Genomic DNA, 72,089 nt, shown 5'->3' on the forward strand with positions numbered 1-72,089 from the left:
ATAGAGTCTCGTGGTACAGTCGTTTGAAAGAATGCCAGTTTCAACGACCGGTCAAGAATCCAATTTTGGGATTATTATGTTGCGTCATGGGCTCGGTCCTTAGCCCGGTTTTGATTGCTGATGTTGGGCCTGTCCAACCATGCATGTTTTGTTCTAGGGTTTAGTATATAAGTTGCATGCATGCAGTCTTTATAGTTAACGCTTTAATTATTTTCTCATTGAGTTTTGTAAAACCCTAGCTCGCCTCTATAGTGGAAGTTCTTTATCGAGCTCTGCTGAGGCGTGACTTTATTGGAATCATAAGCACATATTTGATTCTATTATGTGTTCATACTCTTATTGTATTTGTCTTGTTTCATTTTCATATTCTTACCTGTGAAAGATTTAATCGATCTGGAGATTTAATTCTCATAAATTGGTATCAGAGCAGGAGAGTGTGTAATTCATACACATCTCTTCTGTCGAAGAAGTTATTAGGGTTTTTAATTCCACATTGATTGATATTAATTGAGCCGCCATTCCATATTGACGTATATCATTAATCGTTGATCTAGCCCTAACGATTTATTACAAGTCTGATCTTAAATAGGTAATCGATGAAAAGTCATTACAATGTCGATGGATGATTCTCAAACCAATCTAATCAACATCTCCAACAACATTGGTTCTACGACAAGGATTCCAATCTTGTATACTCAAGATTATGAAGTTTGGACGCATCACTTTGAAGATTATGTGATTGGATAGGAAGATAATGGGTACTTGATCTGGGAAGCAATCAATGTTGGCCCATTTGCTCATTCAAGCACCTCAAAGATTGTCAAAACTCAGAAGGAGTACAATCAACTTGTTAACGATGTCAAAGATATCCCTCAAGATGAGAAGGAAAAGTTTCAATGCACCATTAAGGCCTTGAGGATGATTAGGTTTGCTTTGCAATCAGATACGTTTCGTTTGGTAAGTTCTTGTGCTACTGCTAAGGAGATTTGGGACAGATTAAAAGAATTGTATTCCACTGATGAAGATCTGGAACATTCAATTCAAACTCTCCTGCTTTCTGAATTTGGTGATTTCAAGCAGAAGCCCGAAGAGAAATTGGTTTAAGCTTTTGATCGCTTTAATCATCTTTTAAGTAAGATGATAAATCATGAGATTGAAAGGAAAGTTATTGAACAGAAGGTTACTTTCATGAACAGTCTTAGACCCGAATGGATGGCTGTTGTGTCTACTGTTAAAGCACATGAACAGTTCAAGTTGTATTCTCTGGCGAAACTAGTGGGTACTTTGAAATCCCATGAAAGTGCACTGTCTAAGGAAACAAGTGTGGTTTCTAGTTTGGGTTCTTTAGCCCTTGTCTCTAAAGGAAAAAGCTCTGTTCAAGAAGAAGAGGAGTTGGATCTTGCTGATTATGATCTAACCGGCGAAGAATATGCCATGATGGTATCCAATCGTAGAAAATTCATTAAAAGGAAATTCCCACCAACAAGAACCGAAATTGGCAGGGAAGTTACAGCGCCAAAGAGATCAAGGAGGAACCGAAGATGGGGTCGAAGACTGAAGAGTCAAAGAAAGAAATGAAAGTTGGTGGAGACTCAGGATTTGATTGCCATTATTGTGGAGGCAAGAACCATTTTGCAAAAGATTGTATGCTGAAAAAGAAAGAAGAAAAGATAAACGATGACGATGAGGAAGCGAGCCTCCTGAGAAGACTGGAGGAAATCAAGAAAAGAAAGTCTGCTACTAACAATACTACTATGAACTCTTTAATTTTGCAGGATACAGACAATCATGATGAATTTGGTGGTGTGGAAGTATGGTCCACGGATTCAGAGGATGAAGAAGTCAGAAAGCCCACTCATGGGAAGGCGATGCTGGTGAAAGAAGAAACTGTTACAGGAAGGTGTTTTATGGTGACCGAAGGTGTGTCTCAAATGGGAGGATATACAACCGATGGTGGGATAGAAGGCGAGAAGGAGCGAGAGGACAGGTGTTTTGCTGCTAAACCTATCAGCGCACAGATCAACGAATGTGATGAGTTGATCAAGAAAGTACAAAATATTCTTGCTTCTCTAAATATACATGTTACTAACTATGAAAAGGATTCAAATAACTTAAAATCTAAATTTTCAAGCATAAGTAGCAGTCTCACTCAAACCCGTGTCACAAATTCTAACCTAAACAATCAAATCAGCAGGATATCATCGAAGAGTGAGGAAAGGAGGATGTGGATTGAGCAGAAGGAGAAAGAGTTGATTAGGTCTAAGGATGATTCGATTTATTTGCAAAGAGACAATCTTAAACTTCTTAAACAACAAAATGTGTTTTGTTTGATTGCTAAAAGACTTTATTTTAATATCACTCAGTTGCATCTTGATTGTGAAATAGGAAAGAAGATACATCGCATGATCTTACCCTTCCTTGAATTAAAGGAGGATGAAATTGATGCTGAAGCCTACAACTGTGAAAGCGTTGTATCTTCTGACGAGGTCTCTCCTGCATATAAAATTGGTCTTGACAAAATTGAATCCTACATATAGTCCAAAGACCACAAGGACATGCTTAAAAATCTGTTAGATGAGAGAGATAGATTGAAGTTAAGAACCGAAACTGTATAGAAATTTGACTCTTTGAATGCCAAATTAAGTTTGGAAAATAAAATTGAAGTTGAAAATGCATTTGAACTTAATGAGGATGATAATCTGAGTGAAATATCTGTAGAAGAATTGGTGGACTGTTCAGAATTTGTCAAGAGCGAACCTGAAACACGTAAAAATTAGATTTCTGAAAATTCTGTTGAGTTCGCTAGCTCATCAACATACAAGACCAAAGCTCTTAAAGCAAAAACTGTTGTGTATCAAAAGGTACAAACCACTCCAAATCAAGTCTACACAATCCCTGGTGTCACTCCACAACAAACTGCAGAATTGACAGCTATGGTAGAAGAAGATAATGCTTCCGGATGTGACGAGCTCTTATGTTCAGCACCAATAGACAACGCTGATGAAACGAAGGGCCTATCTCAGAAGACCTCATGGAGAGTGAAATATAGATATATACCCGAAGCACTAAATGAGCCTGCAAGATATGATGTGCCAAGCACAAGTGGAACCAAAACTTCATTGGGCGAACCTGTGCAAACCACTAGCGAAACATCCTCAACAAAGAGTGACAACTATGCTCCTGCTTCAAAGAAAAAGGCTAACATCCACAGAAATCCAAAACAGGTGGATGATCGAAAACACCAACGAAATTTGAGATACAAGAAGAATCTCTCAGAAAGAAAACAGTTTTGGAGATCGCAAAATCCTCACTTTGTAAGGATCGAAAGGAAGCACAAATCTCAAGAGGAATCAAGGAACCAAAAGGGTAGTTTCGGTCCTCATAACAACATCAACTGAAAGGGTAGTTTCGGTCCCTCAACTGAAAGGAACCGAAAGGGTGGTTTCGGTCCCACGACTGAAAGGAACCGAAAAGAGAGTTTCGGTCCTCGAAGCAATATCAACCGAAAGAGCGGTTTCGGTTCTCCACCCAACAGCAACCGAAAGAGCGGTTTCGGTTCTCCACCCAATAGCAACCAAAAGAGCGGTTTCGGTTCTCCACCCAACAGCAACCGAAAGAGCAGTTTCGGTCCTCTTCCCTACAAGTCCAATCAGACACATAGAAGATCCAATGCCACTTCTGAACCCAACACTTCACATTCTAATTCTCTTTCTTCAAAAGATTTAAAGGGAAAAGGAAAGCTCTTTCTAGAAGAAAACAGACGTCCAAAAGAGATCCAAAAGAATGCTGACGTCAACACCACAAATCCCAATCCTACTAAATCAGAACCAACCAAAATTAAAGTTTTCACCTTAAAAAGAAAGGATGAAACAACTTTAATTAAACATACCTACTTGGTTGATATTTCTCTTACTATTCCATGTCCAGTAAAAGGCTCACAAGGACCCAAGAAACTTTGGGTTCCTAAATCTGCTTAATATTTTATAGGTTATTCATGACAAGCAGTTTGACAAAGAATGGTATATTGATAGTAGCTGCTTGCGTCACATGACAGGAAGGAAGGAAGAACTGAGGGAGTTTCGGTCTCTCAAGGATGGTGGTATTGTGAAGTACGGCAACAAATCATTTGGCACTATAAAAGGCTATGGAATGATCACTAATGGCGATTTCTCTATAAGAAAAGTGGCTTATGTTAAAGGGCTCCAACACAACCTTATCAGCATATCACTGTTGGTAGTTGGCACTGGATTGAAGGTATCTTTTGATGATGAAGGCTCAGAGATTGTCGTGAAGAAATCTAATAACATTCTGCTTAAGTCAAAGCGAAAGGGGGAAATGTATCCTTTGAACCTTAACCCAATTCGGGGTAAACTAGCAGTTTGCTTACTCACGAAGGCTCACTCAGATGAAAGCTGGTTAGGACATCGAAGACTCTCTCATCTGAATTTCAAGGATATCAACAAGCTGGTTTTAGGTGATCATGTTCGAGGTCCTCTAGTTCTAAAATTTGACAAAGAACATTTCTGTGCCGCCTATGAAATGGGAAAGAAAAGTAGGCAAAGTCATCCTTCCATTATCAATACAAAGGTGATAGAACCATTGGAGCTATTACATATTGACATGTGTGGTCCCTCGTCTATTGAAATCGTTGGTGGAAACAAGTATATTCTGGTTATAGTGGACGATTTCTCTCAATTCACGTGGGTGTTCTTCTTGAAGCAAAAATCAGAAGCTACTCCAAATCTTAAGCTCTTCGTAAAAAAGGTAGAAACTCAACTAAGGAAAGTTGTTCGTAACGTGAGAAGCGACAATGGCTTGGAATTCAATAAAAAAGAATTTGATGATTTTCTTGCTGAGAAGGGAACGACTCATAATTTCTCAGGCCCATACACTCCACAGCAGAATGGTATCGTCGAAAGACGAAACCGGTGTCTGTGTGAAGCAGCTCGCACAATGCTATAGTTCGCATCGTTGCCTTTGTATTTCTGGGCTAATGCATATGTTGCTGCTTGTTATACTCAGAACAGATCCTATCTAAACAAACGATTCTCCATCACTCCTTATGAGATCTTGAACAATCGTAAACTGAATGTGAAATTCTTTCATGTGTTCGGTTCAAGATGCTTCGTCTTCAACTCCAGAGAGAATCGAAACAAGTTTGATGCTAAGGCTGATGAAGGAATATTCTTAGGTTATTCCCTGAACTCTAAGGCATATAGAGTTCTAAATAAGTGCTCTAAGAAGATTGAAGAAACATACTATGTCACTTTTGACAATAGCTATGTTAAGAAGATGAAATCAACAGAAGGTGCAACGCAAGAAATCTTTCCAAAGAATGGTCAAGTCACTATCACTATTTTAAATCTTTTCGAGCAATATTTGCTTCTGTTTGATGAGCCTCAAAAGGCGGTTGATTCTGAATCAACGGCAAAAGACAACAAAGTTGATAATCTAAAACAAATCATCGACGATGCTGCTCAAAAGATGGCTGATGATCAACCCACAGAAACCGAAAGTCCAGAAGCAAGCGAAACTTCAAATGATCTTCCTAATGTCCAGGGGGCGGGTCCATTTCTTCAACATGATCAAGGTTCATCGTTCCAAGGGGAGAGTCTATCCTCACAATCTTGAAGCTCCTTTGAAGATTCAATCGAAGGAGGTGATACCAATCCAGATACTGAACAGGGGTCATCCTTCGAGGGGGAGAATGCCAACGTCAATGATGATGAGATTTTGTCAGAATTGGAAGACGAAGTTAATGCAGAATTGGATCCCACTTGTGATCCAAGTTACCCACCGCTTATCAAATGGACCAAAGATCATCCCCAAAGTCAAACTATTGGGGAATCTTCAGAAAAGGTGTTAACTCGATCTCAAATCAAAGCGAAACAAGTTGCACTCCTTTCACAAGTAGAGTTTTGCATGTTCAACTAGTTTGTTTCAAAAGTTGAACCGAAGACCGTTAATTATGCCCTTGATCATTCATATTGGCTTCAAGCTATGCAAGATGAGTTAAATGAGTTTGAAAGAAACAAAGTATGGTGACTTATTCCAACTCCAAAGGATGCCTCGGTTGTCGGTCTCAAATAGGTATTCAGAAACAAGATGGATAAGGAGGGAAATGTCATTCGCAACAAAGCTCGGTTGGTTGTCAAAGGCTACTGTCAGGAAGAAGGCATCGATTATGAAGAGACTTTCGCTCTTGTTGCAATATTAGAGTCTATTCGTATCTTTCTTGCCTATGCTACACACAAGAACTTTGAAGTCTATCAGATGGACGTCAAATGTGCCTTTCTCAATGGGGAACTTGAAGAGATTGTATATGTTGAGCAACCGCCAGGTTTCGTGAACGAGAAGCATCTAGATCATTTTATGTCCTTGAAAAAGTGGTATATGGCCTAAAACAGGCTCCCAGAGCATGGTATGAAACTCTAACTCGATTCTTAAAAGTGTCCAAATTCAAACAAGGTTCGGTTGACCCAACCTTCTTTCGCAAGACAGAAGGTAACCACCTTATGATAGTCCAAATTTATGTTGATGACATCATCTTTGGCTCCACGAATCCTACCTTAGCGCTGAATTCAGGAAGTTGATGGAAACTAAATTTGAGATGAGCTCAATGGGTCCAATTAACTTTTTCTTTGGCTTAAACATTAGACAGGGACCCGAAGGCATTTTTTTTTAATCAAGAACCATACACCAAGACACTATTGGCTAAGTTTGGGATGACGGGAGACTCCAAAGTGAAAGTGCCAATGGCCTTTGCGACAAATCTTACACCCTCATTAGAAAAGCCAGCTGCTGATGTGATGCTCTATCGTCAAATGATTGGGTCTCTGATGTATCTCACAGCCAGTAGACCTGACATCATGTTTTCAGTCTGTTACTGTGCACGATTCCAAGCTAACCCCCATGATCCTCATCTGCAAGCAGTGAAAAACATCTTTCGCTATCTGAAGTGAACCTCCTCTCTCGGTCTGAGGTATCCAGCCAACTCAGGATTCTTTGTTCAAGCATTCTCAAACGTTGACTTAGGTGGCTGTGGATTAGATCGTAAGAGCACCACTGGAGGATGCCAATTTCTAGATGGTAAATTGGTTAGCTGGCAATCGAAGAAACAAACTTGTGTCTCTCTCTCCACTGCAGAAGCTGAATACATTGCTGCAACATCATGCACATCTCAAGTCGTATGGATACAAAGTCAGCTTAGGGATTATGCGCTAAACATGAAGAAAATCCCACTGTATTGTGACTCTGAAAGCGCAATTAGGATTTTTCACAACCTAGTGCACCACTCAAAGACTAAACATATAGCAATGAGGTATCACTTTATCAAGGATCACGTTGAAGATGGTAACGTAGAAATTCACTTCGTAAGAACTACCGATCAACTGGCAGATATATTCAGCAAGGCTTTACCTGAAGCGAGCTTCAATAAGATTCTACAAGGCACTGGAATGATGGAAGCAGAATCCATACCAATATCGCCTTCGCTTCAATAAAGGTAAGAAGTGAAATAGAGCGAACCGAAATGAACCGAACGTTCGGTCTATTTCGGGTGAGGTTCGACCATGAACCGAAATGAACCGAACGTTCGGTCTATTTCGGGTTCGGTCCTTCTGAACTCGTTCACTTCTTTTTCTTATTAAGGCATTTTGACTGTATTCCTTTGTACAATTTTTTAAATACTTCTTTTTATATTCATAAAATCCAAAAATATTTTTCTCTTTCGTTCAATTGATCAATTCTCACAAAATACAAAAATATTTTTTTATTTTTTTATTTTTTATCTATTGTTTTTCTTTTTATAAGTGTACTTCTCAATGGTGAAGCTAAAGTAGGTAATTTTTTTTAATTAGTTAGGCGTCCCAAGAAGCATGTTGTTGTATGTTGACTAAAGCCTCAAAAGATTTTGAGTGAAGCCTTAATAACATGATATATACAAATCATGTTTTCCCAAACTAGGCTGTAATATTCACTCTAATCCTGAGCTACTCACATTGAGTTTATACTTTTCTGCTTAGTCATTCTTTTTCTCTATAGCAGAGGTACATTCGATTCTTTTACCATCTCCATCATTTTTCTCCATTATACTTCGTTTCACCAATATAACCCTTGAGACTCTCAGTATTTACCACTGAGGTTTATGGTTATACAAAATCTGCCTTAATGATCTTAGTTTCGTGCCACTATGTACTAAGTGAAACCCACAATTCAACACCACTAATGAATTGACGGTGAATTCTCATATTCAAGATCTTACTTGTTACCTGATGAAATCTCTTTTTATTTTTGAGTGATCTTTTATGAATTTGTCTGAAACCAAGGCTTTTCTTTCCCTAAAGATCCAGTTTATTTTTGTTTTTGAGATTTCTAAAATTTCTTTTGTCACTATAAAATATCCTACCTACTTGTTCAACAGATCACATTGATCTCACAAGTACTTCATTCAGTTTTGGTCTTATGTCAAGTATCAAAATTATGAATTGAAGTGAAAGCCACCATTTATAACCTTCAAAAAGATGTCTTTCAATACTTCTTAACAAGTTATTGATCGTTATTTAATGGGAAACCAAACAAGCACTCTAATGTATCTCTTGGCTTTGAAGGAAGCGATTCGTGCCCATAATCAATTTTTTTATGTCTCTTTAAGACATCACAAATTATCACAAAAAGTTTGCTTTATTTCCTTATCTTTTACACTCTATGCACGAAAATTTTTAATTTTCCAAACTTTGGTTCTTTTAAGGCTGTTCAATAAAGCACATCAGGGAATGGCGATTCAAATGGATTTTGGGGTGATGGTTGGGATAAAGTGAAACCTGACTCATCGGTTATCTAATCGTTTTGGCAATTTAAAAAAGCGAATTTTATGGAACGGCGAGCAAAAAGGAAACGTCCTTTCTCTTTCCTACGTCATCATCGGTATGCCAACTGTTCATCTGTCAAGTCAGGCGCTATTTTTGAAATAATTCAAGATCTCAGCCGGATTTTTCTCTCTCCTCCTTGTACGTATAAAATGAATTAGAACGGTAATCTTTACCCTTTTATTACTTACAAAAACACTCTCAAATAACAAAGGCGATTTCTCTTACTGTTCATCGTCTTCTCCAAGCTTCTAAATGGCAGACTCTTCGTCCGTTCATGATACTTCTGTTCGTCAACCACTTCTCACAATCAAACCTCAACAAAAAATGATCATTGATCTCACTCCTTTTATCTATGAACCCTACATGCTATATGTGGTTGAGTGTCTCAAATACTCCCCTCTCGTCGAAGCTCTGACCAAATTTGAAGTCGTACCAATGTCCTACCTTTCACTTGTCTACTCCACTGCTTACTACGACAAGGTTCATGAAAGGATTCACATTGAAATCCACAATGAGCAGACCTACATCTCCAAGCACCGCTTCTATGCCCTAATTGGTCTTTCTCAAGAACAAACTCTAGTAAACCTTGAATCCATCACTACTGGTCAACTATTTTCTATGATTTATCAGATGGGGTATATTGAAATCCTCACCACAATAACCAAGTTCAAGAAGTCCTACCTTCCTCCTCAATGGAATGGACTTTTCACTTTGTTGTTCAAAGGACCCTCTAAACGCAGCGCCGACTCAGATGGGGCGAGCAAGTCTTTTATGATTGTGCTATATGGACTGTACCATGGGATAAATTTGGATTATGGAACTATTATCTAGCACCAACTGGTACAAAGCTTGGTCTCTTCATCCAGGCACTCATAGATTTCTTGTGGGTGATTTTGTTCAATAATCACTAACTGGGCAATGGATCGTCTTCACGTTCCAATCATGGCGGATTCTCTTCTCTCCTCCATCGCTACTTTTCACACAACCAAGATCATCGTCACAGATCCTACCAAGTACTCCTTCATTGGATGTGTTTCTGAAACTATGCTCGCTCATGTCTCTGCAGCGAGTAATGTTTTGCAACAATACAGGAATATTCCGTCTTCGGGTCCGAGGGATCTTACGCTAGCCATGGTTCGCTCCATTGAAGAGGCTGACAAGCCAGCGAAAAGGAGCAAGAAAACTGAAACCCAGAAGGAGGTACAGGTTTCCAAACCAACCAAGGGGCAAACCCCTAAGAAGTGAAAGTCTGACAAGGCTGCTCCATCATAGCCTCAACCAAAGAAGCAGAAGAAGCCTGCTAGGAAGCTTATACTCCAATCTTTCAGTGATTCAGATTCAGAGTATGTTCCTCCCAAACATAAGTTTTCTCCTCCATCAGAATCTGAGAGCAAAAGCTCTGATGATGAGGCTTCGGGCTGAGGAGATACTCCGCCTCGCTCCCCCTAGAAGTTTCAGTTCGCTCTCCACCTCCTTCTCCTCCACCTGTTACAATCCCAGTATCCATTCCTCCAGTTTTCCCCATCCCCACTACTCAACCATCCACCACTATTCCCATCCCTACTCCTATATTCACAGACACTACTACCACCACTACCACAGGGGCTCATTCTACAGCTCCCACTCTACCCGTTACAACCGAACCACCAGGAACAACCGAACCACCAAAAATAACCGAACCACCAAAAATAACCGAACCTCCAACCACTACCAAACCCTTATCCCCTACTCCATATACAAAAACCATCCCTATTCTAGGCGGTGAGGACTTGGAATTTGATTCCACTTATTTTAGTCCTTACCGTGTCCATTGTGATGAAGATGATGATGACCATGTTACCAAGCATCATCTCAAAGCAGTAAACAACAAACTAGATCAATTTCTTTCCTACTCTTCATCTGGTGCTTACTCTGAAGCTGAATTAAAGGCTTTGTTCCCATCTGTTGTTCAAGAACACAGTGCCTCGCTCTCTGCTGCAGCTAAGGCTATTGAAGCCTCTACTTCTCAATGTCAGCAAGCCTCCCTTGCTGTTGAGGCATCCACCAAGGAGTGCAAGGATGCGACTGCAAAAGTTGATAAACTAGTTTCTAAGGCTCACCTTTTTCTAGATTCTTTGCAGGCGGCTGCTAAGAAGAATGCTCAAACTGTCAACGCTTCGGTGGATAACCTTCAATGGTCTCTTCAATCATAAAGATCCAACCTTGAAGCTGCACGCTAAGCGATCGAAGCTGCCAACGAATCTCTGCATGATAATGTTAATGATCGCCTGACTCAACTTGAGGCAGAATTAGCTGTAGAGAATCGTATCATGGATGAGCTTGACAGGAGAACCTCTTAGCTGAAGATGCAAAATTACAAGCTTCGTACTGCAATTGCTGAGCTCAATGACCTGAAGTCTGAAAGGGAGGTTATTCGAAGCTCTGCTGCTGATGTTCATTCCATCCTCCTTCATCTCCTTGAAGCGCATGATCCCATCATCACCATTACTATCAGACGACACTTGCCTGACAAGCTCAGGCCAGCATTGGACATCCTTAGTCGTATTGAGGGTGTTCCGGTGACTGGTGTCCAGCCAAAAACAAGGGGGAAAGAAGGCAACAACTCAACCTCCTCCTGCACCGAAACCATCTAATGAACCAAAGGGTAATGAAGCTTCTGTCAGTAATAAGGAGAAGAAGAAGAAGAAGATTGGGGAGGATGACACGGATAATGAAGATGATGTCTATGCTGAGAATCCGAAAAAGCCTTTGCTGAAGGAAAAGTCCTCCAATAAAGAGCTAGCAAAAAAGTTCAAGAAACAACAGGCTGAGCTTGAGCAAAAGCGAAAGGAGATGGAGCTCCTAGAAAAGAAGAAGTCCATTTTTCCTGACTGGACTATAGATTTGCTTCAAAGGTGTGCCATTGATGATCCTAGCTTACTTTGGCTTGAGCCTGTGATGTCATTTGGGCTCGATAACTCCAAGGATGCACAGTTTAACATGTCGATCACGCGAAAGGCATTCATTTTGCACTGCTTTAATTCAACTGTTACCATTCCTTCTCCAGACCCGAAGCTAGATAAGGATCTGTTGGAGTTCTACTTAGAGTTTGCTCAACCCCAGTACTTGACCTGGAGTTCGAAGAAAATTACAGTTGTCAAGGTTTTGAAGCCCTATTCAGTGGGGAAGTTTTTTAACATTAAATTCAAAGTGACTCGAGGCACCGAAGGCTCAGTTCACAACTTTACCCTTGCTGATCTACCGAACGTCAATCCCCACGACTGGATACTCCTCAACAATATATTATTGTGAAATCCACAGGAGTACCAGCCAATAATTGACCATGTAAAGTGAATGCTTGTGTGCTACATTCACGAGGTAGCGAAGATGGACCAAGAGATTGCTTCTGCAATTCACAAGCGAACCACGATCAAGACTATGGGCAAAGCAGGCAATGCCAATACAATGGTCAAGGGCTAGATTGATTCGAAGTACCACACTGTAATGTTCATCAGAGGCGAAGGTCAGAAATGCCTGTTCGCTCTTGTTGACAAACACCTCTTCTCAACTATTTGCTTGGAGCATATCTTGGAGATTATTTAGAGGTGTGATCAGAATAGTGTAGCTGACAAGAAGTTGTTCACTGATATGCTTAGGTGGTATATCCAGTTTCGGCAGACACTTCTTGCAACAATCCCTCGGCTGTTCAAGGTGATAAAGACAGTGAAGGCAACACAGAAGAAATAATCACTCGCCTCATTTGACGCAAAGGGGGAGATTGTTGGGATTATTATGTTGCGTCATGGGCTCGGTTCTTAGCTCAGTTTTGATTGTCGGTATTGGGCCTGTCCAACCGTGCATGTTTTGTTCTAGGGTTTCATATATAAGCTGCATGCATGTAGTCTTTGTAGTTAACGCTTTAATTATTTTCTCATTGAGTTTTGTAAAACCCTAGCACGCCTCTACGGTGGAAGTTCTTTATCGAGCTCTGCTGAGGCGTGACTTTATTGGAATCATAAGCACATATTTGATTCTATTATGTGTTCATATTCTTATTGTATTTGTCTTGTTTCATTTTCATATTCTTACCTGTGAAAGATCTAATCGATCTAGAGATTTAATTCTCATCATCCAACGCTTCTGATAATTAGTAGATCAGCTCGGAGCCCAAAATATCTTGGATAGAATGAAAATATGAATGTTGGTTTGTAGGATAATTTAGGGTCGTAAGGATTTTAATCGGATTAGATTGCGAAGTGGAGCCATATTGGTTTTGATTTAGAATGGTTTTGTATGTCGGGAAGTCAGATAACGTATTGGATTCCTGGTTTTGATCTCAGTTTGGGTTGTGAAGTTGAGCCTTTGTAGGAACATGTTTGATTGGTTCTATCATTTTGAGAGCCCAACATTGTTCATTTTTTTCAATTTTAAGTATAGCGGTTGGATACTCGTTGGTATAGGGAAAACGTTGAGGTTCATTCTTCGTTCAGGCTTGTGATATCTGCTATTTGGGTTCGGTAACAGTAAGGGTGGGCGGTCATCAGAGCGAGTTGACTTCCTAGTCACTTTTGGGATTCATGGAGTTCAACTAGGATCATTTAGTTCGGTAAAGGTGATAGTAAGGAATGATTTTGAGGATGGAATCTAATTTAAGTGGGGGAGAGTTGTAACACCCTATTCGGGATCATACTGTGATTCAGGTTCGTGGGTTGTAAGTCGATTTTATAAAGGATTTAGGCCTTAAGGAGGCGATGTTTAGACCTTTTGGAAGGAGGAATGATGTTTATGAGATCTAAACCTTTGAATTGTGTTTTGGAGTCAAAGGGTAAAACTGGAAAAGTCATAAGTTGGGTTCTTGCATGAAATATTGATTTTTGTTTGAGAATTTTTTAGTCTGAGATATTTAGATAGTATTTTAGAGCTCTTCAATAGCTTTCCGTGGATATAAAATTCGTCAAAGACAGAGTTGGAACAAACCTATTCCATTCTCAACCTCCACCTCTCCAACACCCTCTCTTGTATTTGAACTAAGGGAATTTTGGGTAATTAGATTTATAGTTTGAGATTTGGGTTGTTGTTAATTATATAAGTGACCGGTAGTGATAGCTTTTAGAGCAGTGATTGGTGCAACTATTCTTTCAGACTGTGAGGTGAGTTTTCTCACTACTTCTATGGATCGAAGGCACCATATTTCGGCCCATTACTTGTTACGTGGAGTGTTATTGGTCTCTGTGATGCTTGCATGAAGGACCAGAATTTGGCCCCTGACAATCGTACTGGCCCTTGCCAATTGTATGAAAGACCAGGATCTGGCCCCTCGCAGTTGTATGAAAGACTAGGATGTGGCCCATTTCTTTTGTATGTAAGACCGGGATTTGGCCGTCGACATTGAAAGGAAAGACCACAGGGGTTGTTCATTACACTTGTATGTTTCAGTATGTGGTATTTTGGAGAACTCACTAAGATTTGTGCTTACGGTTTCCTATTTATGGTTTCAGGTACTTTCAGTTCGAAAGGGAAGGGCCCAACGTGACTGCACAACATCCCCCAGACTTTTCTGCATTAGCAACTAATGATATTACTCTGATGTTTAAATGATACATTCACGTTGATCAGTTTTGGAACAACTTGTTTGTATGATTTATTGTTTTAAAAATGAAATTTTTACCTTGGATTTTTGGGACGTTAAATATTTCATTAAAACATAAGTCTTACAAACCATTATATTACATTTATTTTTAAAGAGGGTTCTAGTGGAAGACTTAAAATATTATTAATCCATTTGACGCACGTATAATCATGCATGAGCCTTTCATCGATCCGAAGAATAACCAGAAAAGCAGTTATTCAATAGTTGTAAGTTGAAGCTTAGTGAATTCCCCCAAGATATCATACACCATTATACATATAAAATGCATACACATAATGGCCTTCAGCCTAAAGTTGGTCTGCCCCTTTTACCATCAGCGTAACGTTAGTCCGGACAATGACCTTTAACGTAACACTAGTCCATCCGAGTTTATTATCCTTCATCATAAAGATGCTCCACCCTAACCTCCACAAACGCACACACACAAACACACACACACACACACACACACACATATATATATATATATATATATATATATATATATATATATATTAACACTTGTACAACAGACAAGTAGTCCAACATGATAGGAAACTAACTAAGCTAGTCGAGTGGCCTAATTGTATACTATAGGGTAACTATATCCTAACATACATAAGATACATACTGGAGTATACAATATAGTGAAAAGAACTCAGTTTGACATTTTCTTAGGGGATAAACAGTTAACCGGAGAATCTGACTGACGAGTCGTCGAATCCTTGGTCCACTTCACTCAATTGGATTTCGGTTAGTGTTTTCACTTTCTTTTTACTCAGATCCAATTTTCAAGGGATGGTTTTCTTTTCATTTTCACCCGTTAAGTCTTGTATGGGTTAAAATTAGTTTCAAACATCAAGACATCTAAAAAACATAGAAACAGAAAAATACATTTAATTAAATAGTTGGCTTGCAAAGGTGTTTAGTTTTCCAATTTTGAATGTCTATAAACAAATTCCATATCACCATTTCACCAAGTCATCATAATCTCCTTATTTCTAATTCCGTCACTAATTTAAAATCGGACACAAATACCCACCCAGAAAAAATCAAAAAATCAAGAAGTGGCTTAATTTTGATAGCCATACATGGAACTTGGCCTCAAAAAGATCGATCATCTAATTCCAAAACTTAATAGAGAGTTAAATTAAGATGAATAACATCTACTATTGAATCAAAAATATTTTCTTTCATCAAATTATGAATCAAATAAGCAAAGAACAAGAAACCATCATGCTTTCCTGCTTGGTGCTATTTAAAAATTGAAGATTAGCCACTTGACCTTGAAAGTCGGTATTTATTTCAAAAGGTTAAATTTTGAGGTACCCTTACTCAATTCGTTACAGGCAATTATGTTAATAAGTAATAATAAAATATTAAGAAGTATGTATCCAATCCAAGACAACAAATAGGTAAGTGAAAATTAGTTCCAAATCAAGTCCACATCTTTAATGCAAAGAGATCTAGGTGTATGTGTGGTTAGATGTAGGTGTCTACATATATGCTTATAAAGTTCATGCCTATGATTTATCCAACATCATTTTCATTGTTTTTTTTTGACATTTAGGTAACTAATATAGAGTTAAGTTCCTTTTTGACAGTAAAACGATGAGCTCCAAGAAGATCAGGTTCCATGGCAGTAAGATTGTGTCTGGTATATGTCACAACTAGAAATTTTTGGTGCCTTGTAACTACAACACTTATGTCAATTATGAATACAAAACATGAAAGCATGCATGATGCTTACTGTATGACAACAAAATTTCAATCAAACACTTCATACATGCACTACAAATAGTCAATGAATAATTGGAAACCCTAGAAGTCCTTGTTTAAGTCCATTTTGGACTAGGACTTCCTTATTGGGCCCAATGGACCAATAAGCTTCCAATTGGAATCTCATGGGCTTAGACCTCTTAAATGGTCTCTAATTTGACCCACTTTCAATTATTTCAATATTTTGGGCCATATTGGGCCAAGAATGAAATAAATTATTTAAATGGACCATATTGGGCCATAATTAACCTAATTTAGCCCTAATAGGTTATAAAAATCATATTTATATTTATTTGGGCCAAACATCACTTAACATAACCATGAAACAGGCTTAAGAATACAAGGCCCAATCCTTTTCTTTTTCCCTCTCCAAATCTCGGCCCAAGCCCAAATGAAAGGAAGAGTTGACTTTTCCTATGCCACCTCACAATTGCCTAAAGGATTTCCATGCAAAAATAACTCATACATCCATGCATTTCCCATATTTCCAAGCAAGCACTCTCTTCTCTCCCCTCTCTCTTGCTCTCGGCCGAACACAACACACACACACACACTCACAAAAATTCACTCCATTCTCTCTAAGTCTTCAAGAACATCTTCTCACTTCTTCTTCAAAACTTTCGAGATCTAGAAGGCTTTCAAGGATATTCTCCACAAAAACTCATCATCTAAGGTAAGATATTGCTTAGATCCATAATCTAGCTACTTCTTTTCATCAAAAATCATCTCTTAATCCATTCAAGTTCATGATCTTTCATCTTAGAACCCACTAAGTTCGAGATCCATCCAAGGAACTTGCTAGGGCCGAAAATAGCACCAAACTTCTCCAAATCTTCTCCAAAACCGATCCACAACTCAAGGTGAGTTTCATACCCCTTTCTTTTCGGGTTTTATGAGTTTTATGGGGGTGAATACAAGTAAATGTGTAGATCTATGTGTTAATGTATGCTATGTGTGATTTGATGCATGTATGTGTGTGATATCATGTGTTTGTGATGAATATGTTATCCAAAAAGTGTGTAAAAACCGAGATCTAAAACATGAGGAAGGAAATAAACATAAATTAAACTATTTTACACTAAACAAGTCAAGAAAAATAGTTTATATGGTTAGGATGAACATACTTGAACATAAAACCCATTTTTGGGCTTAAATTGTCAAAAATACAAAACTTAGGGTCCAAACCGACAAATTATAGTTTCTGGAGGGTCAAAAGGGTCCAAAAAGTTTCTATAATAATTTTTCTGAACAACAACATTTTTGAGGGGCTTAAAATGTAAAATTTGAATTTAATGGGCTAAATTTGGGCTTTTCGGCCCAATAAGCCTTAAAATGCGAGATTTCTAAGTATGAGGGGCTAAAAATGCAACTTTCTGTAAAACAGTGGATTTGAAGTGTATTAAAACTAGTTCAATGGTCAAAAATGCTTTTCAAATTCAAAAAGGATAAAAAATGTAACAATTTTCTATTTTGAGCCAAAAGTGTAAAAGTTGCGAAGTTGGGGGTTTTAACCGAGAAAACATCATTCTGGAAAGACTAAAGCTGTTTACAAAATAAATTTGGGCTAAAAATGTCTTTTCAACAAGTTTATGATACAAAAGTGTCAAAATAATGTTTTAAGGACTAAAATGAAATTCTTTTATATAAAGGACTAAAAGTGCTATTTTTATAAAAGAAAGGTTGTGAAAAGGTAAAAATCTTACTTTTAAACAAATTAATTCATTAAGACAAAATACAAGATCCACGACTACCGATGAAACGCAAAAACAAATACACTCTCAACAACCAATATCGTTACAAAACGAATTGATTCGGTCTCGAATCAATAACAAAACAAAAATCAATAAACCATAGTATTTCAATAAACATGTGATAACTATGAGGAGTCAACATTCAAACTTTGGGCTTGAAAGTTTCAAATCGTGCTTGTTGAGCCTTGCTAGCCCAATAACATGATCTTTGGGCCCGAAGAGAACGCGCTTACATGTTAATGGGCCTTCTATGACCCAATTTCATGTAAAAGGACTTTTAATAGCTCTATTGTGCTATTGGGCCCTAATGGTCCATTAGTACTGCTAGTGAGGTCGAGAAGTCAAATGCAAGTTGGGCCAAGTGCCTTTCGCATTCCCGATAGTCTTGAATAACTTATGGAAATAAAGGGGGCTTCGTACCCTCCTTTCTCCTCAATTGACCGGCTTATGAGAATTCGAGTAATCAGATTCGTGGCGTTAATCAAGAGAAGTCAGGGTGGTTGGATTATGTGAGTAGTACGGACGACGCCTTAAGGATCGTTCGTAATTTGTAGTTATAAACTTGTCATTTTCATTAATGCGTGATTGTAACAACTAACAAACCTTAATTAATCCAATGTCACCTGGGTAATAAAAAACAATCGTCGTATCGGTATAGCAATAAACAAGTCATGTAATTTACGTATTGGGAAAACATCGGGTTTTCCTAAGGAGTTCAAAATTTTAACCTATGTGATGTATACAAAGTTCAACAATTATACATGTTGTTAAAAGCGACAAGCATATTTACGGATCCTCACACTTTTTATAAACAAATACTCTTTTTAGAAAATATCGGATTTTCTGTGTTTTCAAATTTCACAAAAATCATTTTTCCATAACATTACTTATGAACTCACCAACATTTCATATGTTGACGTTTTTCAAAATAACTTGTATTCTCAGGTAACAGGTAAGCCAAAGAATAAGTACCAAGTTATGTCATGGTGTTTTGCTTAGATTTCCTACCGAACGGTTTATGTTATGAAATTGTAATGACTAAAACAATGTAATAGATGTAAACAATATCAGTTGTACTATTTCAATGCATGGTGATGAATGATGTTATGATTCATGTATAATCATTGTGATGGTATTCAATTTAAGTCACAAGAGCCCTCAGTGATATGCAACTATAAACCAAAAAGAGGGACTAGCACAACTCTGAACAAAACAAGTAAAACATAACAATAAAAACATCCTTGCTTGTATTAGGAAAAAGAACATAATACCGAACAAAACAAGATAATGCTAGTATCTTGGTTAAGCCAGCACTGTTCTTAGTCATATCAAGGAGTGGATGTAGCATGATCAACTACATTTCCTCGAAGGTACAACTATCACATGTCCTGAGGAAATCGTGATAGCTAGGGAACCTAAAAACATACCCCTTTATCACCAAGAAGAGAACATCCGTTCAATCTATGCAATAGTTGTAGAGTCATAGGAGTAATGATAGTTTATTCGTATACCTTCTCCCAGTCTTCATGGAGGGAGAGTAGTAGGGCATTCAGTTTCACCAAGTCCTAGTAGCACACGGGAGGGTCAAGGATGAGTCAGAGGTAGATCAAGGAAAGACACACGACATTAGACCTGAAGAGGAACAGGATGATTACGTGATGGTTGATCTCAATTATGATGAGTTGGACCAGGAGCCAGATGAAGAAAAGGGCGTAGAGGAGGCGTGTAGTGAACCTCACCAGTTGGAGGTCCCGTCAAATTTCCGCATGTTTCAAGGGGTGGATACAGACTACTTACGCACTCTCGAGGAGGCAGTTATCAGCCTGAAGCTTCAACTCATCATGGCCAAGGCGAGGGCTATGCGAGCCGAGCGAAAAGTAGAGGTAATCACCCAAGAGGCGGATGAACTGGCTGAACTTCTGGTGTGTCACGTCGATGATTGAGTGTCGTTGTCAAACTTAACAATAGGATCTACTCTACTACCTGCTAGATAGGTTCCACCGGACGAGGGACTAGTTATACTCGTCTTTAGTACTATGTCATTAGGATCTTTGCTATGTACCCCGACTCTATGTTTAAGTGACTACACTACTCATAGAGCCGTTATGCTGTCAAACTAGTACCGCTTATGTATGCTCTTTCGAGCAAAATTTTCATGTATCAAAGTGCGGTTAATAGTAATGAAAGATTTTACATGTTTTATTGTGACGTTATAATCTGCTATGTGTTAGTTATCCATGATTGTATGCTAAATTGTAGAAGTACTTAAGTTTGTGCCACATACCTAGCCTATAGGATCACAACCTCACAAAAACCACAGACACTCAACATCTTTCTATTCCATGACAGAAAGATGCCTCAGCGACCCACTCGCGGAAACCCTGGACCAACCCCACCCGAAGTCGACTCAGCTGCATTCCAGGCAGCTGTATCTATTGCGGTCACCGCAACAATGGCACAAATTCATCAAGGGAAGAATGGAGGAGTCAACGGACAAGGGGCTAGAAGTTCGAACAACAGGATGAATCAAGGACCCACCAAAACATGTTCTTACAAAGACTTCACCAATGCCAAACCACGAACCTTTAACGGCACGGGAGGGATGATCACCCTGAAATGATGGATCGAGAAGGTGGAATCGGTATTCGAGATATGCGATTGTCCTGAGGAGATGAAGGTGAAGTTTGCCGCATGCACTTTCGTTGACCAAGCGCTCACTTGGTGGAACGGACACGTGGAAGCCATGACACACCCCGTAGCCAATTCCATGCCATGGACAAAGATGAAAGAAATGTTGATGGCCGAGTATTGCCCTCGTGGTGAAATTCAGAAAATGGAACAAGAGCTGTGGAATCTCACTGTCCGGAATGCTGATATAGATGCCTACATATCAAGGTTTAGCGAACTGTCTATGTTATGCCCTGGCATGATTACCTCAGAGAGTAAGAAGATCGAGCAATTCATCTGGGGACTAACCTCCCCGATCCAAGGAAACGTGATAGCTGCAAATCCCGAAACTTTCGACAGTGCCAAGAGATTGGCCAAGAAGCTGTATGACCACAACAACAAGAAGGGTGAGAAGCCAGTGGAGTCTGAAGTTAAGAAGGAAAATGATAGCAAGAAGGGGAAGAACATAAAAAGAAAGGGATGTCAAGGCTCCGAATCGTCCAAGAAGCAGTAAACAGTGGCAGTTAATGCTGCAACAACTCAACTTCCATCCACCCCACATGCTCCAGCCTCAGCTGCTCCAAGTGCTCCTAGACCTTATTCCGGTAATCTTCCCAAGTGCAACAAGTGCAGTCTCCATCACAATGGAGAATGCAGGGAGATGCAGTGCACCAGTTGCAATCGGAAGGGACACACAACAAGGTATTGCAGGACCTACCCTCCTCAGAACCAACAACAGGAAAACAACAACAACAATAACCGCAACAACAACACCACCAACACTAGCGGCAACAATGCAGGACCTAGCCACACCTGCTATGGATGTGGAAGGACTAGGCATTTCCGTCGAAACTGCCCCAACAACAACAATCCCGGAAATGAAGGAACAGGAAGGGTGCTGACCATGGGTCAGGGAGAAGCGATTCAGGATCCCGCTATAGTTACCGGTACGTTTCTCCTAAACCACACTTATGCATGCACCCTATTTGATACTGGAGCGGAGCGAAGTTTTATGAGCAATAAGTTTAAACATTTGTTAAAACAACAACCCCAGAAACTCAAAGAAACCTTTACGGTGGAAATGGCCAATGGGAAAACCGAATCCACTGGGGAAATCTACATCGGATGTACCCTAGCTCTAAATCAACACGTCTTCCGAATAGACCTAATGCTTGTTTCCATTAGGAGTTTTGATGTGATTATTGGCATGGACTGGTTAAGCCCTCACCATGCCGAAATTATGTGTCATGAGAAGGTCGTTCTCCTTCACCTTCCAGATCACGAAACCCTAGTTATATATGGAGACAAACTTAGAATGAACCTTCATCTTATCTCGTGCGTCCAGGCACAAAAGAATCTGCGAAAGAACGATTTGACGTTCCTGGCACATATAGTGGATAAAACCAAGGAATAGGTTAACGTTCGAGACATTCCAGTAGCACGTGAATTCCCAGACGTATTTCCTGAAGATCTTCTTCGAGTACCCCCAGAGAGACAAGTTGAATTCCGAATTGATCTTGTTCCAGGAGCAACTCCCCTCGCTAAATCGCCTTACCGACTAGCTCCTGTTGAGATGTGGGAATTGTCCAGCCAACTCAGCGAACTCCTGGGCAAAGGATTCATCCGACCTAACTACTCGCCATGGGGAGTGTGACAACCCGAAATTTCCATTGTACGAACATTATCTATCCAATAGAAGTCAGTTCAGTTTCAGTGATTTTCATACTTTTCCGAACGAGTTTGTGTACTTTAGGGTTTATGTTTAAGGAGATATCAGGAGAGTGGATGCTCCTGGTTTTGTGAAATTTGAGCATTTCAAGTTTCATAATGTTACAGTCCAATATCAGGAATAAAAATATTTTCTGCCAAAATATTCCAAGACTATAAATAGTTTTCTGAATTAAATTAATTCATTATTCACAATTCCAAATAGAGAAAAGCCATATTCTCTCTGACGGATCTTCGGGTTTTCATCCCAGATTGTGAGTCTACTTTACTATATGTGTTTCAATACTTGTTAGATGCTTTATAACACCAATTACATGTTTAGATTACAAGATCCGGGAGTTTACCGCCCAAGAACGTTCTTGGGGAGTAAACTCCAAAATGGAACATTAAGGCTTCCTAGACCCATCCCCATGTTAGGCAACTTATCAAGGACTTTGTGTATGATCTTTATAGACTAGAAATCATCCAAGAAACCCAAGTAATAGGAGTTTACGGCCAAGAACTTCTCTTGGGTCGTAAACCCCTTTTTAAGGGCATTTAGTGCCCTAATCAACCCCTAATGCTTAAGGACTTTAACCCTAACAAGCTTGTGCCTATTTTGGACATCAAAACCCTTCAAAATCATAAGTTTGTAGGAGTTTACGGCCAAGAATATCCCTTGGGCCGTAAACCCCTTTTCTAAGGGTAAAATGCACCACAATCACACCTTAGGCCTTAAAGACAATTACCTTGAACACATGGGACTTGAATGGAGAACAAAAGGCATCATAATCACTCCTTAAAAGGAGTTTACGGCCAAGGAACATATCTTGGGCCGTAAACTCCAAGTGAAGGCACAAATGTGTGCCTCTTGTCCCCATTAGCCTTAGATAAAAGTATAGAAGCTATCCTACACATGCAAGGGCCTCAAATGAATTAAAACCAACACCCCATAGGAGTTTACGGCCGTAAACTCTAGGGGATAAGGTCCTTTGGCCGTAAACTCCCCTATGGAGCATTCTAGGGCCTTAAACTACTTGATGTGTTATTCCAACAAAGCTAGGAGTGTTCTAGGATCAAGATAACACTTTAAAACACCCAAAACCACCATGTGAGGAGTTCACGGCCATAAACCCATGAGTTTACGGCCGTAAACTCCAAAGGGTGGGGTTTGTTGGGTGGTGAACTCTTATGCAAGGCCATTTGATGTTTCAAACCCTTTTGCCTTGTCCCGTAGCAACTTAGATGCAACCATTAGGACCTTTAACACTTATGAAAAGTGTTTACATGTTCCTAAGTGTATTAACTTATTTATTAAGTTATTATTTGTCTAATTAGTTATATATATGCTTATTATATGATAACTAGGCTCGTGCGTGTAAACAAGCCTCAGTTTGCCACCTAGCACGGTATCCTACACTACAATTCGTACGACTCACCACAAGTGAGTTCATACCCCTTGAATCAACCTTTGAAATGATTTTAAATGTTTTAAATACTTTATGGGGGGGGGGGAATACAAGTCAAATACTTATAGTTATTGCTTCAATCACATGTGATTGCATTTAATCACATGTGATTAATAACTAGGAAAACAACGATTTTTGCCACTGTTCAAACTGTTTATCAAACTACTTTACTTTGAAATGTTTTACAAACTCTTTTACTATCGAAACTTATTTATAGACTGTGATTCAATCAAATGCTTCTTATACTTAAACGGTTTTATCAACTTATGCCTTCAAATTGTTTTATAGATCGACACCAAGTCGATCTTTTCTTGAAATAAAATTTATGCTCCAAATGTTTTATGAAAACTTATTTTATGCTTTTATATATACAATTGCATGCCCATATATGTATAGATATATAAATAATGTTTAAAGGGCTTAGGAAGGCCATCCGCCCTATTTCCTTTTTCTCGATTTGGATGTGGTCTGGTGGGATTTCGGGTGACCATCCGAAGGTCGTTTCCATATTACTTATATACCATATATACATGTATAGACATAAAAGTACTTCCATATTCATACTTATCAGTACATCAATAGTTAGTTACCATCGGGGTAACACAGGAACATATACAGCTATACTAGAAACAAGTACATATACAGCTATACTAGAAACAAGTACATATACAGCTATACTAGAAACAAGTACATATACAGCTATACTAGAAACAAGTATATATACAGCTATACTAGAAACAAGTACATATACAGCTATACTAGAAACAAGTACATATATAGCTATACTAGAAACAAGTACTTATACAGCTATACTAGAAACATGTACATATACAGTTATACTAGAAACATGAACATATACAACGATACTAGAACAAGAAACATTACATATACATGAATACGTTAACAATTGTGATCCACTGTGTCGGAACATGCCTTAAATGTCATGGCCCGAGTTGTAGCCAGAATTCTCTTGGAGGGAGAGCGTGAGTTTGCGTATAGATCTATACTGGATTGACTATCCTACACCTTGCTGCTAGCTACAGCCGGACTTGCAGGTCTGCGGGTGCCAAACGTCATTTCTTTATTACGACCATTCATTATGTCGTTGTTACTAGTCGATAGCATGGTGCAATTTATCACATAATACCTTAATATAAATCCGGTTTAAGGTAGTAGTAATTAGTACAACAGTAGTTCTTATTATACAAAGCTACAGTACTACAATGATTTACCCATTACATATTTTAGTGATAATCTCACTTAAGCATTAATGTACAAACTATATTTTATTAAATGATAGTTCTACTTGGGTAATTACACACTTTTACATCAAACGAGTATACCAGACAGTTAAGCCTTGGTAGAAGGTTACTTTTATAGAAAATATAGGATTTTCAGAGAGATTCAAACTTTTACAAACACTTTCAAACAATTACTTACATTTTTACAAACTTATACATTGAGACAGATTCAAACGTTTTGACAATAAACATTGACACTAAAATACTTATGAACTCACCAGCTTAATGCTGATAAACTCTTTCAAAATAACTTGTATTCTCAGGTCATCAGTAGACAGGTACCGAGGCCAGCTTTTGAGAAGATGGAGTGCATTCAAGACTCATCTCATATTATTTTGTGTTACATTATTTTTGGTGTCTATATCTGCACAGAACACACTTGTATTAAAATTTATATATATTTAATGCAATGGATGATGTTGTTTGCTTATTTACATTTACTGTGTTGTGATACTATACATGACGTCCTCCGCCCCAGAACGTTTCCGCCGTTCTTGGTTTTGGGGTGTGACAGGGAGCTCCGGTTCTCTTTGTCAAAAAGAAGGACGGATCTTTTAGGATGTGCATCGATTACAGGGAGCTAAACAAGCTCACTGTCAAAAATCGCTATCCACTCCCACGAATCAATGGTCTATTTGACCAGCTCCAAGGAGCTAGTTACTTCTCTAAGATAGATCTACGATCCAGGTACCATCAACTCACGGTCCGGGAAGAGGATATTCCCAAAACCGCTTTCCGAACTCCTTACGGACATTATGAATTTGTCGTAATGCCCTTCGGTCTAACAAATGCCCCTGCATCATTCATGGACCTAATGAATCGAATCTGTCGACCATTCCTCGACAACTTTGTTATCGTTTTCATTGACGACATTCTAGTCTATTCCTGAAGCGAAGAAGAGCATGGCCAACATCTCCGACAAATCCTGGAAACCCTGCGAACGGAGAAGCTATACGCAAAACTCTCCAAGTGTGAGTTCTGGCTCCGTAGCGTGAACTTTTTGGGTCATGTTGTTAGCCAGGAAGGAATACATGTGGATCCTTCTAAGGTCAAAGCCATCGAAGGATGGGCAGTTCCAACAACACCCACAAAAATTCGCCAATTCTTAGGCCTAGCAAGTTACTACAAGAGGTTCATTCAGAACTTCTCTAAGATCGCCAAGCCACCTACCTCGCTTACTCAAAAGGGCGTACCCTTCAAATGGACGGACAAACAAGAAGCTGCATTCCGAACTCTGAAGCAAGCACTCTGCAGTGCCCCGGTACTATCTGTACCAGAGAGAACGGAAGATTTCATGGTCTACTGTGACATGTCAAATCAGGGTTTAGGTTGCGTTCTCATGCAGCGTGGAAAAGTGAAAGCTTACACATCCCGCCAACTAAAGACACACAAAGTGAATTATACAACCCACGATCTGGAATTGGGAGCAGTGGTCTTCGCTCTGAAGATTTGGAGGCATTACCTCTATGGTACGAAGTGCACCATCTTCACGGACCACAAGAGTGTCCAGCACATCTTGAATCAAAAAGAGTTGAATATGAGGCAACGAAGATGGGTTGAACTATTAAACGATTACGAGTGTGAAATCAAGTACCACCCAGGCAAGGCCAACGTGGTAGCTGATGCCTTGAGCCGGAAAGAGTACTCTAATCGTCGTGTGAAAACTCTCTCAATAACCATCCAATCTCACCTAACCACTCAGATCAGGGCAGCCCAGTCAGATGCCATGAAGGCGGAAAACAGAACAAGCGAAGCATTACGCAGAATGGAGAAGAATCTCAAGGTGAAAGAGGACAAAGTATACTATTTCATGAACCGTATTTGGGTCCTTAAACATGGAGGATTTAGGGAGGTAGTCATGAATGAAGCTCACAAGACGCGATACTCCATCCATCCAGGTTCGGACAAAATGTACTTGGTTATTAAACAACACTATTGGTGGCCTAACATGAAGGCAGAAATTGCCACCTATGTAAGCAAATGCCTTACTTGCGCCAAGGTAAAGGTGGAATACCAGAAGCCCTCGGGGTTATTACAGCAACTAGTAATTCCCGAGTGGAAATGGGAAGGGATTTCTATGGACTTTGTGACCAAGCTACCCAAGACGTGAGATGGATTAGACACTATATGGGTAATAGTTGACCGACTGACGAAATCCGCCCATTTCCTGCCAATAAAAGAATCCTACAAGATGGAGAGACTGACAACAATATACATTTGAGAAATTGTGAGGCTTCACGGAGTGCCAGTATCTATCATCTTAGATAGAGATAGTAGGTTCACTTCACGTTTTTGGCAATCACTTCAAAAAGCACTTGGAACCCATCTCAACATGAGCACCGCTTATCACCCACAAACGGATGATCAAAGTGAACGAACCATCCAGACACTCGAAGACATGCTTCGCGCATGTGTGATAGACTTTGGGAAGTCCTGGGATACCCACTTACCCTTCGTTGAATTCTCGTATAACAACAGTTACCATTCGACCAACAAAGTCTCTCATTTCGAAGCGCTATATGGACGTAAGTGTAGATTACCGTTTTGTTGGGCTGAGGTGGGCGACACCCAGGTAGCAAAGGAACTAGCATCAAACAAGACATTAACGGGACCGGAGATCATACGGGAAACCACGGAGAAGATAGTTCAAATCAGAGCTCGACTACAAGCGTCACGCTACCGACAAAAGAGTTACGTTGATAAACGGCGAAAGCCCTTAGAGTTTCAGGTCGGGGATCGAGTGCTGTTAAAAGTTTCTCCCTAGAAAGCGGTCATTCGTTTTGGAAAATAGGGAAAACTAAACCCACGACACATTGGACCTTTTGAGATCATTGCCCGAATAGGTCCTGTGGCGTACAGACTGCAGCTACCCACTGAGCTTAGTAGTCTACACCCCGTGTTCCATGATTCCAATCTAAAGAAGTGCCTATCCGATGAAACTCTCGTCATTCCCCTTGACGAAATTGAAATCAATGAGAATCTCCTATTCGTTGAAGAACCAGTCGAAATCATGGACAGGGAGGTGAAGCGTACTAAGCAAAGTTGCATCCCGATCGTGAAAGTACGGTGGTACGCGAAGCGTGGGCCAGAATTCACGTGGGACCGCGAAGACCAAATGAAGCAAAAGTACCCCATCTATTCTAGCATTCTCAAATCTAGCTTTCAAAAGAATTTCAGGACGAAATTCCCTCTAACGGGGGATGATGTCACAACTAGAAATTTTTGGTGCCTTGTAACTACAACACTTATGTCAATTATGAATCAAAAACATTAAAGCATGCATAATGCTTACTCTATGACATCAAAATTTCAATCAAACACTTCATACATGCACTACAAATAGTCAACAAATAATTGGAAACCCTAGAAGTCCTTGTTTAAGTCCATTTTGGACTAGGACTTCCTTATTGGGCCCAATGGACCAATAAGCTTCCAATTGGAATATCATGGGCTTAGACCTCTTAAATGGGCTCTAATTGGACCAACTTTGAATTATTTCAATATTTTAGGCCATATTGGGCCTAGAATGAAATAAATTATTTAAATGGACCATATTGGGCCATAATTAACCTAATTTAGCCCTAATAGGTTATAAAAATCATATTTATATTTATTTGGGCCAAACATCACTTAACATAACCATGAAACAGGCTTAAGAATACAAGGCCCAATCCTTTTCTTTTTCCCTCTCCAAATCTCGGCCCAAGCCCAAATGAAAGGAAGAGTTGACTTTTCCTATGCCACCTCACAATTGCCTAAAGGATTTCCATGCAAAAATAACTCATACATCCATGCATTTCCCATATTTCCATGCAAGCACTCTCTTCTCTCCCCTCTCTCTTGCTCTCGGCCGAACACAACACACACACACACTCACAAAAATTCACTCCATTCTCTCTAAGTCTTCAAGAACATCTTCTCACTTCTTCTTCAAAACTTTCGAGATCTAGAAGGCTTTCAAGGATATTCTCCACAAAAACTCATCATCTAAGGTAAGATATTGCTTCGATCCATAATCTAGCTACTTCTTTTCATCAAAAATCATCTCTTAATCCATTCAAGTTCATGATCTTGCATCTTAGAACCCACTAAGTTCGAGATCCATCCAAGGAACTTGCTAGGGCCGAAAATAGCACCAAACTTCTCCAAATCTTCTCCAAAACCGATCCACAACTCAAGGTGAGTTTCATACCCCTTTCTTTTCGGGTTTTATGAGTTTTATGGGGGTGAATACAAGTAAATGTGTAGATCTATGTGTTAATGTATGCTATGTGTGATTTGATGCATGTATGTGTGTGATATCATGTGTTTGTGATGAATATGTTATCCAAAAAGTGTGTAAAAACCGAGATCCAAAACATGAGGAAGGAAATAAACATAACTTAAACTATTTTACACTAAACAAGTCAAGAAAAATAGTTTATATGGTTAGGATGAACATACTTGAACATAAAACCCATTTTTGGGCTTAAATTGTCAAAAATACAAAACTTAGGGTCCAAACCGACAAATTATAGTTTCTGGAGGGTTAAAAGGGTCCAAACAGTTTCTATAATAATTTTTCTGAACAACAACATTTTTGAGGGGCTTAAAATGTAAATTTTGAATTTAATGGGCTAAATTTGGGCTTTTCGGCCCAATAAGCCTCAAAATGCGAGATTTCTAAGTTTGAGGGGCTGAAAATGCAACTTCCTGTAAAACAGGGGATTTGAAGTGTATTAAAACTATTTTAATGGTCAAAAATGCTTTTCAAATTCAAAAAGGATCAAAAATGTAAAAAATTTCTATTTTGGGCAAAACTGTAAAAGTTACGAAATTGGGGGTTTTAACCGAGAAAACATCATTCTGGAAGGACTAAAGCTGTTTACAAAATAAATTTGGGCTAAAAATGTCTTTTCAACAAGTTTATGATACAAAAGTGTCAAAATAATGTTTTAAGGGCTAAAATGAAATTCTTTTATATAAAGGGCTAAAAGTGCTATTTTTATAAAAGAAAGGTTGTGAAAAGGTAAAAATCTTACTTTTAAACAAATTAATTCATTAAGACAAAATACAAGATCCACGACTACCGATGAAGCGTAAAAACAAATACACTCTCAACAACCAATATCGTTACAAAACGAATTGATTAGGTCTCGAATCAATAACAAAACAAAAATCAATAAACCATAGTATTTCAATAAACACGCGATAACTATGAGGAGTCAACATTCAAACTTTGGGCTTGAAAGTTTCAAATTGTGCTTGTTGGGCCTTGCTAGCCCAATAACATGATCTTTGGGCCCGAAGGGAACGCGCTTACATGTTAATGGGCCTTTTATGACCCAATTTCATGTAAAAGGACTTTCAATAGCTCTATTGTGCTATTGGGCCCTAATGGTTCATTAGTACTGCTAGTGAGGTCGAGAAGTCAAATGCGAGTTGGGCCAAGTGCCTTTCGCATTCCCGATAGCCTTGAATAACTTATGGAAATAAAGGGGGCTTCGTACCCTCCTTTCTCCTCGGTTGACCGGCTTATGAGAATTTGAGTAATCAGATTCGTAGCGTTAATTAAGAGAAGTCAAGGTGGTTGGATTATGTGAGTAGTACGGACGATGCCTTAAGGATCGTTCGTAATTTGTAGTTATAAACTAGTCATTTTCATTAATGCGTGATTGTAACAACTCACAAACTTTAATTAATCCAATGTCACCTGGGTAATAAAAAACAATCGTCATATCGGTATAACAATAAACAAGTCATGTAATTTACGTATTGGGAAAACATCGGGTTTTCCCGCGGAGTTCAACATTTTAACCTATGTGATGTATACAAAGTTCAACAATTATACATGTTTTCAAAAGAGTCAAGCATATTTACGGATCTTCACACTTTTTATAAACAAATACTCTTTTTAGAAAATATCGGATTTTATGGGTTTTCAAACTTCACAAAAATCATTTTTTCATAACATTACTTATGAACTCACCAACATTTCATATGTTGATGTTTTTCAAAATAACTTGTATTCTCAGGTAACAGGTAAGCCGAAGAATAAGTACCAAGTTATGTCATGGTGTTTTGCTTAGATTTCCTACCGAACGGTTTATGTTATGAAATTGTAATGACTAAAACAATGTAATAGATGTAATCAATATCAGTTGTATTATTTCAATGCATGGTGATGAATGATGTTATGATTCAGGTATAATCATTGTGATGGTATTCAATTTAAGTCACAAGAGCCCTCGGACGTTTCCGCCGTTCGGTACGGGGGTGTGACAGTATAAGTGGCAGAGAAGGTGGATCAGTGGAGCAGTTGTGGGCTGTGGGTGGCTTGATGAACATTTTGGACCTTTTGGTTTGAGGAAACCAATATCAATTGATGAAATACCCTTCCATCACCACAAATATGAACCAACAAACCAAAAAACAAGGAATTTTTTTCGTATTAAATCGGTTGTTGGAGAGAGAAAAGAAGATAGAATTCGATATTTAGCTCTTCACGCTCACAATGAAATCAAAGAAGTGCACATCAAGCGTCTAACAATAGGGTCGATCAATTAAGAGAGATATAGAAAGGGTGACGATGTTGGTTGTGGGCGATGGTGTTGTCAGTGATGATGAGTGGTGGTGTATGTAGATTAAGGGTTGAGAGAGAGAGAGAGAGACAAAGACAAATCATGACGGGGTCCATCGTCAGAGAAGTGGTGCGAGGGCAGAGAATGTTTAACAATTATAAATTATAAATAATAAGAATATTAAGGATGATAATATTTTCCGTTTAAATTTTTTTGAATCATATTAGTATGGATCATAAAATTTAAATTCAAATTATTTGGAATTGAATCATTTTTGAATCATATGATTTTTGATCAATAGTATATTCAAATAATAAAAGTTTTTGTTAAAAAAAAGTTATGGATCATTATATATTTTGAATCATAAATATATAATTAAGCATTATAAAATATTTGAAACTAAATATTTTTAAAGCATAACAAATTAAGGATCATAAACAAGTTGCATCAAAATTTTTTGAATGTAAAATATTGCCAAAAAATGACGTGGGTGGAATGAAATTTCTTTTGTAATGATCATATAAGCAAAGTAGAAACGACATACATCCTACACATATTGTATATACATTATAACATTTTACTTTTTGTAATGATCAAGGGTCAAGTAATTACTCTTTTTCCCCTGGAAATAAATTTTTTTGCAAAAGGTCCCTATGGACGCTGGGCGTACATACGTGTATGCTTAGTGTACCAAGGGAAGTTGGTCACGAGTGTGCACCATGTACGCGAGACATACCAAGCAGTACTCGGGGCGTACGTGGCTCAGTACTAAAACCCTAATATTCAGATTTGTGACCTATTTAAATGTCCTTAAGTCATTTGGACATTACCCTAACCAGCCTCCATCACTCTCAAATGTCCCTAAAGCCCTAAAATACTTTGTGTGTGCCTCTTGAGCTTGTGAGTGCCTCAAATACCTCCTTTTTGGTGCTCTAGCAAGGAGAAGGAAGTGGAAGCAAAAGCATTTGGATCCTGAATTTGGAGCTCATTGGGAAGCTTGTGGAGGTAAAAAGCTCAAACCATGTCATCTCTTTTCCTAGTTTGAGTTAGGGTTTTGTTATGAAGTCCATTTTTGGTTCTTAGACCCTCTTTTGTGAGTAGTGCAACTCCAGAGGATAGGATTGTTATATCTATGCTCCTTGGGCACGCTTGATGCATAAAATTGTCATCTTGAAGGTTGTATTGAAACCATGTATGAGACTAAGGTCTAAAATGTGGTCTTAATGGGAGAAATGAAGTATTTGGGAACCATGTGTCATGAAAGGGCATAAAGTTGCCAACTTTATGCCCTAGGACATCTTAATAGACTCAGATATGAAGTTAGACGTTGAAACCTTAAGCATTGAGCACTTAATAGACTTGTGCATGGGCCGGTTGTACGCTGCACATAAGGTTGTGTACGCAGCGCGTACGGCCAAAGGGTCGAGTATGCTAAGCGTACTGATGTGGTATGTTGGGCATATACACCACAGAAGAGTTGGGCTTCATTACGCTTGCAAGCTTATTAGGCCCTATTCATCCTTAGGTCTGGTCCTATTCAGAGTTATTTGACTTTTGTTCTTGTTGGGGCATTGATGTCATGTTTGGGCAATATTAGGCCATGTAGCCCATTGTAGTTTGGACTTTGATCTTGGGCCCATTAATGTAGGTTAGACATTTGGGCTTTGATGGTGGTCCTTAGATTAAGATGTTAGGACTTTGTCTAAGTTGTGACTCAATTCTAATTAGGGTGTTTTGTATATTTGTTCAGTATGAGATTTTGGGCTAGTAGTCGAGCAGCTCTTGTGTTCAGTAGACTGAGGCGAGTCTTCTCACTATACCAATGGGTCGAAGGAACCAATGCCGACCTATTACTTAATGTGAAATCTCTATAAATGATTATGTAATGGTCTGTTATTTGGTGTGTATTAATTTACATGAAGACCATAAGGGGAGCCCCTGACACCTGGTAAGACCATGAGGGGGAGCCCGTGGCACTTGGGTATAAGACCATGGGGGCAGCCCATGGCATCCTGATTGAAGACCATGGAGGGATTTTATGGTAGTTTTATGTGTATATGTGCATGACATTATATGAATATGCTATTTGTGTATTTTAGGAAACTCATTAAGAGTGTGCTTACAGTTTTGTTGGCTGTTTTAGGTACTTCTGGTTCTAAGGGTAAGGACCCGACTTGATGGCGCATCATGCACTCTCTAGTATTCCTCACTAGTTGTTTTATATACTTTAATCTTTTGAACAATATGTTATGTAATGGAATTTTGGATAACAAACATCAATGTGATTTCTAAGTATTAAATGAAAATTTTTATCTAAGTTTATGGGTTGTTACATTTTTTTTCATTTTTCCATTATAGCATTGTACTGTATAACTAAGGTTAAGAAAATATAAGCAAAGTGAAAAATATATTACCAAATAGACTTAAACATACATGATATACATATTGCATATAACACATTATAACATTGTACTTTTTTTCATTTTTTCCATTATAGCATTGTACATTTATAAACTAACAATTAACAACATATCAAGCTACAACCAAACTAAAAAATATTTCTCTACAAGAATTAAGAGTATTAGCATTGTACATGCTACACATATTGTATATAAGACATTATAGCAGTGTACTTTTTTCATTTTTTTCCATTATAGCATTACACTTTCATAAACTAAGAATTATCAAACTATAAAATACTAATATATCAAACTATAATCACGCTAATAATTACCAACATATAAACTATTACCAAATTAACAATTACCAACATTTGAAACTATTACTAATCTAACAATTACCAAAATTTGAAACAATTACCAAAATTAAATAGTCTTGTTAACTGTGATTGTGGTAGTGGTTGTGTAAGTGGTTGTTCCCGATCGTACATCGACACAACCGTAGAAGGTTTACGCCCGATGCCTCTGATATGGCCATGTCGAACACCTAAAATTCTTTCAAAATATTTTTTATGTCCTTCGATGTGAGACCGCTTGCTTCTGAAGAAGCTTGAGTTTGTTGATTCATTTCTTGGAGCAAAAGATTATATATTTAAAAAAATTGATTAACATCATTATATATATATATATATATATATATATATATATATATATATATATATATATATTCATAAACACGTATATGAAAATACAAATTAACCACTTACATATCATTGCTCAACTGTAGGACTACTAAATACCCCTTGACGATCCGTATTAGCCTTACGAAATGCTTCGAGTCTAGTGATGCCCAGTTTGCCGCAAGGCATGTTTGGATATCTTTGGGGAACATGTGGTTCATTGTAGAGAGCTCCCTAGTTTCAAGTATAGACATGATGTGGTTAGGAATGTTCTCTTTGATGCTTGTCGGTGTATTGGTATTTCTGCGAAGAATGAACCGCCAGTGAACATTTTGATGGACCTTCACGATGGAACATCCACACTTAGACCGACTGACATTTTGGGCTTTAGATGGATAGGAGGGAAGCACGCATATGCGGATCTTACTGGGGTCTCTCCTCTTGTCAGTTTGAGGAGCAAGGGCTTCACAGCAGGGCATGCCGCTTTGAAAGTCGCTGCATGAAAAGTGGCAAAGCACGATAATGCATGTATAGAAAATCAACAGGTGTTTGTACCTTTTGCATTTGACACATTTGGTTTTCTCGCACCAGAGGTGGTGGTTCTCGTCAACGGAGTTCAACGGGTCATACACTCTAATGTCATATCTCCTAAATCCATAAATCTCTTCAAAAGGATTAGTTTTGCCATCCAGATAGGGCTAGTGGCGCAGCTTGTTGCCCGTTTCCTTCCATCGATATGTATTGAACTATATTAGTCTTAATTAAAATTTATTGAAAAAATAAATAAAATAAAATAAAGATTTAAATATATCATAACTTACTTGTTTTAAACAAGCACTACTATATCAGCACGATCCCCCTCTGTTTACAACTTGTTGTTGTTCACAAACTCCTTTGTTTGTCGCTGAACGTTTTATAAATTTAGCCGTTTAAAAGTGTTCAACTGCTTGCACCCAGTCATCAGGTGACATACCCTTTGGAGGATTGGTTAATGCCATTGGGATACCAATAAGCCCTCCAACATTTGTAAAATAAGTATGCGCCTTATTTTTCCAGCCTCTATAAATTCTTTGGAGAGTCGCATCGACGCTATGCAACAGTTGAGCATGCTGGGCACCCAAGTTAATTCTATCCAAATCAAACTTTCTCTACAAAAACAAAATGTTAGTTCATTAATTAAGAATTACAAATAAACTTAAACTATTATCATACAAATAATTTAGCTTCAGATGCGCGACTATGACATTCCTTAAAGTAGGGGAAACATTGTCCCAACCAGAGACGCTAAAAGGGATGTTTTGCCACATATATTGCCCAATCTCATGGGTAAACATATTTCAATGTTTCCCGACAGGGCAAAATGTGAGCTCTCTGTCGAAATCCAAATCAACAGGCTTTCCCTTATTCACTTGTATCAACTTTGCGAGTTCGATGTTTGTCTTTTTTTCGGTAGCTTAAATTAAAAATATAATTAAAAGTATTAGTCACGATAGTTTATTATAAATGAATAAAAATAGCTAATCAATATATCATAATAAGACTTACCATCCTCTTCGTGTTGTCCACGAGAAAAGCCTATAGGAGGCGGTGGATCCCCGACACCATCACCTTCATGTCCTAATCCCATCACCACGGCCATACATAGAAACACAATATGAATAAAGTTTCTTGTAAATTATAAGATGTACAAAATAGACACACAGTATGTATAAAATTGAAAATTTGAATTTGGAATTCAGGTAAAGTTTCTATTACCAATAAATATATACATATCCATACAAATACACATATTACATATACATATACACTTTCCATGATATTCCCTCCGTTCCAAATTAATTTTCCACTTTTGACTTTTGAAGTTTTTTTTCTTCAACCTTGAGCTTAAATATTTTTTTTTGTGTGTTATATATTACTTGATGAAACTTATAACAATGAAAAGATATTTAAAATACAATACATTCATATATTTTGCATCAAGTATTATCTATCAAAAAGAAAAAATATTTAAGAACAAAGTTGAACAATAAAGACTTCAAAAATCAAATATGGACAATTAATTTGGGACGGAGGTAGTAGCATCCTACTTTTTTTTTCTATTATAGCATTGTATTTTCCAAATATACCATTAAAAGTTAAATGAAGTTCTAATCAATACATATTTACATATACATACAAATACACATTGCATATACATACAAATACACTTTCCATTATAGCGACCTACTTAGTTTTTTTCTTTTTTTTTTTCATTATAGCGTTGTAGTTTCCACAATGCATATAAATACACAAATTACATACATAATTTTCTATACATACAAATACACATATACAAAACTAATACACATCAAAAAAGCATATACATACATCATACACATACAAATACACATATATGATACACATACAAATACATAAGATCACTTATGCATACATCCTGCAAATCCAAAATATACATATACATACATCATACACATCCTAAATATAAATATACATACATCCCCACATATAAATACACTTATATTTACAAAAATCAACATATTATATATAAAAAAATAGAAAAAAGTAAACCTATGGTGTGGTGGCTATGAAGGTAAATTACAATAGGAACAATGGTGGTGAAGGTCAAATACTGATGGGGACCGACAACTACACTTCTACCTTGGTGGGGATCTTAAATTTCCAGAAAAATACTCGAAATTCCATCAACAAACATGTAAATTTAGTGGTGCGAGGAGAAAAAGAAAAGAAAAAAAAGAAAAAAATGAAGTCTCACATGTCAATGTCGCTAGAAATATTCCTCCTTCAGCGCCATTGATATGACGTTGCCGGTGGTAACTTTAAGGTCGCTCGTGAAGAGCTTTTTTTCCGGAGTGGTGGAAGACGGCGTGGCTTTAAACAGAGAAACTCGAGGTTTTACTGTGGAGGAGGGGTACTATCTGTGCAGAGTATCAGCGATGACGACACCCTTTTATCAGCGACGAGCGCCCCTTCAGCATCGACACCTTTGGAGGGAATCTTTGGCGGTGTTTTATTCGAGTATTACTGGTGACAATGTTGCCGGTAAACGCGTCAGCACTAAAAGTTGTGTACGGTATGGTTTTCTAGTCGTTGGATTAGGCATTAAACCAATAGTTATAATTTTACATCAGCGTTTGATACGGATCGACGTCGAAGAGGCTTTAGCGGCGACGCGTATCATTAGTGGCGACAAATGACGCGAAAGTCGTTTGTCATCGCTAAAGGTATGTGTCGCCGCTAAAGGTGTCCCTACTAAAGCCTATTATTCTTGTAGTGTGTGTGTGTCTATATATATATATATATATATATATATATATATATATATATATATATATATATATATATATATATATATATATATATATATATATATATATATATATATGTGTGTGTGTGTGTGTGTGTGTGTGTGTGTAAAAAATGAAAAGAGGTTTAATATATAGTTTCATCTGTTTGGAACATAATATACAAATGTTTGTGTTATAAGTATCCATTTAACCAATTTTACCCTAACATCAATCTAATCAATCATTTATTTGTGATTTGACATCATTGATTTTTGTTTTTTTCCTTTTTGTTTTTTTATGTTTCTTTCCCTTTTTTCTTTTCATTTATTTTATATTTTAATATTGTTGATGTTGTTCTTATTATTATTATTATTATAAATTTCGATAACCATATAAAATTTGGACAACTTTATAAATTCGGACAACATTATTAAATTCGAACTGCTACATAAAATGGAACAAAAAGAAAAATTTTCTTTATTTTAGAAACAAGTTGATACCATTATCGTCTATTGATAAATTACAATTCATACTAAGCATTATGTAATAGTTTATTACAATGAGCATATCCAATGTTTTGTCCAGACTTCTCCGCACATACAAAACAGAATATTCAGCAAAATGGATATACAATTGCTCAATGAAATGTTTTCAATCCGTATAATGCACCATTCAAATGTAATACTGAATTAATTAATATCCGTGATAAATAAAGTTAAACTTGATTTTGTCCCGTTTTATATAGGCGTTCGAATTTTATAATGTCGTCCAAAATTTTAAGGTAATCCGAATTTTATATGGTTATCGAAATTTATAATAATAATAATAATAATAATAATAATAACAAAGAATTAAAAACAATGAGAAAACAAAATAGGAAAAAAAACAACAACAACAAAAACAAAAAATCAAATTACGGTGGAATTGAAAAAGAAAAAAAATACTTATAGCATTAGCCTATACAGATCTTGAATTTGAAGTACTTTATAGTTGTTTTATTCATCTTCGAGTTTTCATTTTAAAAAAAAAAAAAAAAAAAAAAAAAAAAAAAAAAAAAACACAATAATAAAATAACATGAGCGTAATTGACAATTTTAATAAAATAAAATATATGCGAAAAGTGTCAAATGGTTTTGTCAAATCATATTCATATAATATGAAATACTTTTATTTATGTATAGTTATGGTCTTATAGATGCGAAATTGCTTATTAAAACTATATCTTACCTATCTTTTTTAATTATTACCCACTACCGTCCCTATATATACATCTCATTTTGTTGCCAATTATTATCAGTCATCAGAACATTAAGAAAATCGTCTATCATGGTTCTTAAGCTTTTTGTTGTTATGCTTTTTGTACTATTCATTGGCACAATTAACCATGTTTATGGTAGAAAGCTTGTTGGAGAGAAGACAATCTCTAGATATGGTGATGGTGTAGTTAGTGACGCGATACGTGGAGAAGGACCTGACGGGAGTAATCTTGCAGCAATGTCGGGGGATGACGTAAGAGGAGGAAACATATATTATACAAAAAAACCTTTGAATGGAGTTTCTCTTGAGGGTCCTCTTGTATGGCCTGAAGGAATTTCAAGGGAAATATCTACAAAGATCCCTAAGGGAAACGTTGGTTCAGTTAAACAGGGAAAAGCAAAAAAAGTTAAAACCGATAACGTAGATCTCAAAAACATCAGAAATGCATACATTAACGATAGCCATAACAGAAACACTCGCGGTCGACAAAACGATGACTACAATCGTAACACCGAAAACAATAGCCCCAACAACAATAACAACAATAACAACAACGATGGCAACAACAACGGCAACAACAACAACAATAACAACAACGACGGCGACAACAATAGCTCTAACAGCAACAACAATAACAACAACAACAACAACAACAACGGCAACGGCAACAACAATAACAACAACAACAATAACAACAATAACGACGGCAACAATAGCGCCAACAACAACAACAATAACAACAACAACAACGGCGGCGGCAACAACAACAACAACAATAACAACAACAATAACGGGGGCAATAATGAAGCGTAACGATGATTCAAATGAAAATGCAACTTCTATCATAAAATTGCAGCAAACAAGTTGTTAACCCAATATACTTTTAACTAGACATGCATGATTTGACTTTACGTTGAATATCCATGTTCTATATATCTCCTTATACGTTATATATATTTTAAATAAATGAATGAATGATGTCATACTTTTATGATTTATTGTATCCATGTCTGTATTCTTCATGAAAGCAAATTACAAGATTTCAATCGTAGGTAAAAAGACATAAATAATTTGTTCTCAAAAAACACATTTCAAATCAAAATATTCAAACATCCGCATAAATACAAAATAACTAGATGTGAGACTTGTACATTATACAAGTTGTTCAAAAAAGTTCAATATAAAGGTGTGAACATTAAACATTTTTAAAGATAAAATTTATAAATAAAGAAAAACAAAGTGTTGAATAAATAAGCAATTCAATTTATACGGTTGACAAACTAATTCATATTAAAAAGTCATTACTTGATCATAGTCACATTTATACATTTCACATAATGCATCAAAATGGGACATAATTTGTGTAGCTAAAACTAAAAGAACTCCCACCACTTTTTGAAAACAATTTATGATGAATTCAAACTACCTTGCTAATGCCTAATAGTACATCAGCCTAGCCCTAAATAACACTAAAACATTAAGAATTATGAAAACAAAACAAACACCAAGACCCTTGATTTTTTTTTCTAGAATTCGCCAACACCAATCCATGAGCATTAAGCATAGGTAAAAGCCTTCAATAAGTATATATATATATATATATATATATATATATATATATATATATATATATATATATATATATATATATATATATATATATATATATATATATATATATATATATATATACTAGGGAAGTCTTAAGGCCATCCTATGGATGGCACAGTTTCAGAACCATTAATGTAATTCACTCTCAAGTGTAAATTTGGCAATCTGAAGTACTTGTCAAGAAACCTTACAAAAATACACAAAACTTTTGGTTCCTTGTAAAGAATAATCAAACATACACAAGGGATTTTTTTTATATAAATTCAATTATTTATAATCACATTGTCATTTTTATTTTCGAAACAATTATAAAGTAAAAATATTGATAAAGGGAGTTGATAGTTTGGATACAAACTTTATATTGGAACATTGGTGAATAACAAGTGTTTATCTATATTCATTTGAAATAACGACACTAAAAGCTTGATTAATGATTTGAGTAGTGGTTATGTCAAGAATAAGAAAGCACAATAAAAAACATAAATCTAAACTAAACCCAGGAGTTAGATGTTGTCCAATTGCAATCCTTCCAAATCCATTCAAAAGCAGTAGTAGATGATTCTTGAAGGTGGAGTCTGAATATAACAACCTTACGCACAAATATGTATTAGTTTGGTGAGGAATTAATTAATATCATAATCATGAAAATATCAACATGAAGCGCAAACCTTATATAATGTGACCTTAACAACTGGAGCATCTGATATTGAGATCTACCACATCTTCAATAACTTAAGTATAATAATTTTTCAACAAAATCCATGATCAAGTAAGTGAAAACCCAATTAGAAAAAAAAATGAAATCATCATTATTAATGACTATACCTGATAATTTTTCACATAAATCTATTACACCTCTTGATAAAGATCCTTTTGCAACCAAAGTTGCGTATTGATTAACCTTTTTTTTATAGCTTCAAGAGGAGGTCAACGGAACCACTTCCACAACCTACAACCACATAAACCATATACATGTAAATGTGTAAAACTTAGCATATAATTATTGAACATAAAAAGAATCTTTACTGTAATAATCAAATTCTTACATGATAATTGGGAATCAAGTTGTTCGTGGTGAAGGTCAAATGATGGTGGGGATAGGAGAAAACTAAAAGAAAAAAGAGAAAAAAAATGAAGTCTCACTTGTCAATGTCGCCAGAAATGGTCCTTGAGCATCATTGATATGACGCCGCCGGTGGTACCTTTAAGGTCGCTGGTGAAGAGCTTTGTTTCCGGACTGGTGGACGACGATGTGGCTTTGAACGGAGAAAGTCGAGGTTTTGCTATGGAGGAAGGGAAAAGAAAGAGAGAAGAGGGGTACTATCTGTGCATAGCATTAGCGGCGACGACAACCTTTTAGCGTCGACATGCGCCACTTTAGCATCGACACCTTTGGGGGGAATCTTTGGCAGTGTTTTATTCGAGTATTAGCGGCAACAATATCGCCAGTAAACGCGTCACCACAAAAAGTTGTGTGCGATGTGGCTTTCTAGTCGTTGGATTAGGCATTAAATCATTAGTTATAATTTCACATCAGCGTTTGACACGGATCGACGTCGAAGAGGCTTTAGAGGCTACACGTACCTTTAGTGGCGACAAATGACGCGAAAGTTGTTTGTCACGGCTAAAGGTATGCGTTGCCGCTAAAGGCGTCGCTACTAAAGTCTATTATTCCTATAGTGTGTGTGTGTGTCTATATATATATATATATATATATATATATATATATATATATATATATGTGTGTGTGTGTGTGTGTGTGTGTGTGTGTGTGTGTGTGTGTGTGTTTAAAAAATGAAAAGAGGTTTAATATATAGTTTCATCTGCTCTGAACATAATATACAAATGGTTGTGTTATAAGTATCCCGTCAACCAATTTTACCCTAACATCAATCTAATCAATCATTTATTTGTGATTTCACATCATTGATTTTTGTTTTTTTCCTTTTTGTCTTTTGTTTTTTATGTTTCTTTCCTTTTTTTATTTTTTTTTATTTTATATTTTAATATTGTTCTTCTTCTTCTTCTTCTTCTTCTTATTCTTATTATTATTATTATTATTATTATTATTATTATTATTATAAATTTCGACAACAATATAAAATTCAGACAATATTTTAAAATTTGAATGATATTTTAAAATTTGGACAACTTTATAAATTCAGACGACATTATAACATACGAATGACTACATAAAATGGAACAAAAAGAAAGTTTGTCTTTATTTTAGAAACAAATTAATACCATTATCGTCTATTGATATATTACAATTCACCCTAACCATTATGTAATGGTTTATTACAAGGAGCATATCCAATGTTTAGTCCGGACTTCTCGGTAGATATAAAACAAAATACTCAACAACATGGGTATACAATTGCTTAGCTAAATGTTTTCAGTCTGCATAACGCACCATACAAATCTAATACCGAATTGATTAATATCCGTGATAAATAAAGACAAACTTTGATTTTTGGTCCGTTTTATATAGTTGTTTGAATTTTATAATTTCGTCCAAATTTTTAAGATAATCCGAATTTTATATGGTTATCGAAATTAATAATAATAATAATAATAATAATAATAATAATAATAATAATAATAATAATAATAATAATAATAATAAATTTAAAACAATAAAAAAACAAAATAAGAAAAACAACAACAACAAGAAGAATAAAAATATCAAATTAGGGTGGAATTGAAAAAGAAAAAGTTACTTATATCATTAGCCTATACAGATCTTGAATTTGAAGTACTTTATGGTTGTTAATTATACATTAACTTACTAATGTACTTTATATTATGAACATGAAATACCAATTATAAATTATTAACATACTTTTAGTTACATACGCATATAGCCGTGCGGTTTACCCACTTGTTTTATTCACCTTCGAGTTTTGGTTTTCTCAAAAAAAAAAAAAAAGCACAAGAACATGGTTAGAATGTTGTTTGTTGTTACTTTGTTGGTTTTATCGTGTCCATACAATAATAAAATAACATGAGCGTAATTGACAATTTTAATAAAATAAAATAAATGCGAAAACTGTCAAATGGTTTTGTCAAATCATATTCATATATTATGTAATACTTTTATTTATGTATAATTATAGATGCGAAATTGCTTATTAAAACTATATCTTACCTATCTTTTTTAATTATTACCCACTACCGTCCCTATATATACATCTCATTTTGTTGCCAATTATTTTCAGTCATCAGAACATTAAGAAAATCGTCTATCATGGTTCTTAAGCTTTTTGTTGTTATGCTTTTTGTACTATTCATTGGCACAATTAACCATGTTTATGGTAGAAAGCTTGTTGGAGAGAAGACAATCTCTGGATATGGTGATGGTCTAGTTAGTGACGCGATACGTGGAGAAGGACCTGACGGGAGTAATCTTGCAGCAATGTCGGGGGATGACGTAAGGGGAGGAAACATATATTATACAAAAAAACCTTTGAATGGAGTTTCTCTTGAGGGTCCTCTTGTATGGCCTGAAGGAATTTCAAGGGAAATATCTACAATGATCCCTAAGGGGAACGTTGGTTCAGTTAAACAGGGAAAAGCAAAAAAAGTTAAAACCGATAACGTAGATATCAAAAACATCAGAAATGCATACATTAACGATAGCCATAACAGAAACACTCGCGGTCGACAAAACGATGACTACAATCGTAACACCGAAAACAATAGCCCCAACAACAATAACAACAATAACAACAACGATGACAACAACAACGGCAACAACAACAACAATAATAACAATGACGGCGACAACAATAGCTCTAAGAGCAACAACAATAACAACAACAACAACAACAACAACGGCAACGACAACAACAATAACAACAACAACAATAACAACAACAATGGCGGCGGCAACAACAACAACAACAATAACAACAACAATAACGGGGGCAATAATGAAGCGTAATGAAGATTCAAATGAAAATGCAACTTCTATCATAAAATTGCAGCAAACAAGTTGTTAACCCAATATACTTTTAACTAGATATGCATGATTTGACTTTACGTCGAATATCCATGTTCTATATATCTCCTTATACGTTATATATATTTTAAATAAATGAATGAATGATGTCATTTTTTTATCATTTGTCGTATCAATGTCTGTATTCTTCATGAAAGCAAATTACAAGATTTCAATCGTAGGTAAAAAGACATAAATAATTTGTTCTCAAAAAACACATTTCAAATCAAAATATTCAAACATCCGCATAAATACAAAATAACTAGATGTGAGACTTGTACATTATACAAGTTGTTCAAAAAAGTTCAATATAAAGATGTAAACATTAAACATTTTTAAAGATAAAATTTATAAATAAAGACAAACAAAATGTTGAATAAATAAGCAATTCAATTTATACGGTTGACAAACTAATTCATATTAAAAAGTCATTAATTGATCATAATCACATTTATACTTTTCAACATAATGCATCAAAATGGGACATAATTTGTATAGCTAAAACTAAAAGAACCCCCACCACTTTTTGAAAACAATTTATGATGAATTCAAACTACCTTGCTAATGCCTAATATTACATCAGCCTAGCCCTAAATAACACTAAAACATTAAGAATTATGAAAACAAAACAAACACCAAGACCCTTGATTTTTTTTTAGAATTCGCCAACACCAATCCATGAGCATTAAGCATAGCTAAAAGCCTTCAATATATATATATATATATATATATATATATATATATATATATATATATATATATATATATATATATATATATATATATATATATATATATATATATATATATATATATATATATATATATATATATATATATATATATTCTTAATGTTCATAGTCTCTGTTCTTCAGCAGCAACTTCCATATAGAGGAAAAACTCATATATACTTTAACATATTCCATTTTCACATCCTTATAGTCTTTTATTCTTTAGTTTTTAAAGTAATATCAGTTTTTAACTATAAAAACTAGCATTATATAAATATTTAATTTATATTGATTTGGACAAAATGTCATTATACATAATGAAAATGTATAAATATAACAATTTATAAAAATCAAAACATTATGTTTTGTTGATAATAATTTAATTGAATAACCAAAAAATTAAAATAATGGTGACAAATATTACAGTTATTAAACAAATATATAAGTATAACTAAAATTTAAATTTAAATTTATATAAGAAAACTAAATTTTAATAAGTCTCATATTGATAGACACATGTCGGCGCTTGTGAAAATGGTGCGTGATAAAGCGAGCTTATATCAGAATGTGTAATATATATATATATATATATATATATATATATATATATATATATATATATATATATATATATATATATATATATATATATATATATATATATATATATATATATATATATATATATATATATATATATATATATATATAGGGTTAGGTTATTTTGTTTTCACTATCTATTGTGTGCATGTATGACTGATTCTGGACCAATCATTTTAGTTATTTTAAGAAAGTAATTAATGCATATTACATGTTGAGGATATAATAGGTATTAATTACATCTTCAGCATTTAATAAGCATTAATTACTTTTTTAAAATAACTAAAATGATTGGTCCAGAATTAATCATACAGACACACAATAGATAGTGAAAACATTTGAACCTAACTCTTTCTCTCTCTCTCTCTCTCTCTCTCTCTCTCTCTCTCTATATATATATATATATATATATATATATATATATATATATATATATATATATATATATATATACACACACACACACACACACACGTGTGTGTGACAACCCAATAATTTCTAGTTGTCAAAAGTAAATTCCGTTAAATAAAATCTCGGATTTTATTTATTCCGTGAAGCTCGTGAGGGTTAGATAATAATTTAATATATATTAATAAATTTTATATAATCCATTGGAGCCAAAAACATGTGAAAAATCGAGTTTTCCTACGAAAAATCAACAAAATCTCGTCCAGCCAAGTGTTTACGGCCGCAAACCCTTGGGCCGTAAATTCTTGGGCCGTGAACTCGTTTACAGCCATGAACCCACTTCCGACTGTAAACCCAACCGGTATATATATATATATATATATATATATATATATATATATATATATATATATATATATATATATATATATATATATATATATATATATATATATATATATATATATATATATATATATCCGGGGAGAGATTCATCATTTCTCATGTTTTCCCCTCAAAAATCCTCTCAAATTGTTCCTAAGAACATCCCAAGAACATTCATATCATCAAGATTGAATCTTCAAATTGTCATATTTTCACCAAGAACACCAAGAACATCTTCAAATCTTCACGCAACCGCAAAATCCCAGAGCCGTGAACCGTTTACAACTGTAAACCCATTTACGGTCGTAAACACGTGCTGGCCGCAAACTTTGTTAACGGCTGAAAACCCGGATCCCAACCGCAAACAGCCTTGCTCCGTGAACCTGGGCCGCAAACCCTTCTTATCCACTTCAAACAAGTCTCGGTAACATTCCTAACATAAAGACAAGTGTTTTCTAACACTTTAATTAATAGTTTCACTAATATAAGTACAATTATGTGTTTATTTATCCTTATGTAAATGGTGACAACCAAGGACCTAAACCTAAGTCAAGATCATGAAAATGCACTTTTCTACAAGTTTTGGTGGAAAATCACCACATGCACTCTAGTTTTTCTTTCAAAAATGATTTTTGAACATTTCAAACAAACATGCATGTGATGATCTTCAAACTTAGATGCTAGACCATCAAAGTATGTTGTTAAAAGCTTTCAAATATGTTCATGAAGGATTTATTTCCAAATAAAAATCTTAAACTTCTTTTCTGACCAAATCCGATTTTTCCCAGATTCCTATCAACAAAATGAGATGTTCAACAAAGTTTCAGAAAATAATTCGTTTCTCTCGAATTATTATAATTATTGAAATAAAATAGGGCAATAGATCATATAAAACACTTTCTGAGGTCTATAAATCCTAGGTAAATTCTTGGATGACCCCTATGCTAAATAATGACCCCACAATAAATTTCGTCGGTTTTTGTTACTTTTTAATATGGTTTTAAGTTTTGTTTTTGTTTAGCCCCAATAAATCATAAAACCGCTTTAGATAATTTGAAAAGGGTATATAATAATTTTCGCAGCTTATAATCTCTGTGGAAGACTTAGAAAAATATTTTCAGAAATTTTCATAAGATATTCCTTTTTTTCTCTGATTTTTGTATTTATAATGGCCTAAAAATAGAAAAAATACTGTTCATTAAAAATTCATGACAATTTACCAGAACACCTTGTAGTACATTAGGAGGCCACATAAAAATTTTGATGATTTTCCTCTTCTGTATACTATTTTTCTCCTATTTTCTAAGATTAAATACACTTAAATACACAAAATCGGATTTCAGTATATAAAAACCACATTTGGTATTTTTCCCAGATTATTTACTCTGTAAGTGAAGTGTACAAAATTTTTGGTAATTTACTTTAACTTTTTAATAATTATTATTCAATTAATGATTATTTAAGAGGATTAAACAAGGAAAAATAGCAACACTAATTGAAAAATATCTTTTATATTTTTCACAGATTCTATATATGTAATAACAGTGTTAAAAAAATTTTAGACAATTTTGGAAACTGTTTCCTATTTATTTCAATATTTATTAGAATAAATGCTCAAAAATCATAGAATTGGGTTAAATAGTTTGGAAATCCATTTTTATATTTTTCTCAGCTTAACTATGTGTAATGGCAGTATTATAAAAATTTTGGGGTATTTTCTTAGCTGATTGCTATTTTTCATGAATTTTTATCTATTTAAAGAATTAAATATATGAAAATGGTTATACATATTCATAATCCATGAAAAATTTATCTAGAAGTATTTTAGTACATTTAGAACCAAAATCTGAAGTTTGGTAATTTTTATAAAATGTCTAGTATTTTTCATGATTTTATGGTTATTCAAGAAACTAAAATCGTGAAAAATAGTCAGACAAATCAAAAATTCAAGAAAATTAATCTTGAGGTCTTTGACTTCAATTAAAAATAAAATGAAAACTTTGGGAAATTTTAGAACTAAATTAATTTAGTTTTTGAATATTTAATCATTGGAACACCTCTTAAAATATTAAATATTAGCATTTCAATAATGAGAAATTTCCACTTAAAAAGTTATATAACAATTGATTCATTGAAATTAAATTTTCACAGAAATTTTTTTGTAACTTATCAGTATTAAATTTTGACACACTATTGGCATAATGCTATTGTAGTAGTAAGTATACTAGTATTAGATTCTGATTAGAGACTCACTAGCGAATACCATTATTGTAAGAATCGATAGTGGTACGCGTGGAGCGTAGTCAAGGCACCATTTGCATCATCTCAATGCATATTGTGAGTTTTCACGCACTCCCCTATTTTCAGTTTTTATGTTTTGGGGTGGAAAAGCATGTCCCGGAAAACTATTAAATTGAATGTTGTATTTAAATTGATTTGTATCAAACATGATTGCTATTTTATTGCTATATGTGACATCCCCATTTTTACGGCCAGAAAAGACCGATTTTGTTTATATTTTATAAAAATCAGAGTATCTCTTTTAATAAAAAAGGTTGCGGAATTTGTTCCCAGAAAAGCATGATAATCGGTTATCAAAGCATTTCTAAAGAAATATATTTTTATTCACTTTTAAAACATTTGGGATGTCATCGTCAATACAGAAACATAAGCATAAACAGAACTTACATTCATTTACACTAGTGATCTACATCTCTTTTAAATCTCTCAGTGTAATGTGACTTCATATCAACACCTGTGATATAAATAAACTGAGTGGGTCAGGTTGGGAAACCTGGTGAGTACATAGGGTTTTCAACCCACAATAATATAATTATTATGTTTAAACAATCAAACAATCAACCCAATTACCCATCCCCATTATCTTCTTTATTCTTAAGGATCTACCCTAAGAATCAGCTATTCCTCATTCATTCATTCCTAAGGATCATCCTAAGGAAACAACATGAAGTCCATTGTTTCCAATGACACATTGGTCTAGCGCAGCTGCTAATATTGTCACTTAGGCACATCTGCCAGAATTAGGACATTTTCTATGAGGCGCTTCTGCCGGTATTGACCATTAAACACTACTGTCATTGTCATAAGGCTCCCTATTAGGCGCAGCTGCCGATACTATCCTTAGAGCATAGCTGCTAGGACGTTTACCGTAGATCTAAATCATCTACGGGTTGTGGCGCAACTGCCAGTGCTCATCTATAGGGTACTAGGTTCACTGCTGCCAATGTATACCTATAGGGCACTAGGTCCGTACTACTAATGTTCCTCTATTTCAGCTTTTATCCCCCATCATTCATCTACCCATGTTTTACCCAACATATTTTGTAGATATAAAATACTTTATACAGTTTACATCATTTAAAACATGTATAAAAATCTTTCACCAGCATAGACAGCAAGTATTCAGACAATATGCACACATAACACGTAATTTATATTAAAATACTTCATATCTATGTGTAAGATGAAAGGGACCATGCACTCACTTGATTAGGTGGTGATTTCGAACTCAGACAGTGCTTCGTTATCTGAAAACAGTTTTCCTCGACAAAACCTAGTATCAATACCACTAGGGTTTAGTTTTTAACGTTAACCGTGACTAATTAATAGTCTAGCTAGTATTACTATTATATAAGTGTTAAATAACACTCAATATAACTTATAATAATAGCCTAAATAATTATTTTAAGGTCCTAATAATGTTACTATAATTAAATAAAAGCTATATTAAATATAGTATAGGCGTAGCTCACTTACAACGGGTTTTTTTTATACAAAAACCGAGCTTTGTTGGAGCAGCGTTTCCGAGTCGAAAGCTTTTCTTCTCGGAGCCGTCGGGTGCTTCGGGGCTTTCTTCTCGTGCTAGGGAGGTTCCCTAGACTTGGGAGGGGTTTAGGGAGGTTAGAGAGAAGTTAGAGAGAGAAAGAAAGGCTTATGGTGTGAAGAAATTATGAATAGTTCATCTCTTATTTATAGGAATTTTATAGTAAAGTAGCATCTAAGCTTCGTCCGTATCTTCCGCGTACGAGCTCCGTTTTCTACGTTATTTATATCCATGCGTTGGTATTTACGAGGACTACAAGTTTCATTTAGACCTCGTCGGCTAATTCTTCTTCTATCTCATATTTACAAAAACTGTATCGTATTTATCGCGCTCGAAGAGTAGCGACTAAGCTTCGTCCATATCTTTCGCATACGAGCTTCGTTTCTGACTTTATTTATATCCACGTGTTGGTATTTATGAGTACTACAACTTTCATTTAGACCCCGTTGGCTAATTCTCATTCTATCTCGGATTTATAAAACTGTATCGAATTAATCGCGCTCGAAGAGCAGAGACTAATCTTCGTCCATATCTATCTCATACTATCTCCGTTTTCGACGTTCTTTATATCCATGAAAATTTCATTTTGACTCCGTAGGTTAATTCTCGACCGATCATAAATTTAACAGTAGGAGGCGTTTAGATTGTTGAATGACCGCAAAGAATTCGTAACTCCTTCATACGAACTCCGTTTTCGTCCATCTTTTTACCGTTGAGTTCCTATTAATGAGATATATAACTCTCATTTAGGTCGCGTAAGCCAAAAACCGCTCGAACTAAAATTCGAGTTTCGGGTCGTGCACTACTAAGCCGAAACTTTGAAAAATCATAACTTCCTCATACGAAGTCAGATTTGGGCGTTCTTTTTATGGATTTTCTCGTTTTAACATACTCTACGACTTTGGTTTAGATAACTAAGGCTAAAAAGTATTCTATCGTAAATTCACTTTTTACGCTTACCGGTGCCGTGCTGGTTTTGCCGTAAAACTTCGACGGACCATAACTTCTTCGTTATAACTCGGATTTCGGCGTTCTTTATATGTACGGAAACCTTGTGACATATACTATAACTTGGTTAATATTATTTATTCTAAATAATCTTTTGTCGAAAAGTCGTTTTCAACCCCTATTATCCCTAAATTGACTAGCCCGGATCTACGGGCGTCAGAATTATCTCCCCCTTAGGATGATTACGTCCTGAAATCATCAACGAAATAGGGCAGTATAATGACTCCATACATTATCTCTTCATCCTAGGTAATAAGTGTAGTTTCTATGTTTCTTCAAACGAATATCTAACTCTAAGACTTCCTGATTGCAGGCGGTGCTCAATCTTGTACTTGCTCCCTATCTCACGTTAGATTCCATATTATGACCTTCAAGTCACAATCTCGATCCTTACTGGAGACTGCTTCTTCTTCTTAAAAAACATATGATAAGTTATTTTATTACTAAACTGGACCGATGTGTCATCTTCTAATGACTTATCATCGTATTTTCCCACGCTTAGACTCAGGTCTCTTAGAGTCTTCCAAAACAGACTATACATTTCTTCATGTTCTAATCACATCTTAAAAGGTAGCATTTCTAGCTACAAGCAACTATCGTGATACCTCTACCGATCGCTTTTATTATCTTTTATTTCGATCTTCCGGCTTAAGTCAGATGCTACATCGAACTTGGTTCTCTAAACCACGTAAAATACTCATAGTAGTCGGACTCAATTCGATATGACCACTAGGGTCGGAATAACAATCATCCTCTTAGTCATTACCGAAACGATGGTAACAACATATTTGAATAAAATGATATCAATTACTAGTTTCTTGGTAACCTTGTGACTTTCCCTGATCCAAGCATGACTCCTGTGCTTCCGGTAGTATAGGCCTCTACTACCATTCACACCTACTCATACTCACCCCAAGTATTGTCCCGCAGTTTTCCAAGTCACCACACAAGAAACTCACATAACAGCTTAACACATCAAATATCAAAACGAAGGTTTATTACTCCTTGAAACTATTACATAGGTGTTCAAGTTCACCCTAGACTATGCCTCTAATAAGCTACATCATATGATTCTATGGTTACTTCATAACTCGACCTTCGGATGTCAAGCCTTCACTCCTGAATCCTCGCATTGTTATTTGCTTCGTCAAGGATCATTTGAAATGCTCTCGCCTTTGGTTTTGGCGGCACATTTGGCTTTTTAGCCCCCTCTCTCTTCGGGCAATCTTGCTTGAAGTGCCCTTCCTCATTACATTCATAACACACCCTTTTATTGAATTTACACTCGTTGGCGTAATGCTCATGCTTCCCACACTTGAAACAAGTCACCTCCTCACTGCATTTTCCAGAGTGTTTCTTCTTGAACTTCTCGCACCATCTTTCTTCACTCCCTTCTCCTCTAAACTTCCTTGTACTGGACTTGCTTCTCTCATCGGGCTTCGCAGACCTCTCAAACTTCCTCTTTTCGCCAACCTCGGTCTTGTTGGCGGCTCTTTCCTTGATCATCTCCTCAACCGACTTGGCAGCCCAGATAGCTGCCTCCGAAGTAGGTGTCTGACGTACTTGTTGGAATAGTGTCTAAGGCTGCAACTATATTAGGCAAGTATTTGACCCGGTTGTGGATGGTCCTTTTGGGTTGCCTTCACCATAGCAACTTGATAGGATGATTTATTAAGAGAGAGTAAATATTATTAATATATTATGAGAATAATATAAAGAATAATATATTGTTATTTGATTAATATAAGTCATAGAATTAATTGGAATTAATTTGGTGACTTAAAGAGATTAATTAAATAAAGGGGCATTAACTGTCAATTGTTTGATAGTTAAGCTTTAGACTGAAAATCCTTATAGATATACAGGAGACGGATTCTAGAAGCTAGGATAGCTTCAAAATCGTCCAAGGGGTTATCTAAGGAAAGGATTTAGATAGCCTTAAGAGAAGATTATCCAATTAGGGTTTAGGTTGTAACCCTTAAGGAGTCTACAAGTATAAATAGACCCCATAGCTAAGGCAAATCGGCATCTCACCAAAAAGTAAGAGAACCCTGGCCAATTTCCTCCCCTCTCCTATCTCCTAAATCATCCTCCTTGCTATTGGTGTTTGTAAGCCATTAGAGGAGTGAAAATTGTGACTCTAGAAGCTCCAAGACAACAAGATCAACAAGGAATTCAAAGGTATGGTTCTAGATCTGTTTCAATGTTCTTATTTAACCTAATTAGTCATTAGAAGTCTTGGATTCAAAGCATGTTTAATTAGAAAGACTAGATCCAAGCATTAGGGTTTTGCATGCGCACATAGGAAAGTTCTTATGGGTAAAACCCAACAGTGGTATCAGAGCCTAGCTTGGTTTTCATTAAATTGTTGCATGATTAACTGAAACTAAACTGCAAAATTCGAATTTTGTGTTTCTGAGTCATGGACTCGGCGAGTTCCAAAGTGGACTCGGCGAGTCCCTTTGTGCACTCGGCGAGTCCAGGCGTCAAGAATGGCTAGATTCGGGATTTTTTCATAATTATCTTATGGAAACCTACCTTAATCATATTAGATCAACCCTAATCCGATTTTTATATATGACTATTATCTTGATCTAATGAAAGATATTTATCAACTAATAAAATATTTAATTTCCTTATATGATAATTAATTAATTATTTTAATTATTTTGGTAATTATCTTAAAAAGAAATCTTGAATAAATTCAAATATAGATAACTAGGATATTAATTGTTAATTGGAATTATTTGTTATTTGATCCTCTATGTTTTAAATGTTTAAAACTTGCCCTCAAGTTTTGAAATTTATATTTGTGATTAAAAGTTTTAATTTAGACAACTTAAATTTCAAAACCTAGATTTTAAAAGGTTTAAAATACAACCCTATACTAATATGATATTACTAGAATAATATATATATATATATATATATATATATATATATATATATATATATATATATATGTATGTATAACTAAATGCTAGTCTTACCGTTAGTAGGCCTCATTCACGAAGCCGGTCTATAAGGTGGATATAGGGTTGCGGCCTATAAAATGGCGCTTAATGGGTGTACACTCACACCCACCGCTTGCTTGATTGGTGGAGGGTCGTTAGCCGAACGGGTAGGATAGGGCAACCTCATCCTCTCATTAAAAGTATAATAAGTAATACAAAGTAACTACACATTTTTTAAAATTTCCCAATCTTAGTTACTTTAGGAAAAGTGAATTGATGCAATCCCATGAAATTACACTTTGCACCCTTGCTAAGAAGTTAGTGGAGCGTGTGTGGTTTACCGGCACACTAATTGGTTCTAAGCAAAGGTGGAAAAGGGTGATTCATTGTTTATCATAGTTCGATGGAGCGTGTGTGGTTTACCGGCACATCGAATAGGTGATCATTACAATGAAGGCACCATGTGAATTTGCATGGTAATTCACACCCGCTTTGTGATCCTCGGTATCCCAGTCACAAACAAGAGGGGCATATCGAGATTTAAACATGCCAGTGAATAGTTTCAATGAATCTCATCCGAACCTAGGAATTCTCAATACACTTAGGACTAATAGTTTATGTTTTTGTGATGGAAAATTAGTGAATCGTCATTCACTTACCTTCAATTTATTTGCATGTTAGATTACGGCATCCCTTTTCTAATATGTAAATGTTATTGCTGGATCCTAGCCCTAATTTTCTTATTGGGTGATAATTAGGGATTCTTATTCTAATCCATCTTTGTCCTTTTTTCTTTTGTAGATGTCGAACGCAAACAACGTTGCTGCTAGTTCTTTCACGTTGATGAGCCTTTGCCAAAAGGTGTGACATCCCCATTTTCACGGCTAGAAAAGACCGATTTTGTTTATGCTTTGTAAAAATCAGAGTACTTCTTTTCATAAAAATGTTGCGGAATTTGTTCCCAGAAAAACACGATAAATACGTTATTAAAACATTTTCGAAGAAACATATTTTTATTCATCTTAAAACGTTTGGGATGTCATCGTTAATACAGAAACATAAGCATAAACAGAACTTACAATTATTTACGCTAGTGATCTACATATCTTTAAATCTCTCAGTGTAATGTCACTTCATATTGCCACCTGTGATGTAAATAAACTGAGTGGGTAAGGTTGGGAAACCTGGTGAGTACATAGGGTTTTCAACCCACAATAATATAGTTATTATGTTTAAACATTCAAACAGTCAACCCAATTACCCATCCCCATTATCTTCTTTTAGTCTTCCCTAAAGATATTATCTCAAGGGTCATCTCCTATATCATATTTACTTCTCATCTCCTTACATCGTATTTCCTTATATGATTGTTCCTACGAACTTTACCTAAGGATCATCGCCTACATTGCATAGACAATACTAATCCGGGGATTACTCCCTCAATATGTGTCTAGCAAGAGTTAGGGTATCATCGCATGATTACGCAGCCACAACATCGCCTAGACTTGTAAATCATGATAAGGGTTAGTCTATCATCGCATGAATACGTAGCCACAATATCGCCTGGACTCGTACTTCATAATAAGGGTTAGACTATCATCGCATGAATACGTAGTTACAACATCGCCTGAACTTCTAATTCATCACCTACAGGTTACTACCCTGCTGGTGTTTCCACGGGGTTGTCTATAATAGTCCGTGGTCGCCATCTATACTCTGGTAGATGACTACATCTCCAAATTGTCGGACAAGGTTGTAGTATCCTACATCACCGATTCATAATCACCTACCTATCATCACCTTCCTATCATCAACTATCTCTCATTATTTTATTTCATCACTCACCAACTTTTTCATCTACCCATGTTTTATCCCAACATATTTGTAGATATAAAATAAATATACAGTTTAAATCATTTAAAACATGTGTAAATCATTCATCCAGCATAAACAACAAGTATTCAAACAATATGCACACATAGCACGTAATTTATATTAAAATACTTCATATCTATGAGTAAGATGAAAGGGACTATGCACTCACCTGAGTAGGTGGTGACTCAGCACTCGAACAGCGCTTCGATACTCTCAAAACGATTTTCCTTCGATAAAACCTAGTACCAATACCACTAGGGTTTAGTCTAACGATAACAGCGACAAATTAATTAGTCTGACTATTATTAAGCGTTAATAACGCTCAATATAACTCATAATAATAGCCCAAATAATTATTATAAGTTCCTAATAATGTTACTATATTAAAACATAAGCTATACTAAAGATAGGTTAGGCGTAGCTCACTTACAGCGGGTTTTCTCGAAAACCGGGCTTCGCTGGAGCAGCGTTCCTGAGCCGAAAGGCTCTTTTCTCGAGGCTCCGGGAGCCTCGGGGCTTCCTTCGGGTGCTAGGGGTTTTATCCTAGGCTTTAGGGGGTTTAGGGGGTCTTAGAGAGAGAGAATTTAGAGAGAGAAAGAAGAGGGTTGAGGGGTGAAGAGAAGGCTAGACCCGGCACCTCTATTTATAGTGCAAAAATCTGATGGACTCGCCAAGTAGGGGGGACCTACTCGCCGAGTTGGTCCATGTGGTGGCCTTCTGGTGGTGCCACGTGTCCAATTCTGGTGGTGCCACGTCACCCCCTATCGCGTATCAGCCTTCGAACTTAGAAAAATCATAACTTTCACATACGAGCTCTGTTTTTGACGTTCTATATATCCATGCGTAGGTAAAATCAAGATCTACAACTTTCATTTAGACTCCGTCGGCTAATTCTCGACCGATCTCAAATTTAACAGTAGGAGGCGTTTAGACTGTTAAATGACCGCGAAGAATTCGTAACTCCTTCATACGAACTCCGTCTTCGTCCATCTTTTTACCGTTGAGTTCCTATTAATGAGATCTTCAACTCTCATTTAGGTCGTGTAAGCTAAAAACCGCTCGAACCAAAATTCGAGTTTCGGGCCGTGTATTGTTAAGCCGAATCTTAGAAAAATCATAACTTCCTCATACGAAGTCAGATTTGGGCGTTCTTTTTACCGACGCTCTTAGTTTAACATATTCTACAACTTTTGTTTAGATTGCTAAGGCTAAATCTCTCTCTATCGTAAATTCACTATTTACGCTTCCCGGTGTCGTGTCGGTTTTGCCGTAAAACTTCGACGGGCCATAACTTCTTCGTTATAACTCGGATTTCGGCGTTCTTTATATGTACGGAAACCTTGAGACATATTCCAAAACTTGGTTAAGATTATTTATTCTAAATAATATTTTGTCAAAAAGTCATTTTCGACCCCTATTTCCTCTAAATTGGCTAGCCCGGATCTGCGGGCGTTACAAAAGGTCACCTTCGATGGAACGAACTTTAGCGAATGGATAAGATACATTCACACCATTGCTCGCTATGAGGATAAGGAGTATGTCCTCGATGAGAAGCTCGAGAAAATCAACCCTGAAATCGCTACTCCGGCTGAAATCACCGCTTTTGAGACTCATGAGCGAGATGCAACAAAGGTACATTGCATCATGATTGCCACCATGAACTCCGAATTCCAAAAGTCCTACGAGGACATGTACCCGTACGAGATGCACCAAGACTTATTAGAGAGATACCACCAAAACGCGAGACAAGAGCGTTATGAGATTTTCACCAACATGATTTCCGCTAAGATGGGTCATGTAGAATCTCTTACTGTGCACCTGCAAAAGATGGAAAGGTATGTCGACCGCCTTCGCAAGTTAAATGTTGACTTTGGGGAAGACTTAGCGATCGACATGGTGCTTCACTCTTTGCCTCCGATGTATAATCAATTTAGGATGACCTACCACATGAACAAAGAAGAGGTCACCCTAAGCAAACTCCAAGGTCTCTTGAGGGTCGCTGAGAGCAACTTCAAAGACAAGTCTATTACACCAACTCCCAATCCGCCTGTTGCTCCTGTCTTGGCTATTGGTCAAGGAAAGGGAAAGAAGAGGAAGGCTTCATCGAAGAACTATCGCAAGGTTAAAGCCCGAGATGGTGCCTCTTCTAGTGGGACCAAAGTTGATCCCGCTAAGCCCTGTCCTAACCCGAAGGAGGAAGAGTGCCACCACTGCTACAAGATAGGACATTAGAAGAGAAGCTGCCCAGAGTACCTGCATGCAATCAAAGAAGGAAAGATCAAGCCATATTTCACAGGTATATACACAATTAAATCTAACGATTCTAATCATCCTATTTCTTGGGTTCTTGATACCGGTTGTGGTTACCACATTTGTTCTAATGTGTAGGGACTAAGAAGAAGTAGGGATGTGGAGCAAGGAAGGATCAATCTAATCATGGGGAACAGAAGATCGTCGCCTGTGACCAAGATTGGAGTGTATTCTTTAGTGCTTAGGAATAATTTGTGTTTAGATTTGAACAATTGTTGCTATTCGCCAGAAATGGCCAGAAACATCATTTCATTTCATGGTTTATATAGACAAGGATTTAGATTTTCTTTTAATAATGAGAATGGTTCTATTTTGGCTTATCTAAATGGTGTCTTTTACTTTGAAGCTATACCATGTAATGGAATTTATGAAACTGTTATGATTGTTGATAACTTAGGAAATGATGTTTTGAATATAGATTCTTCCACTAGTATGGATAAAGCATCCTTGTGGCATTGTCGTCTTGGACATGTCAACAAGAAACACATAGCCCAACTCCAAAAGGATGGAGTGTTGGAGTCATTCGACCTTAGGGAAGATGACACATGCGAGTCTTGTCAACTTGGGAAGATGACTAAGTCACCCTTCACGAGTACGTGTGAAAGGGGTGAGGGTCTATTGGACTTAATACATACCGATGTATGTGGACCGTTTAGATCAACCACGAAGGATGGGAACCGCTTCTACGTGACTTTTACCAATGATTATAGTAGATATGGGTATATCTATTTAATCAAGAAAAAGTCAAAAACCTTTGAAAAATTCAAAGAGTTTAAGAATGAAGTGGAGAATCAATTGGGCAGGAGAATCAAGATGCTTTGATCCGATCGAGGAGGAGAGTACCTAATTCTTGAATTCCACGATTATCTCAAGGAGTGTGGAATAGTTTCACAATTGACGCCTCCTAGGACACCGCAGTTGAATGGTGTGGCAGAAAGGCGTAATCGAACCTTATTGGATATGGTTCGCTCTATGATGAGTCGTGCTTCACTACCTATCTCTTTTTGGGGGTATGCCTTAGAGACTACCGTCCATATCCTTAACCGAGTCCCTACTAAGAAGGTTGCCAAAACACCTCACGAGATGTGGACAGGGAAAGCTCCCTCGTTGGCACACATCAAGGTTTGGGGTTGCGAGGCTTTCGTAAGACGAGATACTCACGACAAGCTCGAACCTCGAAGTGAGCGATGTATTTTCATCGGCTACCCGCAGACATCTTTTGGATATCTCTTCTATAGACCAAGGACAATGTTGTCTTCGTTGCGAGGAGAGGAGTTTTCCGAGAGCGAGAACTCATAAGCCAAGGAGACAGTGGGAGGCAAATCGAACTTGAAGAGATTCAAGAGTCGATAGATGAAGGAACCTCTACCGCTGGCACTCAACCCAAGGAGGAAACTCCGGTTGAACCGATTGACGAGTCCTTACCTCTTAGACGTTCCGATAGAGTTAGAGTTCATCCCCAGTTTTATGGTTTTCATATTACTACCGAAGGGGACACGTATATTAGTGATGGTACACTAGTAAATCTTGATGAACCTAATAGCTATAAGGAAGCCATGGCAGGCCCGGAGTCTGCGAAATGGAAAGAGGCAATGGATAGCGAGATCCAATCCATGTATGATAACCAAGTTTGGAATTCGGTTGATTATGTGCCCGGACATAAGACCGTTGGGTGAAAATGGATCTTCAAGAAGAAGACCGACGTGGATGGAAACATACACACATATAAAGCGTGATTGGTTGCGAAGGGCTTTACTCAAACTCCTGGAGTTGACTATGATGAGACCTTTTCACCAGTTGCGAAGATTAAATCTATTAGAGTGATGCTAGCTATTGCCGCATTTTATGATTATGGGATTTGGCAAATGGATGTCAAGACCGCTTTCATTAACGGAAAGTTGGCTGAGGATGTTTACATGGCTCAGCCAGAGGGGTTTGTGGATCCGAAGCATCCAAATAGAGTGTGTAAGCTTGAGAAGTCCATTTATGGACTTAAGCAAGCGTCTCGCAGATGGAATCTTTGCTTTGATGAGAAAGTCAAAGAGTTTGGATTTGTACGAAGCGAAGACGAATCATGTGTATATGTCAAAGCCAGTGGGAGTATAGTAAGCTTCCTCGTTCTATATGTCGATGACATATTACTCATAGGAAACGACATCCCGACTCTGCAGGAGGTTAAGTCCTGGCTCGGGAAGTGCTTCGCTATGAAGGACCTCGGAGAGGCTTCTTACATTTTGGGAATAAGGATAGTAAGAGAAAGAAGTAAGAGACTAATTGGACTTAGTCAAAATACTTACTTAGAGAAGGTACTAAAACGTTTTAGTATGGAAAACTCGAAGAAGGGAGAGTTACCGATACAAAGTAATGCCAAGTTGAGTAAGACTCAAAGTCCGAGTACCGAAGCTGAAATAGCAGAAATGAGCCGAGTACCATACGCTTCCGCAGTTGGCTCAATCATGTACGCTATGACTTGTACTCGCCCTGATGTAGCCTTTGCTTTGAGCATGGTTAGCAGATATCAAGGGAATCCTGGCAGAGCACATTGGATTGCGGTGAAGAATATCCTTAAGTACCTTCGGAGGACGAAGGAATGGTTCTTAGTCCTCGGAGGGAGTGATGACTTAAAGGTGCAAGGGTATAGTGACGCTAGTTTTCAGACCGACAGGGACAACTACCGTTCGCAGTCGGGCTGGGTCTTTACCCTAAATAGAGGAGCAGTGACATGGAAGAGTTCCAAGCAGGAGACCGTAGCTGATTCAACGTGCGAATCAGAGTACATTGCAGCGAGCGAAGCGTCGAAGGAGGCAATATGTCTAAAGAACTTCATCGGTGATCTTGGAGTTGTACCTGCCATAAAGGAGCCCATGGAGATTTTCTGTGATAACGAAGGAGCGGTTGCCTTGACCAAGGAACCGAGGGATCATGGTAGATCAAGACATATCGACAGAAAATATCACTTCATCAGACATTGTGTAGAAGAAGGACAACTCGTAGTGAAGAGGATATCATCAGAAGATAAACCAGCAGATCCGCTTACGAAGGGACTGAGTAGGGTTAACCACTTGCAGCATGCTAGGAGTATCGGGCTGAAGGATGATATTAGCATAGATTAGATAGTATTAGAAACGTGTAATAGATAAATGTAATTAACATTTGATGATTAAATAAAGGAGTTTTATTTATGAGTAATGTTACTATCTTATGTTAATTGTTTAGCTATTGTTTCACTTTGCATGTTTTGACTTCCAGAATAATTGAGTTTATTAGGAATAATCGAATTGTTCAAATTGCCCACAATCGTTCATATGTTGGAAGTAGATATGAATGAAGATTGTCATGAATTGGTGTGTAGATTGTCTAAATGGTTTTAGACATAGCAAAGGGTTGCTGCAACGTTCATGAGTGCTTATGAACTAGTTTTGAGCATTGGAACAAACCCGCGCTTGTTGGAATCACCTTATGGAATATGATATAAAAGGGTGATCGCAAGACGATAGTATCATATAGTCTTAAAACCTAGATATATGGTTTGTTATTTGTTAATTAATTGTACATTGATAATGTGAAAACGCATCAGTAACTCGGTGTTATAAAACGCATTGTTGTGTATAGTTGGTTAATGAATAAGTAAATGCATATAAGTCGAAGTTTATCTGTAACTTTTATCTAAGAAGGTAAAAGCGATATCTCGGCCGCTCGATGATTTGATTTGACTTATGTGCCGGGCCCGGTCAGAACTGAATTGATGTGTTTAATTAAGTTCTATGTCAAATAAATCAGAGATCGAGAAACCTAAATGCTTGACTAACCATTCCATGGGATTGTCAGCGTGATATCTAACAAAGGACTGTACGATCCCTTATCTAAAGGACAAGATTGATTAGATCAAAGTTTGACAGCGTCTTTGAGAGCTACGATTGCAAACCGAATTGTACTTGTGCATATAGTTACTAGACTTATCCAAGTGCGAGACTGTTGGAATAGCGTCTAAGGCTGCAACTATATTAGGCAAGTATTTAACCCGGTTGTGCATGGTCCTTTTGGGTTGCCTTCACCATAGCAACTTGATAGGATGATTTATTAAGAGAGAGTAAATATTATTAATATATTATGAGAATAATATAAAGAATAATATATTGTTATTTGATTAATATAAGTCATAGAATTAATTGGAATTAATTTGGTGACTTTAAGAGATAAATTAAATAATGGGGTATAAACTGTCAATTGTTTGATAGTTAAGCTTTAGACTGAAAATCCTTATTGATATACAAGGGACAGATTCTAGAAGCTAGGATAGCTTCAAAATCGTCCAAGGGGTTATCTATGAAAAGGATTTGGATAGCCTTAAGAGAAGATTATCCAATTAGGGTTTAGGTTGTAACCCTTAAGGAGTCTACAAGTATAAATAGACCCCATAGCTAAGGCAAATCGGCATCTCACCAAAAAGTAAGAGAACCCTGGCCAATTTCCTCCCCTCTCCTCTCTCCTAAATCATCCTCCTTGCTATTGGGGTTTGTAATCCATTAGAGGAGTGACAATTGTGACTCTAGAAGCTCCAAGACAACAAGATCAACAAGGAATTCAAAGGTATGGTTCTAGATCTGTTTCAATGTTCTTATTTAACCTAATTAGTCATTAGAAGTCTTGGATTCAAAGCATGTTTAATTAGAAAGCCTAGATCCAAGCATTCGGGTTTTGCATGCGCACATAGGAAAGTTCTTATGGCTAAAACCCATCAGTACTGGCACTACATATTCCCATGGAAGTCCTTTTGCGTAGTTGTCGATTTTCTTCAGCTCATTCGGAACAAGACGTAAGGCAAACTCCATCTTCTCTGTGAAGTTGTTGGTGTATTCATCAATAGACATGCTTCCTTTCTTCAAGGTAAGGAATTGGTTTTCTAACTCGAGCAGATTTTGGGCTGAACAGTACCTACGTTTGAACTACACCAAAAACTCTACCCTCGTCAGTTGCAGGGGCTCATTGGGGCTTAGAGTCTTCCCCAGAGTGTTCCACCAATGAACCGTGCTTTCTCTGAACTGGCGTACCGCATACGTGGTTTGTAGTTTGCCTCTGCAACCACACGTCATGAAAGCTAACTCCATCTCCGAGATCCAATCCATGACCCCTATCAGATCTTCCTTTCTAGTGAAATTCGATGGCTTGAAAGTCAGAAAATCCTTGTACTTGCATCCATTCCTCTCGACTCCATCATCTTGGTTGTTTTGTCGAACTATTGGTGGGTCGACTTGACCAACGGTTCCACTATAGTTCTCCTCCTCAGTCTGCCCTTCGTTCAACTCGGGTCGTTCGATCTGAATAGTCGCTTCCTCTCGATTTTGCTAGAGCAAATGTCTGGTTTCCTCCATTTGACGATCCAACATCATTTGGATCAATGCTTGCACTCCGGCCATCGTTATTGGCTCAGCAGCAGCTACCACAACTAGTATTTGCTCAATCACTGGGGGCTGACCTCGGTTCCCATTTGCATTCACGTTTCCGCTATGGGTCCTTGCCATCTTGATCTATACACCGAATAAGGTGAATCTATATCTTAATTTAGGATTGACATCTTAAATTATCCTTATCACTCCGAAACGTTTATATGCTAGTTCTAATATCGTACTCGTACGCTTAGAATCCTAAACACATAAGGTTTCCAGATCTGGTCGGCAACAGATGTCACACCCCAAAACCAAGAACAACAGAAACGTTCTGGGGCGGAGGACGTCATGTAAAGTATCACAACACAGTAAAAGTAAACAAGCAAACAACATCATCCATTGCATTAAATATATAATTTTAATACAAGTGTGTTCTGTACAATTATAGACACCAAAAATAATGTAAGTCAAAATAAAGAGATGAGTCCTAAATGCACTCCATCTTCTCAAAAGCTGGTCTCGGTACCTATCTACTGATGACCTGAGAATACAAGTTATTTTGAAAGAGTTTATCAGCATTAAGCTGGTGAGTTCATAAGTATTTTAGTGTTGGTGTTGGTTATCAAAACGTTTGAACATGTCTCAAGTGTAAGTTTGTAAAATGTAGGTAAATATTTATAAGTGTTTGAAAAAGTTTGAATCTCTCAAAAAAACCCATATTTTCTATCAAAAGTAGCCTTCTCCCAAGGCGTAACTGTTTTGTAACTTTGTTTATCATAAAAGTGGGTAATTTTCCAAATGTAACTATCATTATCAAAATATAGTTTATACATTATTATTTAAGTGAAATAGTCACTAAATGTATATAAAGGATAAATTACTGTAGTACTTGTAGTATTGTATTATAATAACTACTGTTGTACTATCTACCTTAATCCGGATTTATATTAAGGCATCATGTGATAAATTGTACCATACTATTGACTGAGTAAGAACGACAAATGTAGGTCGTAAAAAGGTATGAAGTTTGGCACCCGCAGACATGCAGGTCCGGCTGTAGCTAGCAGCAAGGTGTAGGATAGTCAATCCAGTATAGATCTATACGCAAACTCACGCTCTCCCTCCAAGAGATTCTGGTTACAACTCGGGCCATGACATTTAAGGCATGCTCCGATACAGTGGATCACATTTATGTAAGTGAATGTATGTATATGTATGTGTATTGCTCCTGTTCTAGTATCGTTGTATATGTTCTCTTTCTAGTATAGTTGTATATGTTTTCCTTCTAGTATAGTTGTATATGTTCTCATAGTAATATCATGTATATGTTCTCATAGTAATGTAATGTATATGTTTTCATATGTATATGTATTGACTCATGAATGAATTGACTCATTGATCTAGCAATAGTATAAGTGTAATCTTGTGTTACCCCGTTGGTAACTTACTAATGATGTAACTGATACGCATGAATATGGAAGTACTTTTATGTCTATATATGCACATATGATATATAATTAATATTGAAACGACCCTCGGACAGCTACCCGACATCCCACCAGACCACATCCAAATCGAGGAAAAGAAAATAGGGCGGATGGCCTTCCTAAGCCTTTTAAACATTTCTTATATATCTATGCATATATAGACATGCAATTTATAAGAAGCATAATAAAGTTCAAATAAAGGTATTTGATAAGTAAAAGAGTTTGTAAAACATTTGAAGTAAAACAGTTTGATAAACATTTTGAAACAGTGATGAAATCATTGGTTTGGTAGTTATTAATCACATGTGATTGATGTCATAACTATAAGTATTCAACTTGTATTCCCCCCCCCCCCCCCCCCATAAAAGCATTTAAAAAATTCAAAAGTATTTCAATGGTTAATTAAAGGGGTATAAACTCACCTGTAGTGAGTGGTTCTGATGACAATGTTGGATTTGGTGCTAGGTGTCAAGTGGTGACTTGAGTACACGCGCGAATCCTATTTAGCATATATAGGCACATATATGGATTTAATTAGTGTTATAAACAACTAATTGATGATTTTCGGATTACCTTGGGGACTAGTAAACACTTATAATGAAGTGTTATAATCATATATGATTGTATGAGGGTTTATAAGGCTATACAAGAGGGTGTATGGCCAAATTACACACTATATGTGTGTGTGCGGCTAGGTGTGCGGCCTAGTGTGCTGCCAGCACATGTGTGCGGCCCTGTGTGCTGCCAGGTGGTGTGTGCTGCCATGTGTGCGGCCAGATGAAGATCTTGGTGTTCTTGGTGTTCTTGGTACCTTTTATGAAGATCTTCAAGGAGAATGGATGATACTTGAGAGGATTTTCGTGTTCTATGCTTGAAGAAATGAAGGAAGTGTTCAAGAATGATCTAAGGGTGGCATATATAGGTGGAGTGTGCGATTGGGAAGGTGTGAGGCCGCAAACAAGAGTGTGTGGCCGCACACTCAAGTGTGTGGCCACACACTCCATGTGTTGGAGTGTTTGGCCCGGTTTTTGATTCCTACACTTCGAGTTAACCCTTTTTAACACTCCAACCTTGATTATATCGCACTTAGAACGCTTCATTAGACTCTAAAGGGTACTACCATATAGTAAAATAAGTCTAATAATGGAAAGAATTGAAGAGTGCATGCGAGAAGTTTTTTGCGTTGTCACATCATCCCCCTGTTAAGGGAATTTCATCCCGAAATTTGAGTTTAAGATATTAGATTATTACAAATAACTAAGTAGAAAGATGAGGATATTTCATTTTCATCTGGTCCTCGCGTTCCCAAGTGAATTCTGGCCCACGCTTGGCGTTCCAGCGAACCTTCACAATCGGGATACGGCTTTGCTTCGTCTGTTTGACCTCACGGTCCATGACTTCTACGGGTTCTTCCACGAAGTTGAGGCTCTCGTTGATCTCGATCTCGTTGATCTCGATCTCGTTGAGTGGGATTACAAGAGTCTCGTCAGATAGACACTTTTTCAAGTTGGAAACATGGAAGGTAGAATGTACGTTACGAAGTTCGTTCGATAGATTGAGTTTGTAAGCCACTGGGCCGATTCTTGCGAGAATCTCGAAAGGCCCAATGTACCTTGGATTTAGCTTTCCACGCTTTCCGAAGCGTATCAAGCCCTTCCAGGGTGAGACCTTCAATAAAACGCGGTCGCCCACCTGGAATTCCAACGGTTTTCTACATTTATCGGCGTAGCTTTTCTGTCGGTCTCTGGAGGCTTTCAATCGTTCGCGGATCTGAACGATCTTCTCCGTCGTTTCTCGAATGATTTTCGGGCCTGTGAGAGTACTGTCAGAAGTTTGCCCCTTAGCCAATTGGGTATCACCCACCTCCGCCCAGCACAGAGGGGATCTGCACTTTCGGCAGTAGAGGGCTTCAAATGGAGCAGCCTTGATGCTCGTGTGATAACTGTTGTTATAGGAAAACTCGACAAGGGGTAAATGAGTATCCCATGCCTTTTCAAAGTCAATCACACAGGCTCTCAACATATCTTCTAGTGTTTGGATGGTCCTCTCACTTTGCCCGTCGGTCTGAGGATGGTAGGCTGTGCTCATGTCTAGCCTTATTCCTAGGGAATGTTGCAACGATTGCCAGAATCTTAAGGTGAACCTACTATCTCTATCGGAGATAATGGATATAGGAACACCAAGTAGTCGCACGATTTCCCTAATGTATGTTCTCGTAAGTTTCTCCATCTTATCGGTTTCCTTGATAGGTAAGAAGTGTGTAGACTTGGTCAATCTATCGACGATGACCCATATGGTATCAAGTCCACCCGTTGTCTTGGGAAACTTGGTTATGAAATCCATAGTGATCCGCTCCCACTTCCATTCTGGAATCTCTGGTTGTTGCAGTAAACCAGAGGGTTTCTGGTACTCGACCTTGACCTTTGCGCACGTAAGGCATTTACTTACGAAGGTAGCAATCTCTGCTTTCATATTAGGCCACCAGTATAGCTTTTTAAGATCCAGATACATCTTATCCGAACCTGGGTGGACGGAATACCGAGTGTTGTGCGCCTCGGTCATGACCAAGTCTCGGAAACCACCGTGCTTTGGGGTCCAGATCCGGTTCATGAAATATAGGGCTCCGCCACCCTTGGCTTCTAAGTTCTTATCCATTCCTCTGAGGGATTCACTCGCCACATGTTCAGGTTTCATAGCTTCAAGTTGAGCCGCCTGAATTTATTTAGACAAGTGCGAATGGATAGTCATTGTCAAAGACTTGACTCTTCGACCAGAATATTCCTTCTGACTTAGGGCGTCTGCTACTACGTTCGCTTTACCCGGATGATAACGAACGTCGCATTCGTAGTCATTGAGTAGCTCGACCCACCGTCGTTGCCTCATGTTGAGTTCCTTCTGATCGAATATGTGTTGTAAACTCTCGTGGTCGGTAAAAATAGTACTTTTTGTACCATACATGTAATGTCTCCAGATCTTCAGGGCAAACACAACTGCCCCCAGTCCAAGATCATGTGTGGTGTAGTTGACTTTGTGTGTCTTCAGCTGTCTCGAGGCGTAGGCGATGACCTTACCTCGTTGCATCAGGACACAACCGAGCCCTTGGTTTGACGTATCGCAATAGACCACGAAGTCTTCTATCCCTTCGGGTAGGGATAGTATTGGTGCGGTGCACAAGGCTCGTTTGAGCGTTTGAAATGCTCTTTCTTGTTTCTCTTCCCAGTCAAAGGCCACGCCCTTCTGGGTCAGTGTTGTAAGAAGTTTCACAATACTGGAGAAGTTCTGTATGAATCTGCGGTAGTAGCCTGCAAGACCTAGAAATTGACGAATTTCTGTAGGCGTCTTTGGTGCTGACCAGTTCTCAATAGCCTTAATTTTTGATGGATCCACGTGGATTCCCTCTTCGCTTACCACATGTCCTAAGAATTCGACTCTTCGGATCCAAAATTCGCACTTTGAGAACTTCGCATAGAGCTTCTGCATTCGTAAAGTTCTTAAAACCTGTCGTAGGTGATTGCCATGCTCTTCGTTACTCTAGGAGTAGCTCAGAATGTCATCGATGAAGACAATTACAAACTGATCCAAGTAAGGTCGGCATACTTGATTCATCAGATCCATGAAAACTGCAGGCGCATTGGTCAGTCCGAATGGCATCACCACAAACTCGTAGTGTCTGTAACGAGTCCGGAAGGCTGTCTTCGGAACATCTTCCTCTAGCACTCGTAACTGGTGATATCCGGATCTCAGATCAATTTTGGAAAAATAATTCGCCCCTTGCAGTTGGTCAAATAGATCGTCTATGCAAGGCAGAGGGTAACGATTTTTGAGCGTCATTTTGTTGAGTTCCCTGTAGTCGATACACATACGGAATGATCCGTCTTTCTTCTTAACAAATAAGACTGGTGCTCCCCAAGGAGAGAAGCTTGGTCTTATGAAGCCCTTGCTGAGCAGTTCGTTAAGTTGACCATATAATTCCTGCATCTCTGCTGGTGCTAATCGGTATGGCGACTTAGCTACTGGGGTAGCTCCTGGAATTAAGTCGATTCTGAACTCGACCTGTCGCTGCAGAGGTAAACCTGGTAGCTCTTCTGGAAAAATGTCAGGAAAGTCGTTCACTACTGGGATATTCTTTAGTTCTTTCGTTTCTAGGCTTGTATTGACAACGTGAGCAAGGAATGCGCGATATTCCTTACGTAGATATTTCTGTGCTTGGATACTGGAGATAATACGGAGACTTGTACTGGGTTTGTCACCGTAGACTATGAGAGTTTCGTTAGATGGGAGGTTTAGACAGATTGCTTTCTCGAAGCAAATGATGTCGGTGTGATGCAGACTCAACCAATCCATGCTGATGATAACGTCGAAACTTTTAATCGAAACCGGCATGAGGTCGATTGGAAATGAATGGTTATCTAGAGTTAAGGTACAACCTAAGTATATGCTCTTTGTGCTTTCAGTTTTCCCATTAGCGATTTCTACCGTGAATTGTTCTTTAAGTGCGTGTGGTTGATGTTTAAATATGTGAGCAAATTTATGGTTCACGAAGCTTCGTTCTGCTCCACTATCGAACAGAATACATGCATAGGAGTTATCGAGAAGGAACGTACCAATCACTACCGTCGGGTCAGCAACTGCTTCCCCATGACTTATTTCCAGTACTCTCCCCGATCCACCTGCATTCTTTGCTTTGGGACAGTCCCTCTTGTAGTGACCTGCTTCACCTCATCCATAACAGGTTGGGCTCGCGCCTGAGCCAGGGACTTGAGTGATCGGTCTTGCCGGAGACCTACAGAAATGGACAATGTGTCCTTTCTTGTCGCAGTTAGAACACTACATTTCACGGCAGGGGCCGTTGTGGTGGATGTTGCATTTGTTGCACTTAGGCAAACTTCCTACGTACTGCTTCACTGAAGCAGTAGCAGCAGTAGGGGTTATTGCAGCATGCACAGCCAAAATTTGCTGCTTTTTGGCAGCTCGCTGCTTCTTCTTGTCATCCCAGAACTTCCGCGTAGAGTCAGCGGGTTTGGAGGGTTCTGAGACGGCTAGGGTTGTTGTCGCTGTTGGGGATTGGATTCCATGGTCGATGAGTCGCTGTGCCAGCCGCTTGGCACTGTCGAAAGTAGCGGGGTTTGATGATATAACATTTCCTTGGTACGGAGGCACCAGCCCCCAGATGTACCTCTCGATCTTCTTCCCTTCAGTGGGAACCATATTGGGGCAGAGAGCCACCAGTTCGCTAAATCTGGTGGTGTAAGCAACCACGTCGGTGCCCTTCATGGTCAGGTTCCAAAGTTCCTGTTCCAATTTCTGGATTTCGCCCCTCGGGCAATACTCCTCAATCATGAGGTCTTTCATTGTTTCCCAGCCCATGTCGTTAGCTACAACGAGAGTTAGAGCTTTAACGTGGCCGTTCCACCACGTTAGGGCTTTTCCTTCAAAGGTGCAGGCGGCATATTTAACCTTGCTCGCCGCAGGACATGAACAAATTCCGAAGACCAATTCAGTCTTCTCGAACCATTGCGAGAGGGCAATGACTCCGCCGGTTCCATAAAAGGAATTTGGCTTACAGTTAGTGAAATCCTTGTAAGAGCATTCTCTCGTGCGTACATGGATCTCAGCATGAGTAGATTCAACAGGGGTTCCACCTTGGCTGTTGTTAGTTGAGTGATACTGATCCATGGCAGTTGCCACTGCCGCATCTACCATAGCATTCAGGGCTGCAGTATCGATGACCAAAGGAGGAGGTGGCGGAGGTGCAGGGTTATTCCGGGGAGATTTGCGAGGAGGCATCTTTCAGCTATAAGTTTATAAAGACAGATACAATGGTAAGAATCAATTGTAAGCAAGTTGAGAGTGACACATGGACTAAATAGCCATAGTCCAACAGTTGAATGAGTGTACGAATTGAATTCACAATAGGGAAGAATAGTAGGAAAACGCAAGTATAAAGATTTTCTCACAGATTAGCTAGCTGTCAATATTACTGGTATTATTGATGTAATGGGTTCAGGGGAAAAATCGACCTAACAGTAGGTCTTACATCATACCATACGAAAAAGTTTGACAGTTACTAGATTCCTAATTAGCGTACTGAGAGTTAGGAATATTTTACAGACAAGCGTTACCAAAAGCCCAGATAC

Source organism: Lactuca sativa, chromosome 4 (genome assembly GCF_002870075.4).
Source record: "Lactuca sativa cultivar Salinas chromosome 4, Lsat_Salinas_v11, whole genome shotgun sequence".
Lineage (NCBI taxonomy): Eukaryota > Viridiplantae > Streptophyta > Magnoliopsida > Asterales > Asteraceae > Lactuca > Lactuca sativa.